The following is a 72089-nucleotide window of genomic DNA, read 5'->3' as shown; positions in this document are numbered from 1 at the left end:
AACAATGGAGCTTTTAGTATATGAAAAAAATACTTGATATACCTCTACCGGTATGCTATCAAACCCTGGGGTTTTTCCAGACTGAAAGGATTTAATAGCCTCAAAAAGTTATTCCTCTGTATCTTGGCCTTCGCACTGATCTTTCTGTATATTTCTTCATTTTCATTTTTTATAATATTATTTGGAAAGAATTCCTTACCGTAATCTTTATTCAGTGGGAGAGGATGAGATGGAAAAGAGAACATCTGCTTAAAATATTTAGCTTCCTGTTTTAAAATATAATTCGGAGAATCATAGATGACTCCGTCTTCAGTAACGAGTTTCTGCAAATTATTTTTGTTAGCGTTCCTGTATTGGAAATTCAGGAAGAATTTTGTGCATTTTTCTCCATATTCCATCCAGTTTGCTTTATTTTTGTAATAGATTACATTAGATTGTTCTTGAATAAGTTCCTCAAGTTCTTTTTGTTTTTCCTCTAACTTATTTTGTATCTCTGTAGTATCGTTTTTATTGCTATCTACCTGTACTATTAGTTCATGTATTTCCCTTGTTAGTCTTGTCTCTTTAGCCAGAAACTGCTTTTTTTATTATTGACGAATATTGAATTGAATGACCTCTGAAGGTACATTTAAAGGTATCCCAAACAATAAGGGGATTTGCTGAACCTATATTATACTGGGAAAATTCAGTTCTAAATGATTTTGTCTTAGTTAAAAATAAATTGTCCTCCAGTAAACTTTTGATTAAAATTCCAATATCCCCGTCCACGTGGAATTTCTATAAGAGTTATGTGAAGGCCAATTAGATGATCCGATCGCATTCTGTCTCCTATTAAAACTTTTTTAACCTTTGATGCAAGAGAGAAAGAGACAAAGTAGTCAAGACAACTAGCTTGGTTCATCTCCTCCGTGTATATCTCACTAGGTTGAGGTTTTTTAATCTCCAAATATCCACTATTTGTAATGTGTCCATAATATTTGTGATTTCGTTAAGGGCACGGTGTGATGATAGTTTGTAGAGTGATTTCCTTTACGGTCCATTGTGTAAGGCTTGGGTGTCGTACTGGAGGAATCAAATGCAGGAAGCAGCGATACAGGGTAGTGGCTTTAATAAGCACAACGGCTAAAACACAAGCCTTCCCAAAACAGCGATCAAAGCGCACAACAAAACAAGGTGCCCCAAACACAGGGGACACAACACTGTTGGCGTAAACACACGCACTACTGCAAAATACAAAATCAGAGTGTCACCAAGCAAAGCAAACAGAGAAACAATCCCGCACAAAGAGCAGGCGAGCCTGCTGGCTAATAAAGCCCGCTAATCAGCCCAACTAGGAACAGGTGCACCTAATAATGAAAAGGGGGGAAAACAAAAAGGGAATCAGTGGCAGCTAGTAGGCTGGTGACGACGACCGCCGAGCGCGACCCGAGCAGGAGGGGGGGCCACCTTCGGTAGGAGTCGTGACACATTGAGGTACTTAACACTGTGTTATAGTCTCCTACCATAATGATTTGATAATTTGTTGCCTGTAAATTCAAGAAATTGGTAGAAATATTTTCAAAGAAGTATGGATCATCCTGATTTGGACCATATAGATTAATGAGCCAAATTTCTTTTTTGTCCACTTTCATATTCAAAAAGATCCACCTTCCTTGCGAATCATTCCTGACTATTTGCACATTCAGATCGAAATTTTTGTTAGTTAATATTATCACACCTTTTGAGTTCCTTTATCCATGACAGAAAATTATTTCACCACCCCATTCCCTTTTCCACACAAATTCATCTAAGGATGTAGAGTGAGTTTCCTGTAAACAGTATATGTTATGTTCCTTTTCTTTTAGTCACGTAAAGACTGATCTTTTTTTAAATAATCTGCTAAACTGTTACAGTTGTAACTGGCTATACTTATTTCACCCCTTACCATAACTAGATACTATTCTCAGACTAAACTGATCATAATTAGTGCTTGCAAAGTTACTGCCATCAGAGGTATTATGATGGTCAAAAATTAGAGCTTTAAAATGTCTGATATTTACAATTCAAGAAATAGGTTCTAGCAATATTTGTTTTATTTCCTTGCCTGTTTGCCTGTGAGCCAATGCCACAGATGTTAGAAAATGAGACAAGATATTATGTGTGTGGTAAATCTGAGTAGGTTGATGTGTATGATATTGGATGCCATTTAGTGAGAGTGTGTACGATGTCTGTATAAGAGTAAGACTATAATGTGTGCTGTCCAAATAAATAATAACTCCGCCAATTTGCATGGTTGAGTGTCTATGTGTGTAACATAGACACTTCCAATCCAAGATGGCGTAGCAGTCAGACGTCTTTGTCCTTCGTCTTGTCGTGTCCCATGTATATATCTTTTTATATATTTTTCTTTGCATATCTTTTTTATATTTTTCTAAACCTCAACTTCAAAATAATCTCCTGCAACCCGCCTCACCCAATGTGGTGGGGATCTGGTTTTTCTAAAGTATTTTTATTTACCTCAGAACCGGAATCCCCCAACAAGACTAGCCAGCTCACTAGCAACTAGCTAGTAGTCAGCTAACCACTGCTAGCGGTCATCAGCTAACCTTTAGCTCGGAAAACTCTCACCAGTTTGCACAACTTCGACTCAGACCAGAGCATGCCGGACCTATTTTCTCTCCATATCCCCGGATTCCTACCGCAAGCTCTGAACCTTTTCCCCTGAATCATTGCAGCTAGCTAGCTAGCTGCAATCCAGGTGACTACTCCTGGCTAACGTCTGTCCCGAAGCAAGCACCAATTAGCCTGGAGCTCCTGGGCTACAATACCCGGACCACTTCTCCTGTCGGTACGGGGCACGGAACCCCGCCGATCCTTCACGACTGAACCACCGACGTAATCTGCTCGAGGGGGTACTCAACTGGCCTCTCCGTAGCGACGTCCCCTGAATGCCCGCTAGCGGCGGCCCGCTAGCTGTCTAGGGCATATTGGACTGTTAGTTGAATAGATCCATCGGCCAATTTCTTGGGCCACTATACCTATTTTGCCAATTGGACTTGGACCCCTCTGCTACTCGGAACCCTACTAATCCATCACGACTGGTCTATCGACGTCACCGCAAGCAGAGGCTAAAACAGACTTTCCTCCGTCGCGACGTCCCTCTAAGGCCGTTCTGCTAGCCTGCTATCCCTGGCCTGCTAGCTGTCTGAATTGCTGTGTCTCCAGCCAGCCCAACCCCTCACTGGACCCCTATGATCACTCGGCTACGCATGCCTCTCCCTAATATCAATATGCCTTGTCCATTACTGTCCTGGTTAGTGATTATTGTCTTATTTCACTGTAGAGCCTCTAGCCCTGCTCAGTATGCCTTAACCAACCATTTAGTTCCACCTCCCACATATGCGATGACATCACCTGGTTTAAACGTCTCTAGAGACAATATCTCTCTCATCATTACTCAATTCCTAGGTTTACCTCCAATGCACTCACATACATCCTACCATACCTTTGTCTGTACATTATGCCTTGAATCTATTCTATCGTGCCCAGAAACCTGCTCCTTTTATTCTCTGTTCCGAACCTACTAGACGACCAGTTCTGATAGCCTTTAGCCATACCCTTATCCCACTCCTCCTCTGTTCCTCTGGTGATGTATAGGTTAATCCAGGCCCTGCAGTTTCTAGCTCCACGCCTACTCCCCAGGTGCTCTCATTTGTTGACTTCTGTAACCGTAAAAGCCTTGGTTTCATGAATGTTAACATTAGAAGCCTCCTCCCTAAGTTTGTTTTATTCACTGCTTTAGCACACTCTGCCAACCTGGATGTCCTAGCCGTGTCTGAATCCTGGCTTAGGAAGACCACCAAAAACCCTGAAATTTCCATCCCTAACTATAACATTTTCCGACAAGATAGAACTGCCAAAGGAGGCGGTGTTGCAGTCTACTGAAAAGATAGCCTGCAGAGTTCTGTCTTACTATCCAGGTCTGAACCCCAAAAATTCTAGCTTCTACTTGTAACCTGTCTGGGCTAGGGGGTAGTATTTTCACGGCTGGATGAAAAACGTACCCAATTTAACCTGTTAGGGCTAGGGGGCAGTATTGACACGGCTGGATAAAAAAACGTAACTAGAATGCCCAGTAACTAGAATATGCATATACTTATTGGCTTTGGATAGAAAACACCCTAAAGTTTCTAAAACTGTTTGAATGGTGTCTGTGAGTATAACAGAACTCATATGGCAGGCAAAAACCTGAGAAGATTTCATGCAGGAAGTGGCCTGTCTGACAAGGTGTCGTTCTTCTTGCCTCTGTTTATTGAAGACTGAGGATCTCTGCTATAACGTGACACTTCCTACAGCTCCCATAGGCTCTCAGAAGGCGTCAAAAAGCTGAATCATGGCTTTGCAGGCTCTGGCTGAAAAAAAGTAGCGCGTTTGGGTAGTGGCTGGTTACAGTACTGTGAGACTCAGGCGCGTGCCCGCGTCAACCGAATGCTTTGTTTTCTTTCCTCTGTTTACCTAAACGCAGATTCCCGGTCGGAATATTATTGCTTTTTTACGAGAAAAATGGTATAAAAATGGATTTTAAACAGCGGTTGACATGCTTCGAAGTACGGTAATGGAATATTTAGAATTTTTCTGTCATGAATTGCGCCATGCTCGTGACCCTTATTTACACTTCGGATAGTGTCTTGAACGCACGAACAAAACGCCACTATTTGGATATAACGATGGATTATTTTGGACCAAACCAACATTTGTTATTGAAGTAGCAGTCCTGGGAGTGCATTCTGACGAAGAACACCAAAGGTAATCAAACTTTTGTAATAGTAAATCGGAGTTTGGTCAGGGCTAAACTTGGTGGCTGTCTAAATAGCTAGCCGTGATGGCTGGGCTATCTACTCAGAATATTGCAAAATGTGCTTTCACCGAAAAGCTATTTTAAAATCGGACACCTCGATTGCACAAAGGAGTTCTGTATCTATAATTCTTTAAATAATTGTTATGTTTTTTGTGAATGTTTATCGTGAGTAATTTAGTAAATTCACCGGAGGTTTGCGGGGGTATGCTAGTTCTGAACGTCACATGCTAATGTAAAAAGCTGGTTTTTTATATAAATATGAACTTGATTGAACAAAACATGCATGTATTGTATAACATATTGTCCTAGGTGTGTCATCTGATGAAGATCATCAAAGGTTAGTGCTGCATTTAGCTGTCTTCTGGGTTTTTGTGAGATTATATGCTAGCTTGAAAAATGGGTGTCTGATTATTTCTGGCTGGGTACTCTGCTGACATAATCTAATGTTTTGCTTTCGTTGTAAAGCCTTTTTGAAATCGGACAGTGTGGTTAGATTAACGAGAGTCTTGTCTTTAAAATGGTGTAAAATAGTCATATTTACATTTACATTTTAGTCATTTAGCAGACGCTCTTATACAGAGCGACTTACAGTAGTGAATGCATACATTTCATACATTTTTTTTATCTGTACTGGTCCCCCGTTGGAATCGAACCCACAACCCTGGCGTTGCAAACACCATGCTCTACCAACTGAGCCACACGGGACCACAAAGGTCAAAGGTTAGTGCTTCATTTAGCTGTGTTTTGGGTTTTATTGACACATGTCCTTGCTTGGAAAATGGCTGTGTGATTATTTTTGTCTATGTACTCTCCTAACATAATCGAATGTTTTGCTTTCGCTGTAAAGTCTTTTTGAAATCGGACAATGTGGTTAGATTAACAAGAAGTTTATCTTTAAAATGGTGTAAGATAGTTGTATGTTTGAGAAAGTTGAATTATGACATTTTGTTGTTTTTGAATTTGCCGTCCTGATATTTCACTGGCTGTGTCCTGCAGGTAGCGTCCCACCTAGCCCATAGAAGTTAAAAATCCACCTTTCCAGACACAAGTCTCTCACCATTGCCACTTGCTATAGACCACCCTCTGCCCCCAGCTGTGCCCTGGACACCATATGTGAATTGATTGCCCCCCATCTATCTTCAGAGCTCGTGCTGCTAGGTGACCTAAACTGGGACATGCTTAACACCATCCTACAATCTAAGCTTGATGCCCTCAATCTCACACAAATTAGCAATGAACCCACCAGGTCCCACCCCAAATCCGTAAACATGGGCACCCTCATAGATATCATCCTAACCAACTTGCCCTCCAAATACACCTCTGCTGTTTTCAACCAAAATCTCAGCGATCACTGCCTCATTGCCTGCATCCGTAATGGGTCTGCTGTCAAACGACCACATCTCATCACTGTCAAACGCTCCCTAAAACACTTCAGCGAGCAGGCCTTTCTAATCGACCTGGCCCGGGTATCCTGGAAGGATATTGACCTCATCCCGTAAGTAGAGGATGCCTGGTTATTCTTTAAAAGTGCCTTCCTCACCATCTTAAATAACCATGCACCATTCAAAAAATGTAGAACCAGGAACAGATATAGCCCTTGGCTCACTCCAGACCTAACTGCCCTTGACCTGCAGAAAAACATCATGTGGCGTTCTGCATTAGCATCGAATAGCCCCCGTGAAATGCAGCTTTTCAGGGAAGTCAGGAACCAATATACACAGGCAGTTAGGAAAGCTAAGGCTAGCTTTTTCAAGCAGAAATTTTCATCCTAGATAGCTGATGTTCTGAAAGAGCGGCAAAATCTGGACCCCTACAAATCAGCCAGGCTAAACAATCTGGACCCTCTCTTTCTAAAATGATCTGCTGAAATTGTTGCAACCCCTATATTACTAGCCTGTTCAACCTCTCTTTCGTATCGTCTGAGATTCCCAAAGATTGGAAAGCTGCCGCGGTCATCCCCCTCTTCATAGGGGGAGACACTCTAGACCCAAACTGCTACAGACCTATATCTATCCTACCCTGCATTTCTAAGGTCTTCGAAAGCCAAGTTAACAAACAGATTACCGACCATTTCGAATCCCACGGTACCTTCTCCGCTATGCAATCTGGTTTCAGAGCTGGTCACGGGTGCACCTCAGCCCCGCTCAAGGTCCTAAACGATATCATAGCCACCATCAATAAAAGACAGTACTGCGCAGCCGTCTTCATCGACCTGGCCAAGGCTTTCGACTCTGTCAATCACCACATTCTTATCGGCAGACTCAACAGCCTTGGTTTCTCAAATGATTGCCTCGCCTGGTTCACCGACTACTTCTCTAATAGAGTTCAGTGTGTCAAATCGGAGGGCCTGTTGTCCGGACCTCTGGCAGTCTCTATGGGGGTGCCACAGGGTTCAATTCTCGGCCGACTCTCTTCTCTGTATACATCAATGATGTCGCTCTTGCTGCTGGTGATTCTCTGATCCACCTCTACGCAGACGACACCATTATTTATACCTCTGGCCCTTCTTTGGACACTGTGTTAACTTCTTACATCTAGGGGTTCCCCTAGCCAACAGCCAATGGGATCGCATGGCGTGAAATACAAAAACAACTAAAATACCACAATTTAATTTTCCCAATTTTCTCAACTTTCTCAAACATACAACTATTTTACACCATTTGAAAGATAAACCTCTCCTGAATCCAACCACGTTGTCCGATTTCAAAAAGGCTTTACAGCGAAAGCAAAACATTAGATTATGTTAGGATACAACCACAGCAAAAAACAACAACACAGCCATTTTCTTAGCAAGGCCAGCCATTTTCAAAGCAAGGTTAGCCATCCAAAAGCACAAAACCAGCTAAAATTATGCACTAACCTTTCACGATCTTCATCAGATGACACTCCTAGGACATTATGTTAGACAATACATGCATTTTTTGTTCTAACAAGTTCATATTTATATCCAAAAAACTCATTTTACATTGGCGCGTGACGTTCAGAAAATGTATTCACCCCAAAATATCCAGTGAATTTACAAAAATACTCATCATAAACGTTGACAAAATATATAACAATTATTTAAAGAATTATAGATACAGTACTCTTTTATGCACCCGCTGTGTCAGATTTCAAAATAACTTTACGTAGAAAGCACATTGTTCAATATTCTGAGTACTGAGCACCATGCTATTCAGTTAGCCGTCCAGCCACGGCATCCCCAAAACGCTGAAATATGTTAGAAATATTATCTTACCTTTGCTGATCTTCGGCTGAATGCACTCGGAAGGTCTCCCACTTCCACAAGAAATTTTCATTTGTTCGATAAAGTCCATCATTTATGTCGAAATAAATCAGTTTTGATGGCGCGTCCAGATCCCCATTCCAAAATGTATCTATCCACCGTCGACGAAAAGTTATAAAGTTCCCTCAGCGTTTGTAGTAACATGTCAAACCATGTTCACAATCAATCTTTAGGGTGTTATAATCGTCGAATTGCGATAATATTCCAACCGGACAATAGCAGATTCATTACAAAAGAAAAAGAAAAATGGCTAATCCTTCGTGAGTGCGCGCGAGGTAAGGCAATGACCCCAGCCCGACCACATACTGTTCCGGGTGTTATTCAATCAAATTGCATTCTAGAAGCCTCAAACAAGGTTCTAATGACTGTTGACATCTAGTGGAAGCCTTAGGAAGTGCAATATGACATCACAGACACTGTATTTTAGATAGAACTTCATTTGAAATGACTACAACCCTCTGAGGTCCAACTTCCTGGTTGGATTTTTCTCAGGTTTTTGCCTGCCATATGAGTTCTGTTATACTCACAGACATCATTCAAACAGTTTTAGAAACTTCAGAGTGTTTTCTATCCAAATCAACTAATAATATGCATATCCTACCTTCTGAGTCTGAGTAGGAGGCAGTTTAATTTGGGTACGTTTTTCACCCGGCCGTGAAAATACTGCCCCCTATAGTGAAGAGGTTAAATGCAAGTAAAACTATATGCATGCTCTTCAACCGATCGCTGCCCGATCCTGCCCGCCCATCCAGCATTGCTACTCTGGATGGTTCTGACTTAGAATATGTGGACAACTACAAATACCTAGGTGTCTGGTTAGACTGTAAACTCTCCTTCCAGACTCACATTAAGCATCTCCAATCCAAAATTAAATCTAGAATTGGCTTCCTATTTAGCAACAAAGCATCCTTCACTCATGCTGCCAAACATATCCTCGTAAAACTGACCATCCTACCGATCCTCGACTTCGGCGTTGTCATTTACAAAATAGCCTCCAACACTCTACTCAACAAATTGGAGGCAGTCTATCACAGTGCCATCCGTTTTGTCACCAAAGCCCCATATACTACCCACCACAGCAACCTGTACGCTCTCATTGGCTGGCCCTCGCTTTATACTCGTCGCCAAACCCACTGGCTCCAGGTCATCTACAAGTCTCTGCTAGGTAATGCCCCGCCTTATCTCAGCTCACTGATCACCATAGCAGCACCCACCCGTAGCAAGCGCTCCAGCAGGTATATCTCACTGGTCACCCCCAAAGCCAATTCTTCCTTTGGTCGCCTTTCCTTCCAGTTCTCTGCTGCCAATGACTGGAACGAACTGTAAAAATCACTGAAGCTGGAGACTAATTTCTCCCTCACTAGCTTGAAACACCAGCTGTCAGAGCAGCTCACAGATCACTGCACCTGTACATAGCCCATCTGTAAATAGGCCATCCAACTACCTCATCCCCATACTGTATTTATTTATTTATCTTGCTCCTTTGCACCCCAGTATCTTTACTTGCACATTCATCTTCTGCACATCTACCATTCCAGTGTTTAATTGCTATATTGTAATTACTTTGCCACCATGGCCTATTTAAATAAAGGTGAAATAAAAAATGCAATAAATAACATATAGTGCGTATAGCCTTAATATTCATGATGATAATTGTAATCCATATCGTATCACCGTCATAGTTGCATCATAATTACCTTTAACACCATTGAAAAGCACATCCCAGCATTTCCATAGCAACTGACATTTCACATGATCATGAAAGAGACCTTCCATTACTATAGAGACGGCTTCACTACAGTACAAATGTATTCCGTACAATATGTTAATATTCACCAATGCCCCTATTCTGATATCTTCCCCTTGCTTGTTGTAGACATAAATAAACTTGTAGACAAATACATAAAAAAGATAGACAAACAAGAAACGTATTAAATTATAAAACAGTTCTCGACAATAGAGAGAGAGTGAGAAGAGAAGAGAAAAGAGAGAAAGAGATAGTTAGAGAAGAGAGTGAGATCAAGTGTGTGTGTATGTATAAGTTCGTATGGGTAACCGAGCATGTAATTGAGTATGTGTGTGTTCATATCCACTTTATTGTGTTCATATAGTTTTACAGTTCCCATAATTTCTTTTTTTCGTAACCTGAAGTCCCTGTAGAATTTAGTACAGCCATGGTGTTATGGAGCTGTCTCGGAATAGCTGTCCATCTGTGAAGAGTTTGTCTGCAATGAAAAAGGCACGCTTACCCTTCTCCCTCTGTTGCCTCTACACTCTCTTACGACGTTCATTTATCTCCCTTGGAAATTGGTCATTGAGACCAAATTTGGTCCCTTTAAGCTCCCTTCTCCTTTTGATCAGCTCCTTTAGTTGGTATTCAAATTTTGCGATATTCGGTCGGGGACCCTTGGTCTTGTCGCTCCAAGCTCCAAGTCTGTGTACTCGGTGGAAAGCCATCTTGTTTACAGTCTCTATAGAAAGTTTCAAGGCGGATTGCAGGAATTCTCTGGTACTCGTCAATTTCCCTCAGGATCTCCTTAGTATCCAGGTTGGCTCTTTACTTCAACCAGTTGTTTTACGAAAAGATAAAAATGAGTCTTTCCCACGACGACCACAGGTGTCTGTAGTACAGCCAGCTAGCACTCGCGGAATCCACACAAAAACACGTTTGGTATTTGTCATTTGATAACTTGGAAGTTTGGAAGAGTCTTGGTGGTTCCAAACTTCTTCCATTTAAGAATGATGGAGGCCACTGTGTTCTTGGGGACCTTCAATGCTGCAGACATTTTTTGGTACCCTTCCCCAGATCTGTCCCTCGACACAATCCTGTCTCGGGGGTCTCCTGACAATTCCTTTGACCTCATGGCTTGGTTTTTGCTCTGACATGCACTGTCAACTGTGGGACCTTATATAGACAGGTGTGTACCTTTCCAAATTATGTCCAATGAATTGAATTACCTCAGGTTGACTCCAATCAAGTTGTAGAAACATCTCAAGGATGATCAATGGAAAAAGGATGCACCTGAGCTCAGATTCGAGTCTATTATTTTAAAAAAAATCAATTTTAGAATAAGGCTTTAACGTAACAAAATTATGAAAAAGGGAAGGGGTCTGAATACTTTCCGAATGCACTGTATACAGGTCCTGATGACCAACCAATTAATAGAATCCGGTATGATATTAGGCCTACTTAGGGTTGGAACAAAATCCTGCAGGAGGGCAACTTTCCAGAAGGCAGGTTGGCTACCTTTGCATGTTGTCATACAGCACACTAGTGTAGGCTTAAACACTTTTTCAACAATTGTTCGATAATACAGAGCCCTATATAATTAGTTCCAGTGTTCATAAAAATGACATTTCAAAAAGGTTAAAAAAGTAATCAAGTTACATACTGTACAGGCTGATTTAATTAGACCTACCGCCACTGATTATTAAAATGGGTAGCACTGACCCTCGATGTGCATTTCTGGTCACCTGTGTGCCTATAGTCATGGGACCAGTGACCAATGACATACAGAGACAGACAAGCTATAGACTACACAACACAATAACTACACAAATAGGCCAAAATCGCTTCTATGATGACTCTGCTGTTTTAATGACTCACAATCTTTATGTTCTGTTTCGAGGTCAGAATATAGTTACGTCTGTATTATCAATCATACTGAATTGACCTTGACTAGTTCAGTGTGAATCCTTTTCACTTCTCTCTCAGTCAACAAATACACATCTGATGTGTAAATGAAACAAAAAAGAAAAGTGACAATGTTTATGTCAATGATGATGATGACGCTGATGTCTATGATGATATCCCAGAAGTGTTTTGATGCCAGACAATAGATAAAAAACTAGGGCTTTCGAGGCACGATACAGTGCCATGAGTCATCGGCGGGCAAGGACAGTTGTAATCATCCCTTCCGCTCGCCTCCCCCATCAGTCTTCCCCTTGCGTGTATCAGGATCAATCTAGGATCATTTATTTTAATCGTCTCCTGTTTGCTAAACTGCCAAAGTCAAAGGAGGACAATAGAAACAAACGTCCGTCTGCAAACATGACAAAACAGCACATTTTTGCCTGTGTTTGCTATTCAGACAACTTTTTCGAGAATATGTCTTAGGTTGAAATAGGACATGAATTAATCTAATGTTGTTGCTATTTGGATTTCTGACATAGAGTTAAATTATATGGGATTTAAAATTAATGTAGCCATTACAGTTTGTGTGGTTGTGATAACTTGTCAAAAATGTCATGTTTTAATAGAAATGAAAATAACCAATGTTGTTTTTTTAAATTAAACAGCTCACCACCCGCAGGCAGGAAAAACCTTTTAAATGTAATGTATATTTGATATTAATCACTCAACTCAACATGCATAACATCATTATCTTTCAATATAGACGTAGGCTGTGTCTGAAATGGCACCCTGTTCCCTAAGTACCACATTACTTTTGACGAGTCCCCACAGTGCTCTGGTCAAATGTAGTGGAGTATATAGGGAATAGGGTGCCATTTAGGAAAGCAGAACTAGTCTACCTGTAGTGTGTGAAATGATGTGATAGGCCTACATCTCAAGTGATTTATCATTCAATATCCCTCATCAGTTGACAGTAAGAGAGACACTCATGTGGAGAGAATGAAAGAGTGAGAGATAAGGCAATCACCAGCTGACCCTATTGACTCTCACATCTCCTTGTGATGGAGACAGGTTGTGCAAGCACGGAAGGCCAGTAACTATGGAATCGTCAGATCTCTCAGATCTGCTCTTTGAGTGGATTGCCAAAGGCAATTAAAGGGAATATTATATCCAACGTAATCTGCATCTAACTCACCATCACCAGCACTGTCGTATAGGGTAAATCAAAAAAAGGAAAATCATCTGGTACCATCAGGAAGAATTTCTCAGAGAGGTGTTTCTCTACCTACTCACCATCAATTCAGAAAATAATAATTCAGAAGTTCATATGAATGTAAGTTCATAAGGATAATGAAGATGAGGGGACATGAGAGTTGTAGTATTATTTTCCCACAACATTCTGCTCAACCCAGATAAAGATTTGGGGATATTTTTGTTCTATCAGATCTGGTTTTGACCTAATCATTCCATATCTACAAATGTAGGATATTCATTTCATCACACTGTTGCAGGAGAACTTAAACTTATATTATATTTGAGGTTTAAAAAGGATTCTGAAGTTTGTTATTTCCACTTTCACATTTCAGACTTTATTGTCCCTTACGAAAAATGTATCAACCCCTACAAAAATGTCCATGGAATATAATCCACATAATAATGTCCTGTTGCTGCAGGATTATTTTAATGCTGTAGCAACCTGGATGTGTCAATGTGAAATACTGACAGGACTGACAGGCTTACCATGACATCACTGGGACTGAGGTGTATTTCATCCTATCAAAGAAAATACTGCCTACAATGTTAAACATATATTTGTATTGACTATTGAGGGTCCTGGTCTTATGTCCGTATCTGTGTCAAATGCCATTTAAAAAACCCTCTTATTTGTGTTATCTCGTCATACTCCAACCTCGAGAATTTACATAAACCTTCTTCATCATCAAAGACAATTACACGGTTACCAGGGTTACAACATCCCTTTGTGCTGAACGTCACCACTTCTTGTAGCAAACGTGGTGCGCATAACATGTTCTGAGGAGGCGTTCTTTGTGCCATTGTTCAATCAAGTAAAAACGAGAAAACGGATAAAGTGAGTGTTATTTTCAATATAATGCACATTTGATAGAAGAAAGTAGCATGCTTTTATGCAGAAAAAAAAAACATTTTCCGAAGAGAATGGAATAAACATACCTACGGTCCGTTCGAGTCATTGCTAGCTAGCCTCACAGTTGACGGCTGTTTATCTTGCTAACGTAGCTATCTAGCCAGCTCATAATCAATAACGTTATCTAATTAGCTAGCTAACTACATTGTAACAGTTGTAGCTATGCTTTTGGATTATCTGTCAAAACATGTGTTTTGTAAGCTAGCTTTAGCTAGCTAGTAGCTAACAGGCTAGCTAGATAATTTGTCAGTTAGTTAGTTAGCTAGCTATCTATCTAGCTAGCATTATCTGCTTAATAATTGAATGGAGAAAGCTAGCGAGCTCTAGTTATATCCCTGCAGGACCAGCTAGCTGTGCTTTACATGCACTGCATAACAACATGCACTCTTGTCTCAACAAAGTTACCACAGACAGAGATGTGTGTTGCTATGATTACCAGCACCGCCGTCTTCCCTGTGGCTCAGTTGGTAGAGCATGGTGTTTGCAACGCCAGCATGGTGTGTGCAACGCCAGGGTTGTGGGTTCGATTCCCACGGGGGGCCAGTACAAAAAAAAAAATGTATGCATTCACTACTGTAAGTCGCTCTGGATAAGAGCGTCTGCTAAATGACTAAAATGGCAATGTAATACCGGTGCTTGCATATGCTATATTGTCTGATCCCCAGACCATTCCATTTGATCATTACAAAATCACAAAGCAAGGCAGCTGAAAATTTGCAGCAGAATAAAATGCAGTATTTATTTTGTTTGTTTTGAGCTATTTGTAATCATGATTTGAATTTATGTTTGCAACGTTCAGTACATTAAATGACGACCCAGGCCATGCTTTGAATTATAATAATGGTGGTGCTTTTCTTCCATGGCACTGAATCCCCTCTCCGCTCTTCTCCTCCTCTCTCCCCAGTGGACCGTGGGTCAAAGCGCAGGCAGGTGAAGCCTCTGGCTGCCTCTCTGCTGGACGCTTTAGATTATGACAGCTCAGATGACAGCGATTTCGAAGTGGGAGACGCAGATGCCTCAGGTAACCAACAGCAGTGAGGGTCCTCTTCCATCCACTCCCCCTGTAAATTACAATTTTTTTCCCACCACATATGCAGTTATTTCCTGTTATGTTGCGATTCACATCATCTGTCAGCTCAGATAGAACTGGAGAGGAGAAAGGTGGAACTCGGAATTAGGCCTTCAAACCAAAAATGAAATGTCCCCAAAAGCAAGTCAGTGGTTTCTATTGCAGACTAAGCTTCTCATCATGAATGCTCTATTTAGCTGTGGCTTGAATAGCTTTGAATGACATTTCAATGTGCAGCTGTGATATCTTCTCCACCAAGATTCTCTGTCCGGTGTGTCTGCCAGTGCCGCCCCACTGTCAGGTGCAGGCGTCCCGAAGTATAGATGAAGACCTCATCACCCTGCTTGTCTGTGTCTGGTAGCGACCTTGTAGAGCGGTGTGCTTCTCACTGACTCCCTGCATGATCTAGAGACAGGCTGTGGCCACTGAGGCGATCTCGACCTGCCACTGTCTGCCTGGGCTGGATTTATCGCTCTGGTCGGCCCTGAGGTCTCTATCCATCCTATCTGAAACACACACACACACACACACACACACACACACACACACACACACACACTGTGGCCAAGAGCTGATAATGAGATTCTACAGTCAGTTGAGAACAAATTCAGTTGAGAACAAATTGAGAACAAATTCTTATTTACATTTTACAATGACTGTGATCCTCCTGGGCTCTGTGGTTTTGATCACTGGACCTGTCAACTGAGGCCTTGAAATCCAACAGCTCTTGTTAATCTGATTGTTGATCTGCATTGCAGATTAGAGAGCTGAATTCAACTTCGCTGTTATCGCTTATCAACATGATTTGATCATAACAGTCCTTCAGGTCATGTTTATCTTTAAGTGTCTCAATACAAGAAAATAACATCAAAAGAGAGAGATTATGACAGCAGACATTCTTTGATTCATACTCCATGTTGAACATGCCTTCTGTCCTTCTCTCCCCTGCTCTAGGGTCAGAGGGTAGTGCCATTGGGAGTGATGAGGAGGGGTCCAAGGAGGAGAGCGCTGCTGAGGACTCTGACAATGACAGCGGCTCGGACAACATCGGCTCTGCAACGGACGGCATCGATGAAGAACAGACCAAGGAGCTGACAGGTGACGACACCCCCACTGAGGAAGAGGAGAAGACCAAGGAACAGCAGCCATCCTATGACACTAGCACCACCACCACTAAAGACCCTGCTCCATCAGGGGTGCCCAGGGGCCGACGGAGGAGAGAGGAGAAGGCCTCGGACACAGAGGCTGGGAGCGGAGGAAGCGGGAGTGGCACAGGTAGGCTGTTTTAAAATGTATTTTTTATATTCATGTTTTGAAATTATGTTTTTGGTAAACGTGACCAATAAAACCCCTTGAACTTTCATCCAGGTAGTGGTAATGCACAGGACGGAGGCTCAACAACGGCCGCCACACAGGAGCCCAAGAAGTGGAACCTGCGTCGGAACCGACCCATGCTGGACTTCACCACCATGGACGAGCTCAACGAGATGGACGACTACGACAGCGAAGACGACAATGACTGGAGGCCCTCCGCCGGCAAGAAGAAGGGCAAGACGGCGGCTGCCCAGAAAGGAGGGAGCGAGGGAGAGGAGGACGAGGAGGACCACGACGGAGGGAGCGGTAGTGATGATGATGACGACAACGAGGATGACGATGGTGGTGATGAAGATGAGAATGAAGAAGGGAGCAGTAGCGACAGTGATAAAGAGGTGAAGAAACCCAAGAGGAAAGTGAAGAGCAGCAGTGTGTTTGATGAGGAGCTGACCAACGACAGCATGTCACAGGGAAAGAGCAATGAGGTAAATACAGCGTCATGTCCTTGTCCTCAGTATCACAGTTTGTTGTTAGCAAACTGCCTCAGGCCCTCAGCATTTAGGTGTATCATGTAGTCGTGAAAGTTGTTAGACAAGTTTGCATAACTCTCTAAACCCTTCATTGGATCCAGTGTGTTAGCCAGCCCAGCACTATGTTGCTATGTGCCACAGAGTTCTATAATCCAATGAGGAGATTGGATGGTATCAGAGTGAGACAACCACAGAAACCGCTAGAGAGCTACAGCTCTGTGTTAGGCTAATCGACTTAGCTTGGAGTCCATCAGTGTGAATGAGATTTAGCCTACTACTATCTATCAGTAATGATCTGTGGCCAGAGGAGAGGGGGGATTGTGAGAGGTTTTAGACTTACAACTTGGACAAACTTTGTTTGCAGAGGCCGGAAACTTTATTTTTGGGGTCCGGTGCATACAAGCATATTAGAATCACACGTAACCGTGTGTTACATTCAAACACGGAGATAAAAATACTTTTTTTAGATAAATTTAACCTAGTTAAAAATATGTATACAACAGCCCAACACAATGTAGTGTGTACGGGTGCATTTATAATAGTTTTACTGAAACTTTACTGTGTCTCCCACTTCCTGTCTACCCAGGATGCCTTGCTGGAGCGTGCCCAGACGTGGAGCGCGGCGGCCCAGAGGATGGAACACATCCTGATCTGCTGTGTGTGTCTGGGAGACAACAGCGAGGACGCTGACGAGATCATCCAGTGTGATAACTGTGGCGTGACCGTACACGAAGGTTAGCAGCTCCAGATAGATAGGTTACTGTATATAACAGTCCCACCAGGGAAAAATACTTTGAACCAAGGTTGTTTCAACGTCATCTGTTGTATCTTTTCAACATACTGCCGTTGGCATCAATTGAACTTTTGGGTGAAAATGCAAAAAGTGGTCAAAGTACACTAATTTCAACCAGATTTCAACCACAAATCAACGATAGGATTTCAAGGGTTGGTTTATTTCAAGTAAAATTCATGTTTGTGGACAGGTTTTTGCCTGGAGAGGTAGCCTTTTCTTATTCTATGGGAAGCACAGATCAGAAACATTTAGAAGGGCTAGGACTACATTGGTAGCTGTTCAGGTTTGGGTCAGAAGAAAAACATTTTCTGTCAAGGCAGAGATTTAAAGATGAGACAGTGTTTGCGTGCCAGGCTGGGGTTACAGAAGTTTTGGTTGCAAGTTCCATATACCCACAACCAGAAGCAAACACAAAATAATCACCTCTTCACCGTCCAGAAGTGCATTCTCCCCATACAGTCCTGGCCTGGGGAACTAACAGACTAACCCTCTTCATCTAGCATTATTAGCTCATTATGTCTCCCTCTGACTGGTTGGAGACAAAATCAATGGCTCCTTAAATCGTCTGTTAGATGTGGCCTTCTCCTCTGGACAGGCGTGGTAACGCTGCCCATGCACACAACTGATCAATGTGACAGCTATAATTTTCAATTACGACCACTTTATTTATTTATTTATTTATTTACAGATGTTTTACTGATTTTTAAGCCCCTAGAAACGGAATGTATGCACACATGTAGGCACGTACGCACACACTATGGCCATTGGCAGCACTAAATCAGAGGGTAACCTTGAAAGAGCCAGAGTCTTTCAAGTGCAGTGTTGCAAGTCAGTCCTTCGAGCAACACTCACACAGATGCTCTTAGGGAGAGACAGTACGCACACACCCCACTCAAGAATCATGGGAGAGGAGCACAGGCCTAATCACCAATGGTGTATGAGCAGAAGTACTGTAGGACACTAGTAGCTGGTTCTACGTTTATCTCCTTCCCTCTCTCTATCTCTAACACACACATCTCCCTCCCTGTGTTAATATTGTGTTCCTCTGAGACCTGTCTAATCTCCATGAGAAGAGGCAGAGCAGAACAGAGGGGACCATGCTGAGTCAGGGATTGGAGAGACCAGAGCAGAACAGGCAGGAGGAGCACTTTGAGGCCAGTTCTTAGGTTGTGTTGTTTTACCAGGTGGAATAAGTTACTTTTCTCAGGCTATCTGGTCTTGTAAAACGTTTCCGGTCATTTATTGTACCTGCAACTTCATAGGTTTAAAATAAACCAACTAGTTTGGATTTTGATGAAGTTGCATTGTTGATATCAAGGATCAACAGCTGGAGTATTAATCTTTGTGCCTATTATCTGTACCGTAGTAATGTATTAAGGCTCCTGATCAAACAATGCATATTCCTGTTCTACTTTACTACAGGGCCACAGAACAAGTTGTGCTCCATAAGAAAATGCCCAAGCTATAAATGTTTTTGCTCGTAGTAACATACAGCATCCAATGATTTTTGTCCTCCCTATATATATTCTGTCCATGTATTCCCAATGTCTTGCTCAATTACAGTTGGGAAAGAATTTACCATTTACCAACCAGACTTTCTCCGGCTATTACAAAATCAATTGAATCGGAATGGCCTTGTATTACAATCTTTCATTTTCTTTCTGTTGCAACGAAGAGAGCGAGAGGATGCACATTTTGCAAGGGGGGGGGACTACACAAATGCAAGAGCGGAAGGAGAGAGATGGAGAGGCGTAGAGAGTGAACGAGTGGAAGGGGATGGCAAGAGGGAGTGGGAGGACTGTAGAAAATGCACAAAAAGACATGCATACAAGTTGGAGGACTGTAGAAGAGTTAGATAGCGACAAAGAGGAACTCTCTCTTTCTCCTTCATTTGCCTCGGCATGGCATTTTCCCCTCCCGTGGTGGAGAGGGGCAGGTAGGTAGGAGTGTCGTGGCCGCCCCCGACTGAACAGACATCTGTTCCATACTGAACACTGCCCCACCCTCGCCAGCCACTTCTTAGACACACACACAAGGCCCTCCTTCGCCAACCGCCTCCAACCTTTGGGTGCCAGCTGCGCCATGGTGCCAGGCGCCCTGAGGGAGAGGGGGGTTGATTGGTTCAGGAGAGGGTTGGCCCCAAACAGCTGCCTCCATGTCACAACTGCTCACCTGCAGCCATGCGCAGCAGCTTGGAAAGGTGACCCCACCCATCCTCACACACAAACACGTGCGTACCTACCCACGCAGCAATGCAGAACCTGTCATATGCATGGGACGGTGCTGGCATGAAATTGAAAACAGATTCTGTGCCTAGTGCCCCTCCCACCCTGAGGAGAAGAGAGGAAAGTGAACTGGTGTTTTGCCACCTCAGGTGTTTCAACTGTAGTGGGAGGTGGAGCGGATGCTAAAGCAAGGCTGCTGCTGCTGTCACTAACGTATAACTGTGACCTAGCTTGTTCAGTTGTTCCTCTTGAGACTCTATGGGATTGTTCTGTTAGCCTTTTTGGCTCCAACTAGCTCACATATAGCTCATGGTTTTGGGGTCAAAAGGTGCTGGGTTGTCCTCCATCCTCCTTTCTCTGGGCTGTAGAGGCACAGTGCTCTTAAAAAAAACAAGAGGGTGAAGCGGGAGAACAAGGGATGGTAACAGGAAAGAGAGAAAGCGAGAGAACAAGAGAGGGATCGTAAGGAAGAGATGAGCTGTCATTATATGCAGCTCGGGTGAGTCATCCGACCACTTCCTCTCGTCTCTCTGCTTGACTCCAGAACTCTTTGTTCTCCTCTTTGTTGCGCTGCACATTCCCTCGTTCAGACACTCTCCTCCTCAGACCAGGGGAAAGGAGTGATGGATGAAAAATGAAAGGAGAAGATGCAGGATGTCCAGTGTAGCGAGGGGAAGAGATCAAAAGGCTCGGTGAACACTGAGCAGAGGCCCAGAGAGCCAGTTGTCCGTACAGACAGCCTGTTTCTATCACAGCAATGTACTATGCAGACTAGCTGCTTTTGATTAGCATGGGCTAGTGTGTGTTTCTGTGTGTGTGTGTGTGTGGGTGTGTGTGTGGTGTGTGTTGTGAATGATGACAGACATCATTAACTGCACCACTGTCTCTCTCGGTCTGCTTTATGTCTTCTGGACTGAAGCCTAAATGCTAATTCTAGCTTTTCAGTAGCGAAGACAGTCACTTGTTTGTTGTTTTTATGTCCCTTTGCAATTTCTTTTCTTTTTCGTCTTGCCGTTTTACCATTTCAGCAGTGTAATGGTATCCGGTGTCATTTTAAAGCAGCACGGCTGTTAAAATGCTCTCCCCTAATAAAGAACATTACATTGTCATTAATAGGCCTAGGTTGAGTCCCAAATGGCACCCTATTCCCTACATAGGGCTCTGGTCAAAAGTAGTGCACTAATAAGGAATAGGGTGCCATTTGGGACGTGTACTCATTCTACCACCAATTAAATCCCTGTGCTATTGATTTCACTCCCTAACGAGTTCTGGACCGTAAAGTTAATTATTTTCTCAAATGTGCTTAATTCATTTAGGCTCCGCTGTTTGGGCTTATTTGTTTAAATGCATATTCAGTAGAATAAAAAAATGTTTGGGGGGGATGTTTTTTGTTGTCGCTGCAATGGACATCACATTTAGTAGTTCAAACTAATTAAAAAGTATGAGATTTTTTTTTCTTCTCGTTTAAAACAAACTTTTATTGTGTTTTACATCCTTGGGCTAAACACTGGTGGGTGGAGTGTACTAAGCCCAGGCCTAGAAATCACAGCTAGATTTTTTTAAGAGTCCCTACTAGGGCTGTTGCGGTGACCGTATTACCGCCACACCAGCGGTCACGAGTCATGAAGGAAGTCAAATTCCACGTGACCGTTTAGTCACTGTAATTAGGCTTCTCCAAGCTCTGATTCTGCTGATGGTCATTAGTAGCCTACCAAACTAGCTAACTGCCTGGTACTCAGCACTATATTGTCCCTCTAATCACTCTGACATCAATGCAAATGTATCGAAAATCTAATCAAACACTCCAGCCTAGCTGGCTGGCATGAAAATGAATCACGCAAAAAGCGTCCTCCATTCGTTATTTAAGTGCATAGATGACATGTATTTTTTCCCGCTGCCCCTGTTTCGATACAGGTGCATGATAATGGTCTATTCTTAAGCAAAACAAATTTCAGACATTCAGTACCAGTCAAAAGTTTGGACTCACCTACTCATTCAAGGGTTTTTCTTTATTTGTACTATTTTCTACATTGTAGAATAATAGTGAAGACATCAAAACTATGAATAACACATATGGAATCATGTAGTAACTAAAAAAGTGTTAAACAAATCAAAATATATTTTATATTTGAGATACTTCAAAGCAGCCACCCTTTGCCTTGATGACAGCTTTGCACACTCTTGGCATTCTCTCAACCAGCTTCATGATGTAGTCACCTGGAATGCATTAGAATTAGCAGGTGTGCCTTGTTAAAAGTTAATTTGTGGAATTTCTTTCCTTAATACGTTTGAGCTAATCAGTTGTGTTGTGACAAGGTGGTATATAGAAGACAGCCCTATTCGGTAAAAGTCCAAGTCCATGTTATGGCAAGAACAGCTCAAATAAGCAAAGAGAAACGACAGTCCATCACTACTTTGACTGACCTTCATGTCTTAATCTGGAAAATGTCAAGAACTTTGGAAGGAGAAGGGCACAATGGCCGCTGGCCGCAAACGGCATGGATTTTTAAGGGTGCATTACGGCCACACAAAGGGGAATTCCGGCGTGAAATTATAAGCATTATCAAGTAATTGTCAAATTGTGAATGAATGACTGGTGTACAGCATGGACAAAAAACAAAGCAGAGCTCATGCCTTTTAAACAACTATTTTCAAATCATCATTAGATTCTCATCATGCAGCCTTACAATGTATTAAACATCAAACATATAGCCCAATGTTTGTAGAACAACTAAAGTTACATTAATAACTCTAAATTAAGCATGTAGGAGTACCTATTTCTTTGTTAACCGCTCAACACAGAATAGCCGTGTGCGCACTCCCTCAAATCGTTCAGAGAAAATATCCTTTCTATTTTATTCAGCTTTGTTCAATTGTATTCTTCATACTATAAAATAATGCCACGGAATTCTAAGAAAATCTTGTCTGCTAAATGAACTAGTGTAGCCCACAGCCAAATGACATAGCCACATCAGGACAACTCAGAGTATGCTATTCTGTTCTTCTGAAATAGACTACATTTTCTTCATATCATGTTTCTTCAGACCTGTCTAAAATAAGTAATGGATTTATTGTGAAGGTGTAGGCTATATTACATGGATTTATTATGATGGTTTAAGCTATATTACATGGATTTATTGTGAAGGTGTAGGCTATATTACATGGATTTATTAGACTTTTGAAAATGTAGATGTTCTAAAGGTCAGCATCAGTGGTTTGTAGGCTGTGTGGAAGCCAGGAGATGCTGAATGTGTTTGTTAACTGTCAATTACCGTGAGACCGACAGTTATTTGCTTGACAATCACCAGCTGACAAAATGTTGTGACCGCCACAGCCCTACTCCTTACAATGCCCATTTGTGACTGTAACTGGTCTGGTGTGTGTCATACTATAGTAACTGCAGAAAGACAGTTGACTGAGGCCCCAGTAGATTACGAATGTCCTCTCTCTCTCTCTCTCTGACACTCTGACAGTGTCCTTGGGGCCTTTGTACTGTAAATCCGCTACAGATATCGTACAGGCACAAATCCTACACAGTTTCCTTCTATCCTCCTTTACTGTAGGTATGCTTCAGTGTATGACTGCGTCTGAAATGGTACCCCATTCCTTATATTGAGCATTATGTTCAACCGGTTGTCCATTTCATATGACATAGTTTAGTCTGTTGCAGAACTGTAAAGAGTCTTTGTACTGTTTGAAGTATAGGCCTAGTAGCCTATGCATAGTCATTTGTCAATACCTGCTCTTGTCGTTCCTCTGTCACGCAGTCCTCGTAGGAGTTCCATTTGAAGGCAGCCTTGGTAAGGCGATAGCAGTTTTAGATGAGGTTCATAAAGTGCTTCGTGCTTAGCAGACATATGGCCTCCATATTGTCCTGTTCTACACCAGGGTAATTAAGGGCCTAGCTCAGCTCAAGGTTAAAAACCCTGTTTTCCCTCATGCTGTTTCAACTAACTGCAGAAACATTAATGCCACAAGGGCAGCCCCTGAAGCCACTGAAATGCATTTAAAGGCCCACGCCTTAATAAAAAAAAGAACCCAACAGCCCCGCCACTGGATTTTCTATGATGAGGCTGGAGAATATTTTTCTAACCACTCTAAGGCATCTAACCGCTCTCTAAGTTATCTAACCGCTCTCTAAGTTATCTAACCGCTCTCTAAGGCATCTAACCGCTCTCTAAGGCATCTAACCGCTCTCTAAGGCATCTAACCGCTCTCTAAGGCATCTAACCGCTCTCTAAGGCATCTAACCGCTCTCTAAGGCATCTAACCGCTCTCTAAGGCATCTAACCGCTCTCTAAGGCATCTAACCGCTCTCTAAGGCATCTAACCGCTCTCTAAGGCATCTAACCGCTCTCTAAGGTATCTAACCGCTCTCTAACCACTCTCAAATGCATAGTAAATGTCTTCAGTGTCTTCAAATGAATTCAATCCTAGAGGAGGAGAAGTACAGATGAATGAATGAATGAATGAATGAATGAATGAATGAATGAATGAATGAATGAATGAATGAATGAATGGGACCCCAGCACCCACAGAGGAAAGCAAGTCATTGTGAAGCTGCTTATTGACAGTTAGTTTTCATTTTAGAAATGGCCTTGTAATCCATTATCAGGCCTTTGTCAGATGAGAACATTGAATTATACTTATTATTGAATTACCCCTTTCCCTCTCTGTCTCAGTCTTCCTTTCAAAACAGGTTTAGCAAATCTAATTGAAATGCAAAATTAATACGCTATCAATCCGTAGTAGCCTTGTGGTTTTTCTCCCCTTTATAACGAGTAACTGATTTATTCTATGGTTTACTGGCCATGGGAATGATTGCATTGTTTTTAAAAAGGAGGAGAATAAAGTAATGTTTTGAGAGATCGCTCTCCGTCTTATGGAATTTGAATTCAGTGCTGATGATTTAAAGGAAGATCTGAAAACCATCCTTCTGAAAACAGTCACACACACATCTGTCATGAAAACCATCAATTACATAATGTGTAATTGGTGTTATTCAGTGAGATCAGAGTTGTGTGTGTTGTCTCTGATGCCCCATTTTGCACACCGGCTCTGCTTATATGAGTGCTTTTGAATAGGTCCACTTAATCTTGGAATGGAAAGTGTTACCATTCATGAAAAAATTGAATTGAACTAATCTAAGAGCATCCATCTTGAACGTGCTGGATGCTTGAGTTTTTTATTTTTTCGGTGGGAGAAAAATAAATATTTTGACAGGCAGCCACAGAGTGAGATGAATAGATTCAGCTGGAGATAGAGATTAGAATAGAGTAAATGTGAGTAAAACCACATGAGTTAAATCACAAAAAGCGTATATATTTCAAACCTGTTTTTACCTAGCCTAATGGTTTATTGAATTGATTAAAACTGAATGTAGGAAGAGAACACCGCTGTTATGACATTTCTCAAAATGTACATAACAGCGGTGGACTTGAGATATTTGTGTATTCCGTAATAGACGTGAGGAATATTGATTTGTTCCACTTCCGTCTGAATTCATTTGCATTTGAAATCTAAATGGGATGTAATGATGAATGTAATGATGGAACAAGTAGCACTGAAGCAGCATAGATAATAATGAACTGAGTTCCCCTTTAATGGCGCTGCTCTGACAGGTGTGTTTGTGTGCTCTCTCTCCACCTCACTCTCAGGAGGAGGCAGAGATGGACATTATGTTGGGTGTGTTGAGAACCGTACAGAGATGATTAGTGTGACATCGCTGCCAACATGAAAATGGGAACCCAGCTATGGACTGTCAAAATAACTGATTGCTCTCTCACCAATATGAGGTGTGCCCATTACTTCACCTTTGATCCTGGGAAGAAGAGAGATACTCCAACACTTCCTCCCTCATCTACATATTAGAACAGATTGAGATTCAGAACCACACACACACACACACACACACACACACACTCATATTCACACCTGTATATGTTAACACCAAATACCCAGAGAGACCTTTCTTTCACTGTTAAATCTTGATACAGTTAAAAGTACATCTTGATTTAGTAGACACTATACACTACCCCTACCCCCTATAGCCTCTTTAACTGCCAAGCTCGTCATTTCTGACAAGAATAATCTTCACTTGGAGGATTATAAAGCTATCCCGTAGTCATCACTTTTGGTCAGCTTAGCTCACATTAGCCAGCACCCCATGGCTTCGTGCTTCCAGCTTTGTATCTCGGTTCAAAAGGAACATCGGAGATTTGCGGAGACGGTTCAGCCGTAAGTCGGTAAAACCAGCGTGGTGATCGTTCACAACCCGGTTTCTTTGATTAAAAGCACCAATCACTATTAAGCACAACTGTTGCCAGCAGTATTTTCAGTAATATATTTTCTTTAAGAAAATGAACCTTGAGCTATATTGGAGCACCTGGGGACTTAACCTCTTGACGCACATACTGCAGGGGGAAGCATTGAGAAGGAAGGAAATGTTTTTTGTTTTCTTGTTGTAGTTAAATGTGAGGTAGAGATCGTGGTTTGGAGGTCAGGGTGAAGCTCCAGCTGTGTACTAATTACCCTATTGAAATAATCAGTGCTTGAATGATGTAATCCTGACTTGATTGATGTAATCCTGACTTGATTAATGTCATTCTGACTTGGACTTCCTCTCAGTTTGAAGCCAATTACCTGGTCGTAAATAAACCTGCAGGATACAACAGTACACTATATAACCACCCCCTATTTTCTACACTGACGAACATCGCTTTCAATCCACTCTAGCCTGTCTATTCACTGTGATGCAGAACAAATGGACACAATCAGAGAGCACCTATAGAGGACATCTACGCACTGAGAGAAAGAAAAAAAACATGCACACAACTGAATAAACATTGCCGTCTGGTGTGGCTTCTGGATGTTTGCCGCCAGTGGGTCTTCAGACTGGACTGATTCCCCAGTGTGGTCCAGAGTGACGAGCATACAGAGTATGTACAACATTGAGCCTTTGATTTGTGAGTCTCTCCCATAGCTCAGAGAGCCTGGAGGCTGTTTGACTGAATTAGGAGCCAGTGTGTTATCTCTCCAATGGAAGGCAGAGCGGCTGATTGCTGCCCTCATTGGTAGTGCGGATCACGTTCAGCCAGTGTAATAGCAGCCATAGAAACCGCATCAACGAAAGTAATTGTTTTGGCAACCCTGGAAAATTAAGAATACAACATTAACATGCTTTGCTTGTGGCTTCTCTCTCTTCTCTAGTCTTAGGTCTCGATAATATGATCAAATGTTCCCCATTTAGAAAGCTGGAGCAAAAGGTTTAAGAGAGAATCTGAATATTTCTGGAGGTTTTAGGAGAAACTAGCAAACAGCAAGTTGACACCATGTTGTGTGCTTGTCAGGGCATTGTTCTCTGGTCTTCTCAATCCTAGGTGTGACACAGCCTTTGCGCCTTTTAAGAGGATCCACCAACTTGTAATGGATTCTGCAACCCTTACTCTGATAGTCAGAGCTATTGCTTGATAGAATAGACGCAAATCTGTAAAGTTGGAACTGTTAGCTACTAGCTAACGACACAATGTTCACAGGAAATGTAAAACCTAATGAAATATGTTAGCCAGTATTAGCTACCGGTCAGCGTTATGGAAAGCACCTCTGATGTAATTGACAGACATTCTACATGTGTTCCAGGTTGCTATGGAGTGGACGGGGAGAGTGACTCCATCATGAGTTCCGCCTCGGAGAACTCCACGGAACCGTGGTTCTGCGACGCTTGCAAGAACGGAGTCACGCCTAGCTGTGAGCTCTGCCCCAATCAGGACGGGATCTTCAAAGAGACTGACGCTGGGAGGTGAGTCATGATTCACATGATTTAATTTGCCTGTTTCGGAGCATTACATTGAATCAATCACGTGCACTGTAGGAATTGCAATCAACACACTAGGAATTACCTACACTATAGGAAATCAACACACTAGGAATTACCTACACTATAGGAAATCAACACACTAGGAATTACCTACACTATAGGAAATCAACACACTAGGAATTACCTACACTGTAGGAAATCAACACACTAGGAAATCAACAAAAGTTGTTGGCCATTAATGGTCATTTACTGTAGACAAGCCTCTCTCCATGCCTACATTCAGCGTTGGAGAAAGTATAGAAGATGGAGAAGGGAGAGAGAAAGTGAGGGAGAGAAAGACGGGGGAAAAAAGGAGAGAAGGGTAGGAATACAGAGAGGGGGAAAGAATGCAAGTGAGGGAAGGAGAAGAAGATGGGGGAAGAAAAAGAGAGGAGAGACAGTGAGGGATAGCGAGAGAGAGAGAGAGTGTTATGTGAAGCGTGGAGACTCCAGCCACGCTATCGCTGATGGTGCTCCTTAGCCAGCCTGCACCCGAATTTACTACTTCACTAGAGCATGAAAAACACAGCAAATTAAACTGTGGAGATGGATATCTTTATATTGGACTTCGGATTCTCTTCCCCAAAGTCTGCATGTGAAATTGTGTCACACCAAGCGGATGCTCAGTCAGAGAGTGTGGCTTGGGCTGCTGAAATCAACTACTGAAGATTTCCACGTTTTTAAGTGTTTAAGTGATTCATTTCAGTTAATTTTTCATTGTTTACATTTTACGCTTTTGCAGTGCCTAATTTAATAGAGCTTTGTCAGCACAAATTTACTTATATAACTTAAAGGAAAAATCCCCCCCAAAACCACTCATTCCTATTATTTACATTGTTACATAACACTAATATGTGAGAACAGTATTTTTTGTGAACAAATATGTCATTTTGTCGATATAATAAGGTTGGTAGCAACGTAAACATTGTTGTGGAAATCTGTTGCAGCTCAAGTCGACTACAACACCCACAATGCAATGCTCTCTCTATTGGCTGGCTAGCTAGCTAGCAAACGTAGCTACACACAATAATACCAAAGTCAATATCAGCATGTGAAGTAGCTAGTTGGCTGTAAAATCGCCTGAACAAATTGCACTATCAATTTGGGAGTCTACAATCTCACCATGTTCATCCTGCAGATTGATGTGCCTCACAGAGTGGAGTCTGACATTCACAACGACACCATGCAATACACCCTGGACTGAAGAGGCAGACAAATAGGAGAAATGTGTTAGACCCTCTTTTAAATTACACATTTCTTGAGGTAGGAATATCACAAAATATGATCGATGGCTAATTTGAGAGAAGACAACTTCCCGCATTATGACATTGGCCAGTATTGAAATCTGACCTTTATGAATCTAAAAGTCATATTCCTATTAACTTCCAGTGTAGTGAGAGAGACTTTATCACAATGCTATATCATACCGGCAGAAGCTAGGATATGCATATAATTGGTAGATTTGGATAGAAAACACTCTGAAGTTTCTAAAACTGTTTGAATGATGTCTGTGAGTATAACAGAACTTATTTGGCAGGCGAAACCCCGAGGACAAACCAACCAGGACTTATTTTTTGTTGAGGTCACTCTCTATTCAATGGGGTTTCATTGGGAATCTAGAATTCTAAGGCAGTTGCTTGCAGTTCCTATCGTTTTCACTGGATGTCAACAGTCTTTAGAAATTGGTTGATGTTTTTCCTTTGTGTAATGAAGAAGTAGCCCTGTTCAGAACGAGGGTCGAGGGAAGTGTATTGTTTGATAGAGGCAGGTGACCTGAAAAGCACGCTCCACTTTGTTTTCCTTCGGTATTGAACGCAGTTTATCCCGTCTTAAATTTTATTGATTATTTATGTTAAAAAATACCTAAAGTTGTATTAGGAAAGTTGTTTGGACAAAGATTACAGGTAACTTATGAGATATTTTGTAGTCATGTTGCGCGAGTTGAAACCGGTGTATTTTGAATCATACGCGCCAAATAAATGGACATTTTGGATGTATAACGACAGAATTTATCGAACAAAAGGACCATTTGTGATGTTTAATGGACATATTGGAGTGCCAACAGAAGAAGATCTTCAAAGGTAAGGCATGCATTATATGTTATTTCTGACTTTTGTGTTGTGCCTGGCGGGTTGAATTATGATTTCATGTGTATGTTTGCTGGGGTGCTGTCCTCAGATAATAGCATGGTTTGCTTTTGCCGTAAAGCCTTTTTGAAATCGGACACTGTGGTTGGATTAACAAGAAGTTTATCTTTAAAATGGTGTATAATACTTGTATGTTTAAGGAATTTTAATTATGAGATTTCTGTTGTTTGAATTTGGCGCCCTGCAAATTCACTGGCTGTTGTCGAGGTGGGCCACATATCCCAGAGAGGTTTTAAAGATGCATTATAAAGGTTTTGTATAATTTCAGCCAGTAGCTTTGAAAGTAGCACTCACGAGCCAAAACGGGTCCCCGAAAATTGTGCACAATTGTGTACAACGTCATAAATTTTGTGTTATATGTTACATCCTGCAACATCAAAAAATCTTGCCATTCCAATTCTTACAATGTTACAAATTTGTACGCGTTTAAGATCCTGTTCAAACGCTTTAATTGTGACCATTAGAAAGCTTGTGTTTACTTCACGTGGACTACCCAGTCTCTGTTTAGTATACTCTCAATGTGTATAATGGTCTTTGCTTTCATTGGTTAAGTAGGCACATACATCAGCAATGGGGCTATTTGAAGCATCTTTGTTTGTTTTCATGTATATTTTCTAGATGGGTCCATGTGGTTTGTGCGCTCTACGTCCCTGGAGTAGCGTTTGGGGACATTGATAAACTACGACCGGTGACTCTCACAGAGATGAACTACTCCAAGTATGGGGCCAAGGCAAGTACAAAGGAAATGTTTTATAGAATAAAGATGATGGTGATGGCGATTGAAATATTCTGTTAAACAGTGTAAATTGCGTGAAACAAAATCAATCCGTATTACTTCAAACATGCTTTATCAAAGTGGAAGACTGAAGAAGGTGTTTTAGATTTTTGGATTCCCATTGTCTGTTGATGAATAAGTCCGGTTTATAGGAGCCGCACATTAAGACAGTAATAAAGTGACTCGGGTGGTTGGTTACCGTCCAACACTTTACATCCAACGAAGCACAGTGATCCATCAGCGTACAGTCACTCTGACATTCATTCTAGCTGAAACCCTGTTGAGGGTCACTAAGCCAATAGAATACACTTTTATTGAAGAGAGTGACTTTTAAAAATATGATCCAGGGCCTTTTCACACTGAAAAGAAATTCCTGCAGGAAAATGTGTATTATCATAAAAATGTTGAGAGGGGAATAATTAAAGCATTTGCAACTTTCTCCAAGTAGTCACCTTGTTCCTTTGGCAGAACTGAGCGAAGTCAATGTTGAAGTTTCTGAACCTCTAGGTTTTCCTTTGTCCCTGAGTGCAGTTTCTGAGATCTCCATTTTCTTTTTACCTTTTGTTCATGAGTGGGGTTTCTGGCCTGAAGTTTTTTGTTGTTGTTGTTGTCTAGGAGTGCAGTTTCTGCGAGGACGCCCGGTTTGCCCGGACAGGCGTGTGTATCAGCTGTGATGCTGGCATGTGCAGATCCTACTTCCATGTGACCTGTGCTCAGAGGAGGGGCTTCTCTCAGAGGCCGCTGCAGAGGAGGTGAGAGAAGACTGGACATGAATCATGTGACCCTGTGTGTATATATACAGTACCAGTCAAAAGTTTGGACACACCTACTCATTCAAGGGTTTTTCTTTATTTTTACTATTTTCTACGTTGTAGAATAATAGTGAAGACATCAAAACTATGAAATAACACATATGGAATCATGTAGTAACCAAAAAAAGTGTTAAACAAATCAAAATATATTTTATATTTGAGATTCTACAAATTAGCCACCCTTTGACAGCTTTGCACAGCTCATTCACAGTCCCTGAAATGCATTTGAACAACATAGGGGGGTGGGTTCTTAGTGCAGGATTCAGGTCACTCCCTGTGATAAGAAGACAGCAACGTATTCATTTTACAGTAAGATCCTCTGATCCAAACAACTAGTCCTTTAAAACAGTCTCTAAAACTGGCCCTGGCTCCTTCATCAACCTCCTGCTATAGGCAGTCTTATATTGAGAATGTAATAAAACATGGAAGGCTGTATAATGATGACACTCTAAGGATCTGGTTATAGCTGGTATTCAGGATCCGTCTGCAGTGCAGCTGATGTATGCACCTCGCGTCACTTAATTCGGCGGCACAAAGGCGGCCGGCGTACTGATAAACCCGGCCCAGAAAGTGCCTACTCACCGCTATCCACTTAATCCATTGAGCTGTGGCAAAGGGCCCCTATCAACAGGTGAAGCCTCTGATAAAATCTGCCGAAACACCTTAAGCCTAAACGATTCTAGGGGAGCCAGGGGCTGCCTGCCTGTCTGGGGGGAAAACGGTTGGGTTTTGGAGTGTTTTTTTTTTCTCCCTGACTGAGGAGGGAGAGGGGGAAAGAAAAGGTCCTAGGACCTTGTACGTGAGCTGTATGGTTGTTGTGGATATGGAATATAATTAAGAAGTAGAGGCTTTCATTGTTCTTCGCTGTTTTCTTACATGGAATTTGGAAGACCATTTCTGAGAAAAATCACCACCGCTTAACTCAGTTCCTGGAATAAGATGCAATGTACTTCAGCATTGAGCACAGTTCATCACTCTATGAGAGCACTAAATGGATATTATGTTTCTCGCATAACAATGAAACAATTATTATTTTGAATTACATGCAGTCCATTGGGAAAGTATTCAGACCCCTTCCCTTTTTCCACATTTTGTTACGTTACAGCCTTATTTTGAAATGGATCAAATAAAAAAAATCCTCATCAATCTTCACACAATACCCCATAATGACAAAGAGAAAACAGGCTTTTAGAAATGTTTGCAAATTTATTAAAAATAAAAAACAGAAATACCTTATTTACATAAGTATTCAGACCATTTGCTATGAGACTCAAAAAAGAGCTCAGGTGCATCCTGTTTCCATTGATCATCCTTGAGAGGTTTCTACAACTTGATTGGAGTCTACTTGTGGTAAATTCAGTTGATTGGACATGAAAAGGGCACACACCTGTCTATACAAGTTCCCACAGTTGACAGTGCATGTCAGAGCAAAAACCAAGCCATGAGGTTGAAGAAATTGTCCGTAAAGCTCTGAGAAAGGATTGTGTCGAGACACCGGTCTGGGGAAGGGTAACAAAAAATGTTTGCAGCAATGAAGGTCCCCAGGAACACAGTTGTCTCCATCATGTTTAAATGGAAGAAGTTTGTAACCACCAGCTTCCTAGAGCTGGTCACCCGGCCAAACTGAGCAATTGGGGGAGAAGGGTCTTGGTCAGGGAGGTGACTTAGAACCCAATGGTCACAGAGTTCCTCTGTGGAGATGGGAGAACCTTCCAGAAGGACAACCATCTCTGCAGCACTCCACCAATCAGACCTTTATGGTAGAGTGGCCAGATGGAAGCCACTCCTCAGTAAAAGGCACGACAGCCCACTTGGAGTTTGCCAAAAGGCACCTAAAGGACTCTCCGACCATGAGAAACAAGATTCTCTGGTCTGATGAAACCAAGATTGAACTCTTTGGCCTGAATGCCAAGCGTCACATCTGGAGGAAAACTGGCACCATCCCTACGGTGAAGCATGGTGGAGGCAGCGTCGTGCTGTGGGGATGTTTTTCAGCGGCAGAGACTGGGAAACTAATCAAGATTGAGGGAAAGATGAACAGACTAAAGAACAGAGATCCTTGATAAAAACCTGCTCCAGAGCGCTCAGGACCTCAGACTGGGGTGAAGGTTCACCTTCCAACAGGACAACGACCCTAAGCACACAGCCAAGACAACACAGGATTGGCTTTGGGACAAGTCTCTGAATGTCCTTGAGTGGCCCAGCCAGAGCCTGGATTTGAACCTGAACAAACATGTCTGGAGAGACCTGAAAATAGATGTGCAGCAACTCTCCCCATCCAACCTGACAGAGTTGGAGTGGATCTGCAGAAAAGAATGGGAGAAACTCCCCAAATACTGGTGCGCCAAGCTTGTAGTGTCATTCCCAAGAAGACTTGAGGCTGTAATTGCTGCCAAGTAAAGGGTCTGAATACTTATGACATTGTGATATTTCAGTAAAAGAATGTGGAGATTGATGAGGGGGAAAACGATTTAGTACATTTTAGAATAAGGCTGTAACATAACAAAATGTGGAAAGATTCAAGTGGTCCGAATGCGCTGTAAGTGACTATTTTACACAGGAAAACAGATCTCTTGACTTAAGAGTGCTGAAAGACATGCCATACGCAGTGCACCAGAAGCGATGTTCACCTGTGGTCGATCAGGTTTTGAACACGTGTGTGTGTGTGTGTGTGTGTGTGTGTGTGTGTGTGTGTGTGTGTGTGTGTGTGTGCGTCTGTTTCCCCAGGACATAGCCGATCCCTTCTTTGCGTACTGTAAGCAGCATGCGGACCGCTATGACAGGAAGTGGAAGAGGAAGAACTACCTGGCGCTCCAGTCCTACTGCAAGGCGTCTCTACAGGACAAAGAGAAGCAGCTGGCCCCTGAGGCACAGGTGAGAGGTCAAGACTGGCTCAGACTCACACTGGCTTGCCCTGTTAGGACTGCACAATGTTGTCTTTGAACATGAATAGAAATGCTTGTCAGTGTTTTCGTCATAGATAATTGTTCTATATGCAAGATTCAGTCTTCGACTGATTTACTTATTTTAACAAGTGAGTTGGAGAACACAGCAGAAACACCCTGGGGAGGTTGTAAGTTGTAATGTCTGCGTCCCAAATGGGATCCTATTCCCTAAACAATGCACTATTTTTGACCAGGGCCCATATATAGGATAGGGTGCCATTTGGGACACAGCCAAGCTGTCATTAGATAATGAAGTGTGTGTTTCTTTGTGTTGTGTTGAACCCCTGGCAGGCCCGTATTACCACCCGGCTGCAGCAGTACCGGGCCAGGGCAGAGCTGTCCCGTAACACGCGGCCCCAGGCCTGGGTCCCCCGGGAGAAGCTTCCACGACCCCTGACCTCCAGCGCCTCCGCCATCAGGAAGCTCATGAGGAAGGCAGAGCTCATGGGCATCAGGTAGGAGTTAATGTCTGTAGGAAAAATACGGTCTTCAGGCAACCAAGAATTGAGGTGCAGCCCAAATGTAGAATTCACACTCCATACTTAAAAAAAAAAATCCAATATAAAGATTTTTTTCAACTGGATGTGCCAGAGCTGCAACTTTTTCCCCTTGTAAGGGAGGGGCTTTGAGGTTAGAGAGGTGGACCAGGAAGCAGAGGGTTGTCGGTTCAAATACCTTTTTTCTTCTTCAGCACGGACATCTTCCCTGTAGACACGTCAGACATCAGCGCAAGTGTGGACGGTCGCAGGAAACACAAGCAGCCCGCCCTCACTGCAGACTTCGTCAACTATTACCTGGGTGAGCAGGGAAACAAAAACCATCTGACTGATGGCTACATAGACTTACATTACCAACATAATACACTATTCTAGTCAATGTTGTTACTAAAGACAGATGCTTCCAGAATAAAGACAGATGTGCCAGAGTTCTATAGGCTCTCAGCATGTAGCCTTGGATAAAGACCCCCAAAATGAATGATGATGCCATTGCCAGATATGTGTTTGCTCGACCGTTTTTGTGTGTGTGTGTGTTTGCGAGTGTGCGTATACATGTACGCTCACACGTGTGTAACCTTGAACAACATCCCCCACCCCAGCTATCGCCCATCAGAACAACATCCCCACCACCCAGCTATCGCCCATCAGAACAACATCCCCCACCACCCAGCTATCGCCCATCAGAACAACATCCCCCACCCCAGCTATCACCCATCAGAACAACATCCCCCACCACCCAGCTATCGCCCATCAGAACAACATCCTCCCCCACCCCAGCTATCGCCCATCAGAACAACATCCCCCACCACCCAGCTATCGCCCATCAGAACAACATCCCCCACCCCAGCTATCGCCCATCAGAACAACATCCCCCACCACCCAGCTATCGCCCATCAGAACAACATCCCCCCACCACCCAGCTATCGCCCATCAGAACAACATCCCCCACCACCCAGCTATCGCCCATCAGAACAACATCCCCACCACCCAGCTATCGCCCATCAGAACAACATCCCCCACCACCCAGCTATCGCCCATCAGAACAACATCCCCCACCACCCAGCTATCGCCCATCAGAACAACATCCCCCACCCCCCAGCTATCGCCCATCAGAACAACATCCCCCACCCCAGCTATCGCCCATCAGAACAACATCCTCCACCCCCAGCTATCGCCCATCAGAACAGCATCCCCCACCCCAGCTATCGCCCATCAGAACAGCATCCTCCACCCCCAGCTATCTCCCATCAGAACAACATCTCCCACCCCCAGCTATCGCCCATCAGAACAACATCCCCCACCACCCAGCTATCGCCCATCAGAACAGCATCCCCCACCCCAGCTATCGCCCATCAGAACAGCATCCCCCACCCCAGCTATCGCCCATCAGAACAGCATCCCCCACCACCCAGCTATCGCCCATCAGAACAGCATCCCCCACCACCCAGCTATCGCCCATCAGAACAACATCCCCCACCACCCAGCTATCGCCCATCAGAACAACATCCCCCACCACCCAGCTATCGCCCATCAGAACAACATCCCCCCACCACCCAGCTATCGCCCATCAGAACAACATCCCCCACCCCCAGCTATCGCCCATCAGAACAACATCCCCCACCACCCAGCTATCGCCCATCAGAACAACATCCCCCACCACCCAGCTATCGCCCATCAGAACAACATCCCCCACCACCCAGCTATCGCCCATCAGAACAACATCCCCCACCACCCAGCTATCGCCCATCAGAACAACATCCCCCACCACCCAGCTATCGCCCATCAGAACAACATCCCCCACCACCCAGCTATCGCCCATCAGAACAACATCCTCCCCCACCCCAGCTATCGCCCATCAGAACAGCATCCCCCACCCCAGCTATCGCCCATCAGAACAACATCCCCCACCACCCAGCTATCGCCCATCAGAACAACATCCCCCACCCCAGCTATCGCCCATCAGAACAACATCCCCCACACCCAGCTATCGCCCATCAGAACAACATCCCCACCACCCCAGCTATCGCCCATCAGAACAACATCCCCCACCACCCAGCTATCGCCCATCAGAACAACATCCCCCACCCCAGCTATCGCCCATCAGAACAACATCCCCCACCACCCAGCTATCGCCCATCAGAACAACATCCCCCACCCCAGCTATCGCCCATCAGAACAACATCCCCACCACCCAGCTATCGCCCATCAGAACAACATCCCCCACCCCCCAGCTATCGCCCATCAGAACAACATTCCCCACCCCCCAGCTATCGCCCATCAGAACAACATCCCCACCCCCAGCTATCGCCCATCAGAACAGCATCCCCCACCACCCAGCTATCGCCCATCAGAACAACATCCCCCACCCCCAGCTATCGCCCATCAGAACAACATCCCCACCCCCAGCTATCGCCCATCAGAACAGCATCCCCACCCCAGCTATCGCCCATCAGAACAGCATCCCCCACCCCCAGCTATCGCCCATCAGAACAACATCCCCACCACCCAGCTATCGCCCATCAGAACAACATCCCCCACCCCCAGCTATCGCCCATCAGAACAACATCCCCCACCCCCCAGCTATCGCCCATCAGAACAACATCCCCCACCCCCAGCTATCGCCCATCAGAACAACATCCCCCACCACCCAGCTATCGCCCATCAGAACAACATCCCCCACCACCCAGCTATCGCCCATCAGAACAGCATCCCCCACCCCAGCTATCGCCCATCAGAACAGCATCCCCCACCCCAGCTATCGCCCATCAGAACAACATCCCCCACCACCCAGCTATCGCCCATCAGATTGGCACACTGTGTTTCTCGTCTGCCTTTTCCTGTATATAGATGGAGATAGATTGGGATCGGTCCTATTGATGTGTGTAGATTGAGATGGTGGTTTATTGATTGGTGTCCTTATTGCTATGCAGAGAGGAACATGAGGATGATTCAGATCCAGGACAATATCTCTGAACAGAAGAACCTGAAAGACAAGCTGGAGAGTGAGCAGGAGAAACTGCACGTCGACTACAACAAGGTTAGTGGTGGTGGAAAACACACACTGTTAGAAGAACCTGAAGAAGCTGCTTGTCAACTACATCTAGGTTAGTAGTGTTGGAGCTAGGAACACCAGCATTTCACTACATCCGCAATAACATCTGCTAAATATGTGTACTCGACCAATAAAATTAGATTTGATTTGGTACAGGCAGTAAAGTCACAGAATAAAATGCTTGCTTGACTTCTCTGTGGTAGTAGACACGGCCAGGGAGATGGTGGACAAAATGTTAAACCACACTGTTATCAACTAGTCACTAGGGGTTTACCAGTGATTCTCCAGTAACATTGCTCTGAGTCCTCACCCTGAAGCTGTGCTATGTCTTTGTACTGCATGGCCTCTAGTCTTCAGAAACACACAGTGTGTCATTCATAAACCGCATCGCTTTGCGCTACGACACATTAACCACCGTTTTACTATGTACCATGAAAAAGACCATTTTAAGAGCCTTGTTGTTCCTCCTCCGTCTAGCTCTCTCCATCTCTCGCTCTATTCATCTCTTTCTCCCTCGATCTCTCTGTGGCCCCTGCCGTTTCGCTCTCTCTCTCTCTCGCTCTCTCTCTCTCCTTTCATCTCTCCTTCGCCATGTGACTTGGGTGTGGCGGCGCAGGGCTTCGCTCCATCAGGCCCAATGAAGAAGGGCATAAAACAGCGGCGTAAAAGTCAGAGGAGTTAATGTTGCGTTGAGTCTTTCTGCCACGTGTATTAAGCGTTATTAATGGAGAGTGTGTTGCTAATTGCACCGCTCGACATGCTTTTACACGGAGAGAGAGAGAGATGGAGGGAGAGAAGCAGCCCCGGCCTTGAAGACAGTGAGAGATATGGAGAAAGACTGAGAGGGGGATCGAGCGAGAAGGATCGTTAAGATTAGAAGTCTAGTTACAGATACGGCTATAAAGCCCCTGACAGGGTGAGTGCGTGGGGTGGGTTTTGAGTGCGTGGGGTGGGTTTTGAGTGCGTGGGGTGGGTTTTGAGTGCGTGGGGTGGGTTTTGAGTGCGTGGGGTGGGTTTTGAGTGCGTGGGGTGGGTTTTGAGTGCGTGGGGTGTGTGTGTGGAGAAGGAGGTAGACTAAGTAATCTCTGGGAGATAATATGAAGTCTCTCTCTCCCTACATGACCTCGCTCTCTCCCCTTACATTACCTCTCTCTCTCTCCCCCCCTACATGTCCTGTCTCTCTCTCTCTCTCTCTCTCTCTCTCCCCCCTACATGTCCTGTCTCTCTCCCTACATGACCTCTCTCTCTCTCTCCCCCTACATGACCTGTCTCTCTCTCCCCCTACATGACCTGTCTCTCTCTCTCCCTACTGTCTCTCTCTCTCTACTACTGTCTCTCTCTCTCTCTCTCTCCCTACATGACCTCTCTCTCTCTCTCCCCCTACATGACCTCTCTCTCTCTCCCCCTACATGACCTCTCTCTCTCTCTCCCCCTACATGACCTCTCTCTCTCTCTCTCCCCTACATGACCTGTCTCTCTCTCTCCCCCTACATGGCCTGTCTCTCTCTCTCCCCCTACATGACCTGTCTCTCTCTCTCCCCCTACTTGACCTCCCCCTACATGACCTGTCTCTCTCTCACTCTCTCCCCCTACATGACCTGTCTCTCTCTCTCTCTCTCTCTCTCTCTCTCTCTCTCTCTCTCTCTCTCTCTCCCTACCTACATGACCTCTCTCTCTCCCTACATGACCTCTCTCTCTCTCTCCCCTACATGACCTCTCTCTCTCTCCCCCTACATGACCTCTCTCTCTCTCTCCCCCCTACATGACCTGTCTCTCTCTCTCCTCCCCTACATGACCTGTCTCTCTCTCTCCCCCTACATGACCTCTCTCTCTCTCTCTCCCCCCTACATGACCTGTCTCTCTCTCCCCCCTACATGACCTGTCTCTCTCTCCGCCCCTACATGACCTGTCTCTCTCTCCCCCTACATGACCTGTCTCTCTCTCCCCCTACATGACCTGTCTCTCTCTCTCTCTCTCTCCCTACATGACCTGTCTCTCTCTCTCCCCCTACATGACCTCTCTCTCTCTCCCCCTACATGACCTCTCTCTCTCCCCCTACATGACCTCTCTCTCTCTCTCCCCCCTACATGACCTCTCTCTCTCTCCCCCCTACATGACCTGTCTCTCTCTCCTCCCCCCTACATGGCCTGTCTCTCTCTCTCCCCCTACATGACCTGTCTCTCTCTCTCCCCTACTTGACCCCCCCTACTTGACCTGTCGCTCTCTCCTTCACTCTCTCCCCCTACATGACCTGTCTCTCTCTCTCTCCCTCTCTCTCTCTCTCTCTCTCCCTACATGACCTCTCTCTCTCTCTCCCCCTACATGACCTGTCTCTCTCTCTCCTCCCTACATGACCTGTCTCTCTCTCTCCCCCCTACATGACCTCTCTCTCTCTCCCCCCTACATGACCTGTCTCTCTCTCCCCCTACATGACCTGTCTCTCTCTCTCTCCCCCTACATGACCTGTCTCTCTCTCCCCCCTACTTGACCTGTCTCTCTCTCTCTCCCCCCTACATGGCCTGTCTCTCTCTCTCCCCCCTACATGACCTGTCTCTTTCTCTCTCCCCCCTACATGACCTGTCTCTCTCTCTCCCCCCTACTTGACCTGTCTCTCTCTCTCTCCCCCTACTTGACCCCCCCTACTTGACCTGTCTCTTCTCTTCACTCTCTCTCCTTACATGACCTGTCTCTTTTCTCTCTCCCCCCTACATAACCTGTCTCTTTCTCTCTCCCCCCTACATGACCTGTCTCTTTCTCTCTCCCCCCTACATAACCTGTCTCTTTTTCTCTCCCCCCTACATAACCTGTCTCTTTCTCTCTCCCCCCTACATAACCTGTCTCTTTCTCTCTCCCCCCCTACATAACCTGTCTCTTTCTCTCTCCCCCCTACATAACCTGTCTCTTTCTCTCTCCCCCCCTACATAACCTGTCTCTTTCTCTCTCCCCCCTACATAACCTGTCTCTTTTCTCTCTCCCCCTACATAACCTGTCTCTTTTCTCTCTCCCCCCTACATAACCTGTCTCTTTTCTCTCTCCCCCTACATAACCTGTCTCTTTTCTCTCTCCCCCCCTACATAACCTGTCTCTTTCTCTCTCCCCCTACATAACCTGTCTCTTTCTCTCTCCCCCCTACATAACCTGTCTCTTTTCTCTCTCCCCCCTACATAACCTGTCTCTTTTTCTCTCTCCCCCTACATGCCCCGTCTCTCTCTCTTTCTCTCACCCCCTACATGACCTGTCTGTCTCTCCCTCTGAAGCTGTGTGAGTCTCTGGAGGACCTGCAGAATGTCAACGGTGTTCTGAGGAGTGAGGGCCATGCCATATGGACCATGTTGGGAGGAATCCTAGGACAGGTATGTTAATATCACACTACTTTCTTCTCCTCTCTCATCTTCCTTTCCTCCTCATCCCCTTTTCTTATCTTCTTTTGCACTTTCTCATTCCTCCTCATCCACATTCTCATTCCTCATCCACTTTCTCATTCTCATTCCTCCTCATCCACTTTCTCATTCTCTTTCCTCCTCATTCACTTTCTCATTCCTCCTCGTCCACTTTCTCATTCCTCCTCGTCCACTTTCTCATTCCTCCTCGTCCACTTCCTCATTCCTCCTCGTCCACTTTCTCATTCCTCCTCATCCACTTTCTCATTCCTCCTCATCCACTTTCTCATTCCTCCTCGTCCACTTTCTCATTCCTCCTCGTCCACTTTCTCCTCCTCCTTTCCTGCTCGTCCACTTTCTCCTCCTATCTCTCTCATGTTTAGTCCTGAGTTGGCAACACTCCCACTAAACCAAACTCCAGCACCTGTCCTGTAATTTTTGTTTCATCACACCTAGGCAGGACAGAAAAGTCAGAGGATAAACCCCCAACCGGACAGGGCTCCCTGCTACATGCCCAGGACCTGGTTATGACGAAGGATTGAGAGGAATCTAGATTAGCCATAGCAACCCACAGAGTTACCATGGGGTAATTCTGCAGCCCATAATAGGCTCCTGTAAGTGATTGACCTGTCCTTTACCATAAAGGCAGACCAGACCTGGATCTGCTCCACTCTAAATGAAGCTAGAAGCTGCCCGCTTGCTTTCTACCACGTTCACACTCACCATGGCAACCAAATCGCCAAGATGCGTCACCACGGGTGATGGGTTGTTTAATGAGTGCGAAATGCAGCTCTGCAGAAATTGCTCTGTGAGACCTTTTTAACTTTTTTTTTAAAGTGACAGAGCCTGTTTGGAAGTGCTGACACTTCTTTAAAAGCAGCTCTTGGTGTGTGTGGTGCTGTGTTGAGGTGAGAATGAGAACTGAGGATGAGAGGCCTGTGGAGCGTTGGAGCTCTGACAGGATGCTACAGCGAGACACAGACACCCCCTGGTTACACCCCGTCTCTAAGATTAGCAGGTAGGTCTAGATAATACAAATAACAGTTGCCCGTGGCGCCTGGAACTGCATATGTAATCAGCTCTTTCAAAATGCATCTACGTAAGCGGCTAAATGAATGCATGACGCTTGATTTAAAAGTTTGGCTGGCAACAGGGGTCTGGCTTCAGATAAATGGATGGTGTGATATAGCTAGAGGATGGGAGGAAAGAACGACTGAACGAACGACGTCGATCTGCAACGACCTCCATAAATCACGTAATTAGAAACGTGGAAAGGTTTAAGTAGCTACATCAGTCACGTCCCCGCGTTGCTTTGTGTCATCTATCTGATACCTTTTCATTTCCTATTTGTCATCTCTCTGCCCGTCCCGTACATTACCAGAAATTATTGATGTTGCCCGACCGCAGCCCCATCCCTCATCCTATACACTGAGTCAGTGTTGTCATTGTGGGGGACGTCTCAGGGAGAGGAAAACATTTTGCTAGACATTGTGAAACTTCAAAGGACCCGGTCAGTGTTTTTACCATTAGCATTTCCTGGCAGTGTTCAGTTTGGCACTGAGGTAAAGCATCTCATTTGAAATGCTGTGCACGTCTGTGTCAAACACCGAGAATCTTCCTGAAAGGCGTGCCAGTCAGCTGACCCTTCCCAGGGTGCCGTTTGTGTGTGTGCTGTGTTTGCTATCTAGTGTGTGTGCTGTGTGTGATGGCCACTCGGTCACCCACGGCCTCAGAGCCTGTCTCGCACCCAGTATGAACCAGGCAGATGGCCTGAGGCTGGGCTGGTCCTGCCTGAGGCTGGTCTGGTCCTGCCTGCCTCTGATTCTTATTTTAGAATATACCTTCACACACCCATCTCTCTGAGGGGTTTTCTACTCACTGAGCTAATGCAGAAGGGGATTGTGGTCCACAATTAGTAGATCACACACACCCTGGGGTCCTGTGGCCCTAGCACCCCCACAGGACTGGTCCCTGGGAGCCGTGGGCTATGGCGTAGTGAGTGTGCTCAGATTAAAGCTGCCCCAGTGAGAAGCCTGTCTGTTTAGTGGCCCACCAGCTCCCCAGTCTCTCCCTAGCAGATCGGTTTTCTAATTAACCTGCGACAGACAGCAGCCACCATGTAGCCAACGAGATGCAGTGGAGAAATAAACCACACCCACATCCACCTCAGTCTACTGACCAACAACAGGCCTCCCCCACAGACACACACACTCTCTCTCTTCACCCCCCCTTTCCTCTCTCCCCTCTTTCTCTGTCCTCTCCCTCCTCTCTGTGGACTTGACCTGTCTGTCCTTTACTGCTTCTCTCTGAGGTCTCTAGTACACCTACAGTTGTGTTGTGTGTCTCTCTGTGACAGAAACTGAACTCCCCGTCGGTCCTGAAAGCCCCTAAAGAGAGGAAGCCCAGCAAGAAGGAGGGAGGAACTCCTGGGAAGTCCTCCAACTTGCCAGCTGTCCTCTACAGGTAAACAAACATTCAAACAGGCATTACATACAAGCACAAGGCCTTATATGCTTATGTATGTATGTATGTATGTATGTATGTATGTATGTATGTATGTATGTATGTATGCATGTGTGTGTTCCTGTTTAGCTGTGGGATCTGTAAGAAGAACCAGGACCAGCATCTCCTGCTGATGTGTGACACTTGCAAGCTCTACTACCACCTGGGCTGTCTGGAGCCTCCGCTGACACGCATGCCCAAGAAGACCAAGAACAGCTACTGGTGAGAGAGGCAGGGAGACACAGACAGACAGACGCAGGCAGGGAGACACAGACAGACACAGACAGACGGACGCAGACAGACGCAGACAGACAGACAGACGGACGCAGACAGACAGACGGACGCAGACAGACGGACGGACGCAGACAGACAGACGGACGCAGACAGACGGACGGACGGATGCAGACGGACGGACGCGGACGGACGGATGCAGACGGACGGACGCGGACGGACGGATGCAGACGGACGGACGCGAGGACGGACGCAGACGGACGCGGACGGACGCGACGGACGCGACGGACGGACGCGAGACGGACGGACGCAGACGGACGGACGCGGACAGACGGACGGACGCGAACGGACGGACGGACGGACGCAGACGGACGGACGCGACGGACGGACGCGAACGGACGCAGACGGACGGACGGACGGACGGACGCGGACGGACGCACGCAGACGGACGGACGCACGCAGACGGACGGACGCGACAGACGGACGGACGCGACGCACGCGACGGACGGACGCGACGCGGACGGACGGACGCGACGCGGACGGCCGCACGCAGACGGACGGACGCACGCAGACGGACGGATGGACGCACGCACACGGACGGACGCAGACAGACGGAGAGACGCACGCAGACGGACGCACGCAGACGGACGGACGGACGGACGCGGACGGACGCACGCAGACGGACGCACGCAGACGGACGGACGCAGAGACAGACGGACGCAGAGACAGACAGACGCACGCGGACGGACGCACGCACGCAGACGGACGGACGCACGCAGACGGACGCACGCAGACAGACGGACGCACGCAGACGGACGCACGCAGACAGACGGACGCACGCAGACGCACGCAGACGGACAGACAGACGCACGCAGACGCACGCAGACAGACAGACAGACAGACGCACGCAGACAGACAGACAGACGGACGCACGCAGACGCACGCAGACAGACAGACGCACGCACGCAGACAGAAAGACGCACGCACGCAGACAGAAAGACGAACGCAGACGCACGCAGACAGACGCACGCAGACAGACAGACGCACGCAGACACAGGCAGACAGACAGACACACGCAGACAGACGCACGCAGACAGACAGGCAGACAGACAGACGCACGCAGACACACAGGCAGACAGACACAGACAGGCAGGCAGACAGGCAGACAGACGCACGCAGACACACGCAGACAGGCAGACAGACGCACGCAGACAGGCAGACAGACGCACGCAGACAGGCAGACAGACGCACGCACGCAGACAGAAAGACGAACGCAGACGCACGCAGACAGACGCACGCAGACAGACAGACGCACGCAGACACACGCAGACAGGCAGACAGACAGACACACGCAGACAGACGCACGCAGACAGACAGGCAGACAGACAGACGCACGCAGACACACAGGCAGACAGACACAGACAGGCAGGCAGACAGGCAGACAGACGCACGCAGACACACGCAGACAGGCAGACAGACGCACGCAGACAGGCAGACAGACGCACGCAGACAGGCAGACAGACGCACGCAGACAGGCAGACAGACGCACGCAGACAGACAGACAGACAGACGCACGCAGACAGACAGACGCACGCAGACAGACAGACAGACGCACGCAGACAGACAGACAGACGCACGCAGACAGACGCAGACACAGACGCACGCAGACAGACAGACGCACACAGACAGACAGACGCACGCAGACAGACAGACAGACAGACGCACGCAGACAGACAGACAGACAGACGCACGCAGACAGACAGACAGACAGACGCACGCAGACAGACAGACAGACGCACGCAGACAGACAGACGCACGCAGACAGACAGACAGACGCACGCAGACGGACGCGCAGAGACGGACGGACGCGCAGAGACGGACGGACGCGCAGAGACGGACGGACGCGCAGAGACGGACGGACGCGCAGAGACGGACGGACGCGCACGGACAGACGGACGCGCACGGACAGACGGACGCGCACGGACAGACGGGCGCACACGGACAGACGGATGCACACGGACAGACGGACGCACACGGACAGACGGACGTACACGGACAGACGGACAAACACGGACAGACAGAGACAGACGGACGCACGCAGACGGACGGACGGACGCACGCGGACAGACGGACGCACACGGACAGACGGACGTACGCGGACAGACGGATGCACGCGGACAGACGCACGCAGACGGACGGACGCACGCAGACGGACGGACGCGGACGGACGCACGCGGACGGACGCACGCGGACGGACGCACGCGGGCGGACGCGGACGGACGGACGGACGCGCGCAGACAGACGGACGCGCACAGACAGACGGGCGGCGTCTGCGTCCGCCCGCATCCGTCCGTCCGTCCGTGTCCGTCCGCCAGCGTCGCGTCCGTCCGTCGCGTCCGTCCGTCTGCGTGCGTCCGTCCGTCTGCGTGCGTCTGTCTGCGTCCGTCTGCGTGCGTGCGTCCGTCTGCGTGCGTCCGTCTGCGTCCGACGCGCACAGACAGACGGACGCGCACGAGACAGACAGACAGCCAGACAGACAGACGCACACAGACAGACAGGCGCAGACGGACGCAGATGGACGCACGCAGACAGACAGACGCACGCAGACAGACAGACAGACAGACGCACGCAGACAGACAGACGCACGCAGACAGACAGACAGACGCAGAGACAGACGGACGCGCAGAGACAGACGGACGCGCACAGACAGACGGACGCGCACAGACAGACGGACGCGCACAGACAGACGGACGCGCACAGACAGACGGACGGACGCGCACAGACGGACGGACGCGCACGGACGGACGGACGCAGACGGACGGACGGACGCAAGACGGACGGACGGACGCGACGGACGGACGGACGCGGGCGGACGGACGCACGCGACGGACGCACGCGGGCGACGCGACGGACGGACGGACGCGCACGGGCAGACGGACGCGCACAGACAGACGGGCGGCGTCGCGTCCGCCCGCATCCGTCCGTCCGTCCGTGTCCGTCCGCCGGCGTGCGTCCGTCCGTCGCGTCCGTCGTCTGCGTGCGTCCGTCCGTCTGCGTGCGTCTGTCTGCGCCTCGTCTGCGTGCGTCCGTCCGTCCGTCTGCGTGCGTCCGTCTGCGTGCGTCCGTCGCGTCCGACGCGCACAGACAGACGGACGCGCACAGACAGACAGACAGCCAGACAGACAGACGCACACAGACAGACAGGCGCAGACGGACGCAGACGGACGCACGCGCAGACAGACAGCGCGAGACAGACAGACAGACAGACAGACAGACAGACAGACAGACAGACAGACAGACAGACAGACAGACAGACAGACAGACAGACAGACAGACAGACAGACAGACAGACAGACAGACGCGACGCAGACAGACAGACAGACAGACAGACAGACAGACGCACGCAGACAGACAGACAGACGCAGAGACAGACGGACGCGCACAGACAGACGGACGCGGACAGACAGACAGACGGACGGACAGACAGACAGACAGACAGACAGACAGACAGACAGACAGACAGACAGACAGACAGACAGACAGACAGACAGACAGACAGACAGACAGACAGACAGACAGACAGACAGACAGACAGACAGACGCACGCAGACAGACAGACAGACAGACAGACAGACAGACAGACAGACAGACGCACGCAGACAGACAGACAGACGCGCAGAGACAGACGGACGCGCACGGACGGACGGACGCGCACGGACGGACGGACGCGCACGGACGGACGGACGCAGACGGACGGACGGACGCAGACGGACGGACGGACGCAGACGGACGGACTCACGCGACGGACGGACGCACGCGACGGACGCACGCTGACGGACGGACGGACGACGCGCGGACGGACGGACGGACGGACGCGACGGACGGACGGACGGACGAGCGCGACGGACGGACGGACGGACGACGCGACGGACGGACGCACGCAGACGGACGGACTCACGCGACGGACGGACGCACGCGACGGACGGACGCACGCGACGGACGGACGCACGCGGACGGACGAGACGGACGCACGCGACGGACGCACGCGAGCAGACGGACGCACGCGACGGACGGACGCACGCGACGGACGGACGGACGCACGCAGACGGACGGACGACGCAGCGACGGACGGACGCAGGCAGACGGACGGAGTCTGCGTGCGTCCGTGTGCGTCGCGTCCGTCCGTCCGTCAGCGTGCGTCCGTCAGCGTGCGTCCGTCTGTCTGCCTGCGTCCGTCTGTGCACGCTGACGGACGCACGCTGACGGACGGACGGACGCACGCAGACGGACGCACGGACGCAGGCAGACGGACGCACGCAGACGGACGGACGCACGCAGACGGACGGACGCACGCAGACGGACGGACGCACGCAGACGGACGGACGCACGCAGACAGACGGACGCAGACAGACGGACGCACGCTGACAGACGGACGGACGCAGACAGCCAGACAGACAGACAGACGGACGGACGCAGACAGCCAGACAGACAGACAGATAGAGAGACACACAGAGAGACACACAGACAGAGAGATGAGAAAGAGCGAGAGAGACGGGAGGGAGAGAGAGATTTGAAAGAAAGAAAGAGCGAGAGCGAGAGATGGGAAAGAAAGAGATAAGATAGAGATGAGAGATTGATGAGATGGGAAAGAAATAAAGAGAGATAAGAAAGAGAGCGATGGGACAGAGAGATATAAGAAGGAAAGAGTGAGAGATGGGAAAGAAAGAGAGAGAGATGGGATAGAGAGAAATGAGATGGGAGAGATGAGAGAGAGAGATTGGAGAGAGAGTGAGATGGGAGAGAGAGATTGGAAAGAGAGAGATGAGAAAGAAAGAAAAGAGAGCGATAAGAGAGAGATGCGAGAGGGACTGTGAGTGTGGTAGATGGGGAAGAAAGAGGGAGGTAGATGAGGAAGAAAGAGAGGGAGGGACTGCGAGTGTGGTAGATGGGGAAGAAAGAGAGAGGTAGATGAGGAAGAAAGAGAGGGAGGGACTGCGAGTGTGATAGATGGGGAAGAAAGAGAGAGGTAGATGAGGAAGAAAGAGAAGGAGGGAGTGTGATAGATGGGGAAGAAAGAGAGAGGTAGATGAGGAGGGACTGCGAGTGTGATAGATGGGGAAGAAAGAGAGAGGTAGATGAGGAAGAAAGAGAGGGAGGGACTGCGAGTGTGATAGATGGGGAAGAAAGAGAGAGGTAGATGAGGAAGAAAGAGAGGGAGGGACTGCGAGTGTGATAGATGGGGAAGAAAGAGAGAGGTAGATGAGGAAGAAAGAGAAGGAGGGAGTGTGATAGATGGGGAAGAAAGAGAGAGGTAGATGAGGAAGAAAGAGAGGGAGGGACTGCGAGTGTGGTAGATGGGGAAGAAAGAGAGAGGTAGATGAGGAAGAAAGAGAAGGAGGGAGTGTGATAGATGGGGAAGAAAGAGAGAGGTAGATGAGGAAGAAAGAGAGGGACTGGGGAGGTAGATGGGGAGTGAATGGTGAATGGGTGCCAGAGGACTCGATGGTACAAGAGTTTACAAAACCAAAAGTTGGACCAAGTGCTGTCCATGGTACACACACACACACGACACTGTACTGTAAATCTGCTTTGACATTGTTATAACATTGTATAAAAACATGTTATTTAAGCAATAAGACATGAGAACCCGGGGATTATCGTGTGATAACTCATGACTAAGGGCTATTCTTAGACCCGAGACGAAGCCAAGGGCCAGGAACAGCCCTTAGACAGGAGTTATCATACCATATTCCCCGGGTTTGAGGGCCTTATTGCTTTTATAAAACGGTTGCCAACATATTTATACAAATATTAATCGAATGTTTTCATTAAAACCATTATTTTAACAGCGGGCTGGTTGGTTGTTAGTTATTTTCGTTAATTCTAATCATTCCACTCTTTGGACTTTGCTATGCTAAACAAATCATTGGCATGTAGCTAGCTAGCAGACATTCAATGATGATGAGAGACAAGAACCTCAATAAATAATGATTTAATGAATATCCAATAGGCCTACATAGACCGCACTGCGCTGGTGAATAAATGAATGGAATTCTTGAGTGTTCAGTTTCTATGGTAAATTAGTTAGTTTCATTCTTGGGCTACCTAGCCTACTGGCATGGGAGAGAAAGCATTTGTAAAATGCTACATTGTTGCACAGGTTGTAAAGGCAGACAGGTAGGTGTTGCAAATCAAATAGCATGGATAGTGTGTAGACGCTTTTTTGCCCAGGGGCTATTTTGACTGAATTTCCTGCGTGGGTTGCGGGACAGTGGAATTATGAGATTAACACGTCATGGTATTCTGCGTGAGTAAATGTCCCGCATATCATCCAATCAGCATCCAGGATCCAAACAAACCGTTTTATAATAACTTGGAGTAGAAGATACATTAGTGTCTACAATTGATTTATTTGTGTTAAGTGTGACATTTCAGAATACTCAATGGCAGTAGATTTATCAGATGGAGAATGCGGAGATGGTGGAAATGTCCTACTTCACACAGAAGAGGTAGATGTCCTTATCTGGACAGATAAATAGACGAGCTCTTTTGTGTATCTGTCTCAATAGTTCAGTAGTATTCCATCTCTGTCACTTAGTGAGCTACTTCCACAGTTAGTCTTCTCCCTTTTTACTTCCTATTCTAAGTTAAGGAGGATGGGGGATTGTAGTGTGTGTGTGTGTGTGTGTGTGTGTGTGTGTGCACATCTGAGATGTGTGTGTTGTTTGTTTTAGTGGCACCTCAACCTGCAGGTTGAACATGCCTGTGACTGGGAGTAAATCATTTAAACCATGAATAAGAGCACGGCGGCCTTCTGCTCCAGAGGGCAGAAATTACAAAGTGTTTGGATGGATATAATTTGGTGGAGCCGAGGCCAAGTCATACCTAATTACCACGATCTGCACCCCACGAAGAGGCAGTAAGAAAGGTGCAGACAGGGCTTCTCAGTAGGAACTAGAAACACACAGAGGATCCACAAGTTCGCTTTGCCTTAACCTATAATACTGACGTGATCTAATTTATAAGACTGGCAGAAAAGTATGTCACATTCGTATGCTTTGCCTGGGTCAGCATAACCCCCTATCCTCAAATACAGGGGCAGACCTCCAGGCTCAGATTTCAATACTTTGGGAAAACAGCATTTTTTTTTTTTCAAACCAAGCAAATATTATTTTCATAGATTTCAACAAAGACAGACATTACAGACCAAAGCCTTAGTGTTTTGTTTGTTTTCTCTTCAACATAATTAGCAACATCTAGATCCTGTTTGTCAGAGACTGATAGTAAGAGAGAAAGGTATCTTAAACCTGTTTTCCATGCTTAAGATGTTCACAGATTAGTAAAATCAATACCCCTGCATAGAGGAGAGGACACTGTCTGGACCGTGAAAGATCATCCCTCTCCTCTCTCTACCTCTACCACACTTATTCTACCTCTCTCTACCTCCCTCTTCTTCTCAGGCAATGTTCAGAGTGTGACCAGGCCAGTAGCGATGATGCTGACATCGCCATGGAGACGCTGCCCGACGGTACCAAGAGGTCTCGGAGACAGATTAAAGGACCAATCAAATTCATCCCTCAGGAGATGTCCCCGGAGCCCAAGAAACGAGATGTGAGGGGCACGGTGTGTAATAACACACGTTTTATTTATTATGTACAGTGCCTTCAGAAACGTGACTTTTTCCACTACAAAGTGGGATTCAAATGAATTTATTTCATTGTAATTTTCTGTCAACATTATACACAGAAAACTCAACAACAACAAAAAAAATCTACATTTTAAATGTATTATTGGAATATAAAACACTGATATATTTGGATTAGATATGTATTCAACCCACTGAGTCAATACATGTTAGAATGACATTTGGCAGCGATTACAGCTGAGTCTAATAGAGCTTTGCAAACCTGGATTGTATGACATTTGCCCATTATTCTTTTTAAAATTCTTCAAGCTGTCAAGGAGGTTGTTGATCATTGCTAAACATCCATTTTCAAGTCTTGCCATAGATTTTCAAGCTGATTTAAGTCAAAACTGTAACTAGGCCACTCAGGATCATTCAATGTCTTCTTGGTAAGTAACTCAAGTGTATATTTCGCTTGCATTTTAGGTTATTCTCCTGCTGTGGATTTGTCTCCCAGTGTCTGTTGGAAAGCAGACTGAACCAGGTTTTCCTCTAGGACTTTACCTGTGCTTAGCTCGATTCCTTTTCTTTTTATCCTAAAAAAACTCCCTAGTCCTTGCCGATGACAAGCACACCCAAAACATGGTACTCTGTGATTTGTTGGATTTGCCTCAAACATAATGCTTTTTCAGGACAAAAAGTAATTTTCTTTGCCACATTTTTTGCAGTATAACTTTATTACCTTATTGCAAACAGGATATATGTTTTGGAATATTTTTATTCTATACTGGCTTCCTTCTTTTCACTCTGTCATTTAGGTTAGTATTGTGGAGTAACTACGATGTTGTTGATCCATCCTCAGTTTTCTCCAATCACAGCCATTTAAATCTATAACTGGTTTAAAATCATCATTGGCCTCATGGTGAAATCCCTGAGCGGTTTTGTTTCTCTCTGTCAACTGAGTTAGGAAGGGTGCCTGTATCTTTGTAGTGACTGGATGTATTGATACACCATCCAAAGTGTAATTAATAACTTCACCATGCTCAAAGGGATATTCAAAAAAAAATGATCCATCTACCAATAGGTGCCATTCTTTGTGAGGCATTGAATCTGTGTTTGAAATTCACTGCTTGACTTATGTATGTGTGGGGTACAGAGATGGGGTAGTCGTTCAAAAATGTTAAACACCATTATTCCACACACAGTTAGTCCATGCAAATTATTATCTGACTTGTTAAGCACATTTTTACTCCTGAAGGTAATTAGGCTTGCCATAACAAAGGGCTTGAATACTCATTGACTCAAGACATTTCAGCTTTTCATTTTTATTAATTTAGAAAAATAAACATTAGCATTGGCTCGCGAAACTACCTCTTAACTTCCTTCATAATGGATGCAAATTCATCTGACTCTGGGGAAGTAGATAAAGGGCATCCTTACCAAAGTCCAGAAAGGATCCCTTTAGGTGGTCGTCTGTCAAAATTGGTTTTGCAGGCCTCCACTTTGCTAGTTTTGGGGTTAATTGGGTTGATATTTCTGGGGGAACCTTTTGAATTGTCCTGCCATCTACTGTATAATCCAGAATGTATCTCCCAGGTTTGGAGAAACAGACAGTAATCCGTCAACCTATACCGGGTATTAAAGTACTCCATCATAGGTAAGAGTCCAGCCCCAGTGACGTCCGTAGTCTAGTCCTTCTTTGTCCCGTCTGACCCGTCACCAGATATACCAGGCTAGACTCACAGGACTAATGGCTGATCCAACCAGAGCCGTATAAAGAGTGTATATGTGACTAACTTGGTTCGACCCCGGGTCGTCTGTGTTCCACAAGACTGTGATTGCCCTCGAAACTAAAGCCTAAAGCTAAAACTGAGCTACATATTCTGTACGTCCGACTCCAGTGACGTCTATAATACAGCCCCTCTCTGTCTGTCCCGTAACCAGGAGCTGAGCTCTCTTCTCTTTTTTCCCAGCCCGACAGATATACCAGGCCAGACTAACAGAGCCCGACAGATATACCAGGCCAGACTAACAGAGCCCGACAGATATACCAGGCCAGACTAACAGAGCCCGACAGATATACCAGGCCAGACTAACAGAGCCCGACAGCTATACCAGGCCAGACTAACAGAGCCCGACAGATATACCAGGCCAGACTAACAGAGCCCGACAGATATACCAGGCCAGACTAACAGAGCCCGACAGATATACCAGGCCAGACTAACAGAGCCCGACAGATATACAAGGCCAGACTAACAGAGCCCGACAGATGTAGCATGTATCAGGCCAGACTCACAGGACTTGGTCACGCTGATACGCTGCTGTACTAAACAGGATACGCTGCTGTACTAAACAGGATACGCTGCTGTACTAAACAGGATACGCTGCTGTACTAAACAGGATACGCTGCTGTACTAAACAGGATACGCTGCTGTACTAAACAGGATTGCTAGTAGACATGCCAGGAAACTAGAGGGGGTGGATCCAAACACATACTTCCTCTGGTGTTCAGTCCCAAACACCCCCCGCTGGCTCGTTGGTTCAGGTCTGCCTGAACTTCTTCCAATCTACAGAGGATTGGGATGAGTGATTCATGTAAAATGAAGTTTGAATATTAACAAAGGGGGAAATCTAACATCTCCTTGCTGTTCTTGACTCTAGCAAGCAATCAAGTGACTGAGTCGGGTTGTGTGTTTCTTAAAAAGGAAGACTACATATTTATACAGATTGTGAAAACAATTCCATCTGTCGCCTTTGGCTCCTCCTCCACCACTCAGCAGATGGAACACTTATCATTATAAATGCTAACTGCTAGATGGTAGAACCACTGCCAGTTGGCTCTTCACTTCAGCCCTCCCTACCTCCCTCCATCTCTCCCTTCCTCGCTCCCTTCGAAGCCACTTCTTCTGCCTGCGGCGTTCGTGTGGGTGGGGCCCGGTGTATGAGTTTAACTATTTGCTCTCTTTACTGGTTGACTCCATTAAGGTCATCTATGAATGGCCAGGGGAAGATCAACACAAATCCAATGCAGAATTCAGTGCAATGCAGAGTAACATAAAACATTATTAAAATAAGATATAAGGTAAAATGTTCACACACACAGTGTACCTAATCAGCACACCTAATCAGGGTCTCTGCTCAGGTGAGGAAATATTAACTGGGGGCAGTTTGTATGACTCTGAGCTAAATCAATCTTTTAATTAAGTACATCATTGCATCTTTAACAGCCATGAATCATTTCACAGCACCATGCAGGATTAGAGAAGTTAACGGAGCGGAGGACCCAGTGGTAACTAGATGTAGTAACTTAATTCTCATCATCATTCTCACTAGACTAATGGCATATGTTCATACAGGATGTTCCTGTGTAATCATGGAGGGGTGTTAGAGCAGGGCCATGCTTCATCACCACCCCATTACACACACTGTCACACAGAAGATTCTAGAAGAAGAAGCAATGATTACCAAACCTTTGAAAATGCAGGATAGTTTTGGTCTGGAACGATTCGTTTTGGAGATATAGGCCTGAAAATGTGAGATATTGTCGGTAGATTATATTACAAGAAGCAAAGACCAAGCTTCCTTGAAAATGCGGTATAGTGTGGACCGGAACTGATGGTTCTGAGATGTAATGATTCAATGAGTGTTGAAAAGACAAAGTATATGGCAAAAAACGAATGGAAAATAAGTGTCCATAAAATATATATAGGTTCAGAACTTTTGTGAAACAGCACTGTTAAAAATATATGACAAAATAGAAATGGTCTTCAGAGATGGAGGGGTTGATGGTAGCTGAAAGATGGGCTAAAAAATAAATAATAACTATTGTAAAATACATTGTGTCCATATTATGTATCAGCTGGAAGTAGAAGCCTAAGTGTGGTGTCCATTAGTTTACTCCAATTAGGGAAGGGGTGGTAGGGTTATGGGAAAATAATAAAGGAACATATATTTAAAGATTTGTATGTATGATATATATATATATATATATATATCACACACACACACAATGTTTGGCCACGTGTGTGTGTATTCCCCCAAATAAATATATGGGGGATTGGAAATTATACAGACAATTACATTGATGGAAGCTACAATCTATCTGTAGTGTTAAAGCTGACCCCCCTCCCATGGGTATATAAGTGGAATATAACTGTCAGGCTCTGTGTAGGATGTCCTACACATCTCCTCCATACTCTGTGACATTGAGGGCACATGTTGAGTTGGAAGGGCACTACCCTCCAGTAGGCAGTGTACTCAGTCAGCAGGCCCTGAACATGGGCCAGAGGAGGCTGAGCTGCCCCACAGAGTGTCAATGGGCCATCTTACTTCTGTGGCCCTGCACACACATACACACACACACACACGCACTCCAACACTCATCCTCATGCAGGGGCCAGCGGGAGGTCGATTAGCCAGCCCTGATTAATTGAAACAGGGCTTTAACGCTGTGCCAGCACCGGGGTGCCCTGGTAAAAGCATAGAAAATGCAAAGCAGGGCCCTTTCAGCGGCTGCCATCGCACGCCTTGCATTTGAAGATAAATGCAGCATTGAAGCTCCTCGACTGGAGCGGACGCGGAGAGAGGAAATCAGAAAAAGCCAGCTTAATCCCAGAGTACTTCCAGCAGCAGGGTCCTCAGCCAAGCGTACTTCTGGGCACGCCGCTTTATGCAAGCTAACAGAAAAACACATTAACCCAGACCTCCTCAACACAGCACAGCCGTCGGTACTGCTGCTGCTCCACTCTACACCACCTTCTCCCCTCTTCCCTCCCCCTTTCTCTCTCTTCCCTCCGTCTCTCTGACATAACAGATACACGTCCAGAAGGAGAAAACATTTATGGTTGTTTTTTGTGTTCATTTTTGTCTATTTGAAAAGGAAGAACGGATTGTTTTTGTGTTGTCTGAGAGGGAGGGAGGGAGGGAGGAGACAGACAGACAGACAGACAGACAGACAGACAGACAGACACTAGGGTGTTCTCTGACTCTTGCTAGGCAGCCAAGCAGTCAGTGGCCACAGAGGAGGAGTGTTCCACAGGCTCTCTCCTTCCAGTTGTGGAGAGGGTTTGTTATTGACAGTCTAAAAACAAAAGACTGGGGAAAATAAAAAATGGAAGAGGACTGGAGAGTGTTTTTCTCCCCTCCTCTCTCTGATGACTATCTGTTGTGTTCCTTCAGGGAGCTGAGACTGGGAGGGAGGAGGGAGGATGGGGAGGAGGGAGGGGAGGATGGGGAGGAGGGAGGGGAGGCAGGGCTGGGGCAGTCTATCGGAAGAGGATCAGGGTATGGTGGCTGTAGATAAGTGGGATCCATGAAGAGGTGGAGGGAGGGAGCAGCCATATCCCGACAGCTTTCTCTCACTCTCTCTCTCCCGCTCCCTTCTCTCTCTGTCTATCCTGCCCCTTTCTCTCTCACTCTCTCTCTCGTGCAACTGACAGGCAGTGTTACTCTATCTATGAATAGGACCTAGTCCACAGACAGCACTGTGTGGCTCTCTTGTCTTGTATGTCCAGAGGTAAAACAGAACACCAGCCTCACTGGGCATTAGAGGATTAAATACAGGACAAACAAACAAAAAATATGTCTTTGGAAAACAGTTTATGCTTTCTGTGGTCTTGTTGCAAAAGGCAGAGAGCACAGTGGATGTTCTTTATTTGACAAACAGCTAAGGGAGCAGACTACGTCATAAACAAACTTCCACTGGCTCCTGAAACTTTTGGATAACAAGCAATAAATAAAGTTAGATTTGTCTGATGCTGCCAATACTTTGTGGAGCACATATCTAATTAAGTCAAATTATTACTTTGACAGATTCTCAGACAAAATACCAATAACTAACGATTTGCCTGATAACTCAACAGCTCAAAGTAGAGAAACATTGACATTTTCCCCAAGTCACCAAGCTGTGACCTTGTGCCCTTGCATGGCTATCTGATAACCTTTCAAGGCTCATGAGACTGACCAGAGCTCGGGTCAATTATCTCTCATCAATTCACACAGATCAATCTGTGTGAATAAATGACCACAAAAAAAATAAATGACCACAAAATTCTACCTTAGTTAAGACTGACTGCAATGAAACACATTGTTATGTATTCCACAGAGAACCAGAGGGCAGAAGAGGAAGAGGGTGTCCATTTGTGAAGAAGAGCAGTTTGAAGTGCAGGTATGTCACTGTTCTACCTTGTTACTAAACATTCCTACGTCTCCTAACCTCCCTGACACACTCGCACAACTAATACATACACATCCCATGTGTTACACACAGTACTACTCTATTCACCTGGATATTTCTCTATTTCTTAACACCTCTTCTACACCATTAACACACACACACACACGGCATTGTCGGCTCTAATCAGCCTGTGTGTTTCCATAGGAACCTGCTCTACGTGAACGGCGTCAGCGTCAGTCTATAATGCAGAAGAAGACCCCTAAAGCCGACGACACCAGGACTGACTGTACCTCCTGCAAAGGACCCGGGGACAACGAGAACCTCGTCAGGTGGGTCACAGTGTGTGTGAAGGGAGGGGAGGGGATGTGTGTGGAGATGAGGAGAGAGTGCGGAAGGAGGTCTGTGTGCATGCGTGTATTGAAATGTGTGTGTGTGTGTGTGTGTGAGGAGCTGTATCCTCCTGAAGATTAAAGTTCAGTCTTCATTAGGCCTTGGCTGCCTTGCGTAGGCTGAGCGAGGGGGGGGCTGGTGAGCAGGGCTGAGGCCAGCAGCTCTATAGAACACCTCTTTTGAACTGCCAACTGCATTTACACACATCATCAAGATGTAATGAACAGCTTGATCTGCCCTTGTCTCCCATCAGAGGTTCAGCTGTCTCACGCTGCTTAAACAGGGCCAGAACTTTACTACATCCCTCAGTAGTGTGAATTAAAACAGTCAGCATTAACACACTGTAGACTGACTGATTTATCAGAGTGTATTTATTATGAGTGTATAGACCACTGTAGTTGCCTTCCATATGACCTACAGACTGTGACTGTCATTAGCTAAGTTTCCATCCAATTTGCAACAGATTTTCATGTGAATATTCTAAAATGTGCATTTTCCCACCAGAGATATTTCCATCAGACTGTTTGTGGATAAAAGGCTGTGTGCGTGATGATGTAGTGCACATAAAAATAGCTTTTACCATTAAATTCCCATGTAGCGAATGAAAAATACAAGTTAAATGGGTTTCCATCGCATTTACTGATGGTTTTGCAAGAAAAACTGTTGCATTATATAACAAATGTGCCCACTCTGGTCTTGTCACATGCGCTCTAGCCAACAGCTCACAGATACAGTGCTGGTAGGCTACCTACATTATGAGATTATTATGGATAAGAGCGATGTTATTTGTATTTGTCAAACGGCAGCCAATCATCCATCATCATGTCACCAGAATAAGACCTTCAGTATTTATTGGAAAGGAGCATGAAGTTCATCATAAATTATTTAATCTGTAGCCTAATAAACTGCATGCTTTCCTGAGTCGTAGTGGGAGGACCACACAACATATCATCTGTAACCTAATAAACTGCATGCTTTCCTGAGTCGTAGTGGGAGGACCACACAACATATCATCTGTAGTCTAATAAACTGCATGCTTTCCTGAGTCGTAGTGGGAGGACCACACAACATATCATCTGTAGTCTAATAAACTGCATGCTTTCCTGAGTCGTAGTGGGAGGACCACACAACATATCATCTGTAGTCTAATAAACTGCATGCTTTCCTGAGTCGTAGTGGGAGGACCACACAACATATCATCTGTAGTCTAATAAACTGAATGCTTTCCTGAGTCGTAGTGGGAGGACCACACAACATATCATCTGTAGTCTAATAAACTGCATGCTTTCCTGAGTCGTAGTGGGAGGACCACACAACATATCATCTGTAGCCTAATAAACTGCATGCTTTCCTGAGTCGTAGTGGGAGGACCACACAACATATCATCTGTAGCCTAATAAACTGCATGCTCTCCTGAGTCGTAGTGGGAGGACCACACAACATATCATCTGTAGTCTAATAAACTGCATGCTTTCCTGAGTCGTAGTGGGAGGACCACACACCATATCATCTGTAGTCTAATAAACTGCATGCTTTCCTGAGTCGTAGTGGGAGGACCACACAACATATAATCTGTAGCCTAATAAACTGCATGCTTTCCTGAGTCGTAGTGGGAGGACCACACAACATATCATCTGTAGTCTAATAAACTGCATGCTTTCCTGAGTCGTAGTGGGAGGACCACACAACATATCATCTGTAGTCTAATAAACTGCATGCTATCCTGAGTCGTAGTGGGAGGACCACACAACATATCATCGTGTGACTCCAAGTTTACTTCCATATGTTGGTTATTATATCAATATTTGTACATAAAGGCGTTCCCGCCGCCCTTTCTCGCATAATACATTTTACCGACACAATAAGATCCCACCCTGTCTAACAAACAAATCTAAACGTCTGTTGCCATTTCTAAAGTTGTACCAGCATTTAATGTTTCCATCAGCCCGGTCGGGAATTTTTTCATGCGTCAGGTAATTCATCCTCATGAAATGGTTGGATGGAAACGTGGTCATAGGCTAATTTCAACTGAAAGCGTATGATACATTCACTTTATTACTCCGTAGGGTTGTTTCTGTGAGCTGTACTAGTTATCAGTGTTTGTAAGGTTAAGCTAATAATGTGTGGTTCTGTCAGTGTTTTATAGGTTAAGGAGGTCGGGGGCTGTGAGCTGTGCTGCCTGCCCTGACTCTTTCTATCTTTGCATTGCACAGGTTGTGAGAGCCGGGGCAGACACCTCTCCTCACCTCCCCACACCTAGACACTGCTGGACAGATGAGAGAGAGAAGCAGACCTTTGGCTTAGAGACAGAGAGGGACTTAATTACGTGGAAGAATGACGGCGGCGGGTGTGGGATCAGATGGCCATCTTTGACGTTCACGACCATGGTCTTCTTCACGACCCAAATTGGACCAGCTACTAGCCGTCCAATTAAAATTGAGGGAGAGAGGCAGAAATTGAAAGTAACTTTGAGGAATTCTAAAATACTTGAGCAAATAACATTTTGGGAGGTTCAGTATTACTGAACTGGTCATTCTTGTAAGAAAGGACATGTTGGTATTACTGGACAGGCCCTTTGTGATCGTCATTGTCAACTCTAAGGGCCCTTCTATAAGGACTATGGCCTAACTGGACTAAGGAGTGATTCCCCCCTCTCTCTCTCTCGCTCTCTCATCCATTCTATGTTTGCACTTCACTCGTTTGACCTCCCTGAGCATCCTATCACCACATCCAATCAGTTGTATTGACTCCAGTCATTTGTGGTCCAATCACATGGTGTTTTCCTCAGTAAAGGTCTTTAATTAGAGATGCACTTGAACTTAGGCTTTCATAATCTTCTTCTAGTGTTGTCGTCGGGTAGAACTTTCTAGAGTAGAGGACTAGTAGACCTTGAAAAAGTAGTGGGTTTTAGTAGAATGATTGCCCTTTCTGGCTTTTGAGAAGTAAGTTTCCTCTTAGGCTCTACAGCAGCCTAAGGTTTAACATAATAATTATAGCAACATTTGTATGAATGGTTATTGTAACTTCTAATGTCAGTATGTGAGTGTACGGTAGATGTCTAGGCATCTTAGTCTCTCTTCCTTCCTCTCATTAATATTTTAAAGTGACAGTTTAACTGACACTTCTTTAAAAGCAGCCCAGCTCTATATATGTGTGTGCGCATCTCCCCAGTACCCCATATTGACTGCTGACAACTGAGTAGCTGCCATGTGGTCCGTCTGTCTGTCAGGGTCCTTGACAGAAGTGTCACAGTTTGCCCTCACATGTCACTCCTCTGCTCACCCCCATCCCAGGACCCTCTATGTCACTCATTTTCTCTTCCCCTCATCTGTCTGGGGACCCTATATGCATGCCACTGGGAGCTGCCTAACCTCACATAATGCTTAGGTCCACTGGAAAATCTGCTGAGGAAATACATTTGGTGGTTTCCCTATGGAGATTAGAGATCCCTGTACAGGATGACCTGGTGACTCCCCACGTCATGTCACTCCAATGAGCCCTCCTCATCTTCGTTCTCCCTATTCCTCCTCATCCTCTTCTGCCTCCTCCACAACAAATTTAGAGGACTGTCCATGAGATACAGCTAACCAGCTAACCTTACTCAAGCTAACCCTTCTCAAGCTAACCTTACTACAGCTAACCAGCTAACCCTACTCCAGCTAACCCTACTCCAGCTAAACAGCTAACCCTACTCCAGCTAACCCTACTCCAGCTAAACAGCTAACCCTACTCCAGCTAACCCTACTCCAGCTAAACAGCTAACCCTACTCCAGCTAACCCTACTCCAGCTAAACATCTAACCCTACTCCAGCTAAACAGCTAACCCTGCTACAGCTAACCCTGCTACAGCTAACCCTGCTACAGCTAAACTTACTACATCTAACCCTACTCCAGCTACCCCTACTCCAGCTAAACAGCTAACCCTACTCCAGCTAACCCTACTCCAGCTAAACAGCTAACCCTACTCCAGCTAACCCTACTCCAGCTAAACATCTAACCCTACTCCAGCTAAACAGCTAACCCTGCTACAGCTAACCCTGCTACAGCTAACCAGCTAACCCTACTACAGCTAACTAGCTAACCCTACTACAGCTAACCATACTACAGCTAATCAGCAAACCCTACTCCAGTTACCCAGTTAACCCTACTACAGCTAAACATACAGCAGCTAACAAACTAACCCTATTCCAGCTAGTACTACTACAGCTAACCCTACTTCAGCTAGCCAGTTAAACCTACTACAGCTAACCCTACTAACCAGCTAACCAGCTAACCCTACTAATCAGCTAACCCTACTAATCAGCTAACCAGTTAACCCTGCTACAGCTAAACCTACTGCAGCTAATCAGCTAACCCTACTCCAGCTAACCAGTTAACCCTATTACAGCTAAACTTACTACAGCTAATCAGCTAACCCTACTAACAGCTAACCCTACTAATCAGCTAACCCTACTAATCAGCTAACCAGTTAACCCTATTACAGCTAAACTTACTACAGCTAACCAGCTAACCCTACTACAGCTAACCCTATTACTAATCCTACTCTAGCCCTACCATGCATGGCTCTGTATCTAACCATTAGGCCTAGGGCTAGGATATGGCCAACTCTGTATCTAACCATTAGGCCTAGGGCTAGGATATGGCCAACTCTGTATCTAACCATTAGGCCTAGGGCAAGGATATGGCCAACTCTGTATCTAACCATTAGGCCTAGGGCAAGGATATGGCCAACTCTGTATCTAACCATTAGGCCTAGGGCTAGGATATGGCCAACCCTGTATCTAACCATTAGGCCTAGGGCTAGGATATGGCCAACTCTGTATCTAACCATTAGGCCTAGGGCAAGGATATGGCCAACTCTGTATCTAACCATTAGGCCTAGGGCTAGGATATGGCCAACTCTGTATCTAACCATTAGGCCTAGGGCTAGGATATGGCCAACTCTGTATCTAACCATTAGGGCTATAGTAGCCTACAGTAAATGTACTTTTAACCTGAGAATATGTCATGTGTTCCAACAGTTTAGAATGTGTGAACAAACACCTTTTTAGCTGTGTTGTGTGATTGGTGTGTACAGTATTTATTGACAAGGCCAAGCTTTTTTGTATATTTTATTTTATTTGTGCCTTCACACTTGATTTTATATCATAATATGCCTTTTGTTATTACTGTGTTATGAAGAAAATGAGTTAAGCTCCCTATTGAGTAGGAACCTTAAAGGACTTCTTGCTAAACATATTCATTGTTAATATATTTGTTTACACACATGCCTATATGTGATTAGTATTACTTTACATACATTTTTATATGTGATTATTTATAACATGTTGTGGTATTGCCACATTGGGTAAAAATAACTGTGATATATAGAGTACGAATATTGCTACTCTCATATGTGTGTATGTGAAGTATCCTGGCCTCCCGGCCCCTATAGCTCTCAGCATTAAAGCTTGAATAAACTCTTGACTTTTTCACCTTATCACCATCGTGATAAATGAGAGTTACACAGCTAATTACACTGAACCAAAATATTAACGCAATATGTTAACGCAATATGTAAAGTAATTGGTCCCATGTTTCCATGCGCACAAAAAGTTTATTTCTCTCAGATTTTGTGCACAAATTTGTTTACATACCTGTTAGTGAGCATTTCTCCTTTGCCAAGATAATCCATCCACCTGACAGCTGTGGCATATTAAGAAGCTCATTAAAAAGCATGATCATTACACAGGTGTACTTTGTGTTGGGGACAATAAAAGGCCACTCTAAAATGTGCAGTTTTGTCACACAACAGAATGCCACAGATGTGTTGAGGGAGCGTGCAATTGGCATGCTGACTGCAGGAATGTCCACCAGAGCTGTTGCCAGAGAATTGAATGTTAATTTCTCTACCATAAGCTACCTCCAAGGTTGTTTTAGAGAATTTGACAGAACGTCCAACCAGCCTCACAACTGGAGACCACGTGTAACCACACCAGCCCAGGACCTCCACTTCCGGCTTCTTCACCTATGGGATTATCTGAGACCAGCCAACCGGACAGCTGATGGAACTGTGGGTATGCACAGCCAAATAATTTCTGCACAAACTGTCAGAAACCATCTCAAGGAAGCTCATCTGAGTGCTCGTTGTCCTCACCAAGAGTTAGGCATCGTAACCAAGTTCAATGGGCAAATGCTCACCTTCAATGGCCACTGGCATGCTGGAGAAGTGTGATCTTCACGGATGAATCCCGGTTTCAACTGTACCCGGCAGATGGCAGACAGCGTGTGTGGCGTCGTGTGGGCGAGTGGTTTGCTGATATTATCATTGTGAATAAGGATGTCTCATGGTGGTAGTGATGTTATGATATGGGCAGGCATAAGCTACGGACAACAAACACAATTGCATTTTATCGATAGCAATTTGAATGCACAGAAATACTGTGATGAGATCCTGAGGCCCATTGTCGTGCCATTCATCCATCGCCATCACCTCATGTTTCAGCATGATAATTCACGGCCCCATGTCGCAAGGATTTGTACACAATTCCTGGAAGCTGAAAATGTCCCAGTTCTTCCATGGCCTGCATACCCACCAGACCCAGTAACCCATTGAGCATATTTGGGATGCTCTAGATCAGTGGTTCCCAAACTTTTTATAGTCCCGTACCCCTTCAAACAATCAACCTCCAGTTGCGTACCCCCTCTAGCACCAGGGTCAGCGCACTCTCAAATGTTGTTTTTTGCCATTATTGTAAGCCTGCCACACACACACTAAATGATACATTTATTAAACATAAGAATGAGTGTGAGTTTCTGTCACAACCCGGCTCGTGGGAAGTGACAAAGAGCTCTTATAGGACCAGGGCACAAATAATAATAATCCATAATTTTGCTCTTTATTTAACAATCTTACATATAAAACCATATTTTATGGTTTTATATGTAAGATGGTTAAAAAAGAGCAAAATTATTTAAACCAAAATATGAATAACTCACCACAGGTTAATGAGAAGGGTGTGCTTCAAAGGATGCACATAACTCTGCAATGTTGGGTTGTATTGGAGACAGTCTCTCACATAGGTACGTGGTCACCTCTTCACTGTTGACGTGTTTTGCGGGTACTATTTAATGAGGCTGCCAGTTGAGGACTTGTGAGGTGTCTGTTTCTCAAACTAGACACTCTAATGTACTTGTCCTCTTGCTCAGTTGTGCACCGGGGCCTCCCACTCCTCTTTCTATTCTGGTTAGAGCCAGTTTGCGCTGTTCTGTGAAGGGAGTAGTACACCACGTTGTACGAGATCTTCAGTTTCTTAGCAATTTCTTGCATGGAATAGCCTTAATTTCTCAGGACAAGAATAGATATTCCATAAAAAATCAGCCATTTCCAGCTACCATAGTCATTTACAACATTAACAATGTCTGAAATACACTGTATTTCTGATCAATTTGATGTCATTTTAATGGACAAAAAAAGTGATTTTCTTTCAAAAACAAGGACATTTCTAAGTGACCCCAAACCTTTGAATAGTAGTGTGTATATATATATATATTTTTTAAAATGTGAATCACATTTTTATTTTGCGTACCCCCGATGGCATTGCACTGAGATTACCTGCTCTAGATCGATGTGTACGACAGCATGTTGCCGTTTCCGCCAATATCCAGAATCTTCACACAGCCATTGAAGAGGAGTGGGACAACGTTCCACAGACCACAATCAACAGCCTGATCAACTCAATGTGAAGGATATGTGTCGCGCTGCATGAGGCAAATGGTGATCACAGCAGATACTGACTGGTTTTCTGATCCACGCCCCTTTTTTTTAAGGAATCTGTGACCAACATTCCCAGTCATGTGAAATCCATAGATTAGGGCCTAATGAATTTATTTCAATTGACTGATTTCCTTATATGAACTCTTAACTCAGTACAATCTTTGAAATTGTTGCATTTATATTTTTGTTCGGTGTAATTGTTGTAAAGGTGTGTCGACGGCGGACAGCGTTCCATTTGTGCGTCTTAAGCCCTCTGTCATCTCTGATTTATTACGGGGGAAGTGCCTCCTCATCTGCCACCGGCAGCTGACCCGTAACAGGCCAGTAGGGCTGGTGAGGAGGAGTGGTCTGCCTCTCTTTCTTTCTCTCCCTCTTTTTCTCTCTTTGTCACAAAGTTGATCTGTTTATTTCAGCTAAACCCGGATTCTGTGGCCTCTCCTGCTGCTGCACCGATTCACCCCTCTCTCTTTCTCCCTCTCACACAGTGCCAGATACCGATAGAGAGGGAAAGAGAGAGGGCGAGAGAGAGGCAGACATAGAATAGAGAGGCTTTTGTCGACAATCTGGTTAACAGCATAACAAAAGCCTCCAATGCGTCTGGCACCAGATGGATAGGCAGCAACAACAAAAAATACAGTCAGAGAGACACTCTCCATGTTGGGCCCAGACCTGGATTCAAACTAAAATGTGAAATTATTTCAAATAGTTTAGCTGGGCTTGATTAAGCTTGCCTGGCTTAATGGACCAATAGAATGGACCATCTTGCAGTCTACGAGGTTTAGAGCAAACGCTGAAAGTATTTGAAAGATTTCAAATGGATGTTGAACCCAGGACTGGAAGAGAAGAACTCTGTGTTGGGCCCAGTAGAAAGGCAGACAGACAGGCAGCAGTGTCACGTTGAGGTTGAGACTCAGAGAGATGGAATCAGCACAGCGTAGAGAACTGTAACTGCCCCAATCCCTCATTTTCCTTGCTTCCCTCTCTCAGCCCCTCTTAGCCCAGGGTCCATAGAGACACGGGGAGCAGGCCTAGGCGGAGGGAAGCTACAGCTGTGTTCTGACCATGGGGATGAGTAAGTCTGAGACAAGGACTGGGTGAGAGAGGGAGGGAGGGAGAGAGAGAGGGGAAGGATAGAGAGAAAGAAGGAGGGAGGTTCTGGAAGAGCAGTAACCTTTGGGATGATGAGTGCGTTTCCCATTACCGTCCTGACACAGGATCCGCCGAGATGATTTAATGGCGGCATTTTGTTTTTGCTGACTTCATTCCTTTTTTTCCTCTCGTCCACCATTAAAAGAGAAGAGAAAAGGCATACCAGGCTAGGGCTGGGCTGCTGTTTGGGTAGAGTAGCCAAGCAGCTCAAGTCTATTATTCCCCAGCTAGCTTCTTCCTTCCCCTCTCTTATCCCACGGATTCCACCGTCGCAGTGTGTGTGTCCGCTCACTTCCTGGTTGCACCTCCTTCCTCCTCTTATCCTTCTCTCCTTTTTTTATTCCCCTTTTCCTCCCCTCCTATGTCTCAGTGACTACACACTAGGATGAATCACCTAACCCCCAGAGGTGCCTTATATCCTAATAGTGTGGGGTTTGCCCCAGCGCACAGACAGATGTACACTGTTAAGGAGTGGTGTGTGTGTGTGTGTGTGTGTGTGTGTGTGCGCCTGTGTGTCAGACTGTCTCTTCCCTTCCTGTAATAGAACATAAGCCCAGGGGGTGACAGCACAGAGGCCCCCAGTGAGCAGGCTGGGGCACTAGTTAGGTCAGTCAGAGGCTAGAGGGGTGAGGCTCTACCTGCAAAGCAGAGGCCACAGACCTGCTGGTGCTACTGCTCCAGTCCACACACGCACACAAACTCGGAGCTCGGCCCACTGAGGCCCCCTGCTGGTGGACTAGGGGAACAGCATCCTCATGGCCACCTAGGTGAATTCTCAGTCCCTGGCAGCTCCAGACCTGGGTTCAAATCTATTTGAAGTCTTCCATTTTCTTTCAGCATTTGCTTTAGTCTGCCTCGAGTGCCAGTTGGGCAGGGTTTGCACTTTTTGACTGTTGTATTGGTTCCATTGCTCTAGGCAAAGTATTTGAACCCAGGTGAAGGCAGCTTGTTGCTACCCCATTTCACTATAGTATCCTGTCTCCTTGTAGTGAGTGAGTTGTGTCCTAACGAGCTTGTAAATTCCTTGCAATGGTGTCTCTGTCTCGCCGCATTCATTACCTCCTCCTGCCCACCTTGTAAAACAATGCCTCTTTAATAATGTCTCAGCACCGTCGACACCGCCCCGACACTAAATCAAAAAGTGAGAGGCTATAGGAGAAGACCGATAATCCACTCCCTCCGTTTCTATGAAGAGAATTCACAGAACTACTTTGTCACGGGGTGGGACGTGGGAGTCGATGGCTGAGCGCTTTGTGGCGCATTGATCTCCCGTCACGTGAACACCCTCCAGGTAATTGCACTGCCCTAGTGTGATAAATTCTTCCCCGTTGTTTCAAACACTCTGGGGGCTTCGGCGCCACACTGCTCCTCCTGCTCTGGCTCGTGAAGAAGAGAGTTGGGAGGCCTGGGATGAAGAAAATAAGCCTTGACTGTTCCGTACATGGACTACACTTTCTCTTTGCATGTGGTGCAACAAAGACGTAAATAAATTATTTGTTTTCTGTTCAACGTTCTTTTAACCAAGGGAAGACTTTGTGAATGTTTTTGACAACAGTGATGGTTTTGATGATAAAGATGTTGATGATGACAATGTTGAAGTTGTTGCTGCTGTTGGTGATGAGGACCTTGATGATGATGATGATGCTCTTCATCGTGGAGTGTGATATTCAAGGCCACCGACGCCACGTTGTTTTCCATTTAGTTAATCCACAAAGAGTCTAATCAAAATACTGCATGCAGATTAATCCCCAAACAACTAAACAACATTTAATTACCACTAACAAACATTTAGCAAATTAATCTTTTCTTGACTTGACTCATGAAAGTGTTTTCCCCATTTATCTGATTTAGACTACACCGCTTGTTATGTTGCACTTTGGTTGCCCAGCAGCTGTACCATAACCACTAATATCACTCTCCCCAGAGTAGAACCCTGCATGTATACTGAACAAAAATATAAACGCAACATGTAAAGTGTTGGTCCCATGTTTCATGAGCTGAAATAAAAGATCCCAACGTCATTTTAGAGAATTTGGCAGCATGTCCAACCAGCCTCACAACCGCAAATCACATGTAACCACACCAGCCCAGGACCTCCACATCCGGCTTCGTCACCTGTGGGATTGTCTGAGACCAGCCACCCGGACAGCTGAAACTGAGGAGTATTTCTTGTCTGTAATAAAGTCCTTTTGTAGGGAAAAACTAATTCTGATTGGCTGGGCCTGGCTCACAAGTGGGTGGGCCTATGCCCTACTAGGCCCACCCATGGCTGCGGTCCTGCCTATTCATGTGAAATCCATAGATTAGGGCCTAATTTATTTATTTGAATTTACATATTTCCTTATATAAACTGTAACTCAGTAAAATCATTGAAATTGTTGCATGTTGCATTTGTTTTTTTACTGTTAGGGCTTAAAGTGCATCAGAGTATTACTTTTTCTAAAATAATCTTATGATCATGTACCTGTGTGTACATTTACCTATACTGTAGATAAAGTACTTATATTTTGGATCCCAGCTGTAATCTAGTTGTCTAACCCAATGGTCTTATCTCAGTTGAGTTAAGGTTTTCAGATGCTTTAAGCAGTAGTACTTGCCTACAGTTAAACGTCTGTAATTGCTCTGATTCCTTTAATATCCAATTATAACTCTCATGGATTAGGTACCCCGGGAATCAATTGGATCTGACTTCCTTCCAACGTCTCTATGGTAAAAAACCCTGAAATTATTCATTTAGATGAACTTTGAACGAGGATACACCTTCAAGTAAGCCAATGTACTGACTTCTGACTTAAACACATCCTTTTAACTTTAAACCCTGTGAATCCCTTTGTGTCATATCCGTATAATCTCGCTAAAATGCCCTTTGATTTCATTTGGTCGTGTCTGTGTGTGAGGCATCGGTGATCGCCTGGGGGTGAGGAGGAACAAGTCTAGGAGGACCCCTGTAGGGGCCACATGCTCCAGAGCACAGCCTTTGAAGAAGGGAAATGTGATGTGAAGTTGAGAGACCTCTGATGAGAGCTGATCAAACCAAGGCTAATCCACCTGCTTGTCATCCCACTGATAGAGAAGGAGACGGAGAGAGGGAGATGGGGGAGGGGGTACAGGGGAGGATGTGGCAGAGAGGAGGGCCCCTAAGAACTCCTGTCAGAGATTAAACAGCAGATGAAAGGGGATACGAGTCGCCCGCCGAGAGCAACATGTGTAGCAGACAAAACCAATCAATCGCCCACCTCACACCCAATAAGATTACATCAATCAATAACCGCTCTTATGAGTGATTGGATTCTGTCTCCTTCCAGAAAAGAGGGAGGAGGGGAGACGAGCGAGCGGCTCAATTTTCCCAATGATTAAAGCGGAGACAAATTGGTTTGATAACATCAAGGACCTTGCTGTGGCTGAGTCTATAAGGGCAGTGTTCAGAGCAGATAGAGGTTGACCGACCACGTACAACGGACACAGTCAGTGAAGAGAAGGGTGGGATGATGGGGCAACTGCATCACCTAGCTCTCAGACCAACTAGCCAATGACTGGCCTGCAGCACTAATCATTTATATGAGCTCAGTGAGGAAGAAGAGGAAAACAAGTGGTAGCAAATACAATGAAAAACTAGTGGGCCTAAAACTGATCCTTGGGGGACACCATAGATAACTGTTATCATACCTATTGTAATTGCTGAGATATAACGTCTGAATTGTGAAAAGAACACAGAATTGTTGTATGTTGTAAAATGTAAAAAAAAGAATAATACTCCTAGATATAAATGCATTTAATAAAAGATCCTGACTCAAATTGAATGAAAAACAGAAAGCGATGCAGAAGAACAGAAAGGAAAGGTTACTTCCTCTTGAACTTATTGCAAAACGCAGGTCTCGTCATTTAGAATTCCTATTAACTAATAATCATCTCCTCACCAGCCAGCAGCCAGCCAGTCTGCATCAATGAGCAGTGTTTTAATTCAAAGATGCTCACCGAGATACACAACAAACAGTACAATAGGTTCATTAAGGTAAAGTAATTAAAAGAAGTAAACGGGGCAAAGTGTCGTGCACACACACTCACACACTCGCCTAATAAAACAAAAGAAGCCTCCTGTGAGTTGGGGGTGTTGTGTGTGTGTGTCTCCTCTCTCTTGGCCCTGTACAGATGGAGATTCATGATCAATCAATTGGTGGTTGTGTGCAACAATCGGAGGATAGCTCATTAGCGCCACAGACACACTTGTGGTCATTTGTCTTCTTTTCACTGAGGAGGCCAGAGGGTGCTTTAAATTCCCCTTGTTTCCTTGAGGCCGATATGCCTGCTCAGCCCATCCAGTGTGACTGTGCGTGCATGTGTGTGTGTGTGGACCACCTACCTCTGCAGGTTCCCTGCTGATGTGCACCAGCTGTTCGGCTCTGCTTCTACAACTTAGTAAGATGCCAATTATCTACCAATGAAACTGTTACTCTGGTTTTAGTCAATTTAACAGGTTTAGGGCTGACACGGAATAAACTTGGTCCTGGACTAAAAACATGCATTAAGGCCCTGAAACCAGATATTGATGTGCAAATAGAGGACGTGTCATCCACACCCCGTTCTCAACCCTAAAATGTACCCTACTGCATATTCCCTAAACACTATCACCAGTCACACACTCTCGGGATTCATGCATATGTTGTTAATGTACTTATCTCCAGACCCTGAACCCAATTATTTATGCTTCATTAGTTAAAGAAGATGATGAACTGAACTGACTTTAACACACATTAGCTATTCCACCAACGACTCATGGTATGCTGGAGAAACGTTTATCGCTGTATAGGTTTAATAGGATGTGAACAAAGCAGTGGTTACTGGTTTCCTCTGGTGTTTTCTCTTTTAACTGCAGATCATGTAAGAGAGGCTGTTCTGAGCTGACAGTCTGCTGCCGACGGCAACTCGTTGCTACATTGCCCTGTCAGA

At 45.5% G+C, this 72089-nt stretch overlaps 1 protein-coding gene across 1 annotated transcript; it reads left to right on the top strand.

Moving 5' to 3' along the window:
* The first annotated feature begins 13753 nt into the window (after positions 1-13753).
* Positions 13754-63716, top strand: LOC106570311 (PHD finger protein 14). Its single transcript, XM_045694808.1, is given in 20 exon segments — positions 13754-13846; positions 14826-14942; positions 15945-16265; positions 16359-16789; positions 17421-17568; positions 27491-27650; positions 30473-30584; positions 31245-31344; positions 31347-31381; positions 34169-34315; positions 34678-34841; positions 35078-35184; positions 37814-37920; positions 41193-41288; positions 43672-43778; positions 43908-44039; positions 51509-51671; positions 57776-57838; positions 58052-58176; positions 60451-63716. Coding segments are annotated over 20 exon segments (2643 nt in total). The 5' UTR covers positions 13754-13845; the 3' UTR covers positions 60458-63716.
* Positions 63717-72089: the final 8373 nt, after the last annotated feature.

This window comes from Salmo salar, chromosome ssa14 (genome assembly GCF_905237065.1).
Source record: "Salmo salar chromosome ssa14, Ssal_v3.1, whole genome shotgun sequence".
Classification (NCBI taxonomy): Eukaryota; Metazoa; Chordata; class Actinopteri; order Salmoniformes; family Salmonidae; genus Salmo; species Salmo salar.
Note: the sequence above shows the minus strand (reverse complement) of the source record. Positions and strands in the feature narration are given on the sequence as shown.